At 33.8% G+C, this 72,089-nt stretch overlaps 4 protein-coding genes and 4 long non-coding RNA genes across 19 annotated transcripts; 2 read left to right on the forward strand and 6 right to left on the reverse strand.

Annotated features, from left to right (window-relative positions):
• Nucleotides 1–4,878: 4,878 nt before the first annotated feature.
• Nucleotides 4,879–7,532, reverse strand: LOC145043643 (uncharacterized). Of its 2 annotated transcripts, XR_013681088.1 has the most exons (6): nt 6,985–7,530; nt 6,336–6,390; nt 5,578–6,114; nt 5,340–5,494; nt 5,189–5,258; nt 4,879–5,113 (listed from the first exon to the last, which is right to left on the reverse strand). It is a non-coding gene; the product is annotated as an uncharacterized LOC145043643 (long non-coding RNA). The 2 variants fall into 2 exon arrangements; XR_013681087.1 differs by having other exon boundaries at nt 5,578–6,390; nt 6,985–7,532.
• Nucleotides 7,533–8,120: 588 nt separating this feature from the next.
• On the forward strand, nt 8,121–11,188 carry LOC145043645 (uncharacterized). Of its 2 annotated transcripts, none has more exons than XR_013681094.1 (4): nt 8,121–8,513; nt 8,603–8,792; nt 9,574–9,882; nt 10,732–11,188. It is a non-coding gene; the product is annotated as an uncharacterized LOC145043645 (long non-coding RNA). The 2 variants fall into 2 exon arrangements; XR_013681093.1 differs by having other exon boundaries at nt 8,122–8,312.
• On the reverse strand, nt 11,078–17,101 carry LOC145043644 (cyclin-C1-1-like). 7 transcript variants are annotated; one of them, XM_078992361.1, is made up of 11 exons: nt 16,311–17,096; nt 16,079–16,203; nt 15,106–15,150; nt 14,870–15,017; nt 14,176–14,259; nt 14,016–14,052; nt 13,752–13,823; nt 12,867–12,978; nt 12,576–12,782; nt 12,373–12,430; nt 11,923–12,301 (listed from the first exon to the last, which is right to left on the reverse strand). In XM_078992361.1, exons 3-6 carry the CDS (start codon nt 15,129–15,131, stop codon nt 14,029–14,031), a joined length of 282 nt encoding a protein of 93 aa, XP_078848487.1. In that variant the 5' UTR covers nt 15,132–15,150; nt 16,079–16,203; nt 16,311–17,096; the 3' UTR covers nt 11,923–12,301; nt 12,373–12,430; nt 12,576–12,782; nt 12,867–12,978; nt 13,752–13,823; nt 14,016–14,028. The 7 variants fall into 7 exon arrangements, 4 of the variants coding, with proteins under 4 accessions (XP_078848487.1, XP_078848486.1, XP_078848485.1 ...); XR_013681092.1 differs by adding an exon at nt 11,078–11,441 and having other exon boundaries at nt 12,157–12,301; nt 12,867–14,052; nt 16,311–17,100; XR_013681090.1 differs by adding an exon at nt 11,078–11,441 and having other exon boundaries at nt 11,969–12,301; nt 12,867–14,052; nt 16,311–17,100.
• A 1,653-nt stretch (nt 17,102–18,754) lies between these two features.
• LOC145040679 (uncharacterized) lies at nt 18,755–19,507 on the reverse strand. Its single transcript, XM_078988587.1, has one exon. The coding sequence runs from the start codon at nt 19,505–19,507 to the stop codon at nt 18,755–18,757; it is 753 nt and encodes a 250-aa protein (XP_078844713.1).
• Nucleotides 19,508–19,513: 6 nt separating this feature from the next.
• LOC145040680 (uncharacterized) lies at nt 19,514–20,233 on the reverse strand. The gene is made up of 2 exons (XM_078988588.1): nt 20,078–20,233; nt 19,514–20,002 (listed from the first exon to the last, which is right to left on the reverse strand). The coding sequence occupies exons 1-2, from the start codon at nt 20,231–20,233 to the stop codon at nt 19,514–19,516; spliced, it is 645 nt and encodes a 214-aa protein (XP_078844714.1).
• A 232-nt stretch (nt 20,234–20,465) lies between these two features.
• On the reverse strand, nt 20,466–22,197 carry LOC145040681 (uncharacterized). The gene is made up of 2 exons (XM_078988589.1): nt 21,801–22,197; nt 20,466–21,673 (listed from the first exon to the last, which is right to left on the reverse strand). Exons 1-2 carry the CDS (start codon nt 22,195–22,197, stop codon nt 20,466–20,468), a joined length of 1,605 nt encoding a protein of 534 aa, XP_078844715.1.
• Nucleotides 22,198–25,586: 3,389 nt separating this feature from the next.
• Nucleotides 25,587–31,509, forward strand: LOC145039150 (uncharacterized). The gene is made up of 5 exons (XR_013679756.1): nt 25,587–25,990; nt 26,168–27,485; nt 30,417–30,532; nt 30,879–31,032; nt 31,148–31,509. It is a non-coding gene; the product is annotated as an uncharacterized LOC145039150 (long non-coding RNA).
• Nucleotides 31,510–44,199: 12,690 nt separating this feature from the next.
• Nucleotides 44,200–46,662, reverse strand: LOC145043646 (uncharacterized). 4 transcript variants are annotated; one of them, XR_013681097.1, is made up of 6 exons: nt 45,962–46,662; nt 45,669–45,752; nt 44,984–45,564; nt 44,844–44,888; nt 44,602–44,712; nt 44,200–44,495 (listed from the first exon to the last, which is right to left on the reverse strand). It is a non-coding gene; the product is annotated as an uncharacterized LOC145043646 (long non-coding RNA). The 4 variants fall into 4 exon arrangements; XR_013681099.1 differs by lacking the exon at nt 45,962–46,662 and having other exon boundaries at nt 44,984–45,332; nt 45,423–45,564; nt 45,669–45,839; XR_013681098.1 differs by lacking the exon at nt 45,962–46,662 and having other exon boundaries at nt 44,984–45,143; nt 45,296–45,564; nt 45,669–45,837.
• Nucleotides 46,663–72,089: the final 25,427 nt, after the last annotated feature.

The raw sequence follows: 72,089 nt of genomic DNA on the forward strand, positions 1-72,089 counted from the left end.
TTAAGATCCACAATCGGGCCTTTCATCGCGTAAGAGCGGCATACACCAATGTACGCGCAACGTACACTGGTTAACTTCACTTCTTCTTTTGGAAAGCTTATTCCATTAAGCCTTTTCAATCAAAGGCAGATCTAGTCCCGAAATAACATCTTAAGTCATAAAGTTTCCGACTTTATGCTTTGCATGGCTAGGAAGGGCTCAATACCAAAAACCCTAACTTCTTAACTTATTAAGACACCCTAAAACATGCATGGAGGAAAACTAAGGACCAATATTACATTTGTATGGTTCCTAATAGCTTCATAATGGATAAAGTTTCCAACTTTATCCATTAGAATGGTCCAAACAATGAAGATCCGGTCTTTAAGTGTCATATGGACCAAAAGATCAAGGTGAACAAAGTCTGGATCTACAAGCCCTAATGCAACCAACACTTCTATAATGAGCTCCTTCTTCTCCACGATACACCAAGAACACTCCAAAGCACTTAAAAACACATTCTTTTTTATTTACAAAGCTCAAAATAGGGTTAGGGTTTCAAGGGAGGGTGTTGGAGAGATGGATGCTGAGAATGAAATGGGTTTGAGGAAGTTAAGGAGCTTAAATATGGCTCAAACCATGAAAATAGGGTTTGGGCGCTAATCGCGTACGCCCAGCGTACTCAGGGATGCCCAACGTACGCGGCTTAACCCACAACTGCTCTAATTCTAAACGGTCATAACTTCTTCGTTTCAACTCCGATTTTCACGATCCTTACATCTACGGAAAGGTAATGAGAAGCTCTACAACCTTACCAACTCTCCTTTGCCTTAAAACTTAGCAAAATTAAATACAAAATTCATAAAATTCCCGGACTATCACTTTACAATTATACCTATGGGCTCCAAAGCACCAACCGAAGTCTTGGATTACCTAATCTACATTACCCACATCAAAAGGGGTCTAAATCTCTCTTTCCCCCAAGGCTCTAAGCCTTGTGATAACTGATCTTCGGGTCACAGCCCCGAGTTATGAAATGATTTGAAATAGGGTGTTTCATTTTCATAACTTTCTTTGCCCATGAATATATTTCATTTATGATTAGCTATCCATCAAGGATATTCCTCTCATTTTTGTATGCAGTTTGTACTTCGCACACACACTTCCCACCACCGATTTGACTTTGGATGCTAGAATCTTGCAAATGATATTGTAAAGACAACCTATGAGCCTAATAGGTCGATAGTCACCAAGATCTAGTGGTTTTTTGATTTTCGGTATTCAAATGATAAACGAGAAATTGCAACCTCGAGCTATCTATCCATGGGCTTCAAAATCTCACAAAATAAAAAACATCATGTTTAATGGTATCCCAATTATGTTTGAGAGCTTTAAACGTGAAACCGTCGGGGTCTGGTGCTTTTTCACCGCCATAGTTCCAAATAGCAACCTTGGCCTCTTCTATTGTTATAGGAGAATCCAAACTTATGCTTTCATAACTCCCAGAGTTTTTGAAGAGATTGCTTATCAGTTTCGGTCTTTCGGGCCATTTCTAGTGGAATTTCGCGGTAAAAAACCATGCACCTCCCTCTTGATGGCAATCGGATTTAGTGACCATGTACCATTTATTATCACACCTTATAATCATATTCGACCAACTCCAATGTAATCACTCTAATTACACCATTTTTTTGTAAAACTAACACGAAAATTCATTTTAATTTCAACCACACTAAACTAAAAAAAATACATTAAAACATATTTTAATATTTTAAAATATAAAATAATAATTATAAAAACTAAAAAGCAATTAAAATAATACCATTTAAAAAAGGTGTTTTGGTGTTATAATAATGGTCTTATACATAAAGGCCATATAAAAAAGGTTTTTATAATACCATTATAAAAACTTAAAAGCAATTAAAATAATACCATTTAAAAAATAATGATATAGGTCATAGTTCTTCCCAAAAAGTAAATGTCATTTTTGTGGTTGATTGGGCATTTTTAAGCCTCTATAGCCTCTATAACCAAAAAATAGAAGTCGATTGGTGGTGGTTTAGAAGCCACAATATCCCTAAAAAAATCAACCAATATATATGTTGCTGTGTCTAATATAATAATCCATCATTAAACAGCATGAAAACAAACAGAAACCTAACACACTTAAACAATTATCTCAAACTATTTTCCACAAGGCCCACTATGCTTTCCCACCTTCTTCCTACCACCAAACCTCCTTTTTCACCATCACCAATACCATCGTTATCACCATCACCATCACCATCATTATCACTGCCACTGCCTGCACCACCACCACCGGCACAGCCACCGTTGCCCTCTCCTGCTTCAATCTCTTGACTATCACTTCACCACCATCACCACCACTATTACCAAAAATCCCACCAGGAATCTCTCGAGTCCGATCACCACCACCTGCTCCGGCAGTGGCACTACCTCTTTCTTCCTCCAATCTCGTCCCCATCATTAAACGACGACCCCTTCTACCGCCACTATCACCACCGTCACCCCTTTCCTGCTCCAATCTTTGGACTACCGCTTCACCTGCAACGTCAGTGGCACCACCTCTCTCCTGTTCCGGGGCTAACACTATGCCACCATCCCTTCTACCACCACCGCCACCATAACTAGCAGCCCCAGTGAGATGATCGTCTCCATAGACATCAAAAGCAGCGACACTAAAGTAATCCAGTCTATTTGTTTCACGCCCAAACTCTTTGTTTTTGGAATCCTCACCAACAAAGCTCCTGTTGAAGTCTTTATACTGCATACGTAATCGTCTTGTTGCAAATCCACTGAATCCAGAACTTTGAGGAACTCCATTGAATCCAGAATTTGATATTCTCGTTCTTATACGAATACCTTGATCAACAAAGCCGTAGCTTACGTTCATATCTTCATTTTTAACATCGTGGTCATCTTTATCCCCAGCACCATTAACAAAATATGGGTTTTCGAAGCTCGGATCTAAAAGTAGATCATCCCAGCTGGGAGGAAAAGTTAACACCTCTTTTTCCATTTCTATACCACCGTCATCATCATCAACCGCAATGCTTTCGAGGAAGTCAACGATCATTTGAGCATCCTCTTGGGTGGACGATCTGTTAACTGTTTCACCACTAGCATCTGCAGAAAAAATTTCGCCTTCGTGAACATCAAAAGCTTGAAGATTCAGGTCATGGCTGCTGTTGTCGATCTTTTGAAGACCTTCGTCGGCGTCAGTTGAAATTCGGATACTCTTATTTCTCACTCCTCGTCGACCTCTAAGCCTCGCCATGATTGCGAAGATTTTTAGTTTATTTGTTTCCCTTCTCCTCCGTTATTTATTCCTCTATAGTCGGAGCACTCCGCGTACGGGATGCCTCTTTGACCCACGGACTTCGATCTTACCAAGGAAAGTCACTCGCGCTTTCCTTTTACTTAACTGGATTTTTATACGTACTTTGTTAAAATAAATTAAAATCGTTCAACGTCTTTTGGTGAAGTCGTTAATAAATAGTTTATATACCAATAATGAGAGCTAGGTCATTTGATTTTAATGAGCTGGTATTATATATATATATATATATATATATATATATATATATATATATATATATATATATATAGGAAAAGTGAATATACCCTTAATGGTATATAAGCTTAGGTATACAAACTCACCATACCACGTCGTTTTGTATCATATATATAGATTGTAATTGTCTAATGTTCTTATAATTCAACTTCTAATTTGATTTCATTCAAATATTTTTATAAATTTCATATTTATTTTCCTCTTACATAATTTTCATTTTCAACTAGAATATATATAGCCTAATTGATGTTCGTAAAAAAGATTTGATGTAAGAGGAAGATAATAATGAAATTTTGAAAATCTTGAAAGTAAATCAAATTAAGGATTGAAGTTGAAGAACATTATAATAAATATATCAAACAAAACGACATATTGTGGTGAGTTTGGGTACCTAAGCTTATATTCCCTTAAGGGTATATTCATTTTTCCATATATATATATATATATATATATATATATATATATATATATATATATATATATATATATATATACCCACACAAAGCGGCGGCGGCAAATAATTTGTTTCAATCAATAATTGTATATTGTTATTTCGGTTCGGTTACGGTTAACTTTTTTTCACACAGTTAACAACCATCATTTTGCCTGACTTTATATTTGATTAATACTTATTGAAAAATGCTATTATAATATAAATATGTTCAATTTTTTAATTTTTATTATGTGAAATAAACTACTTAGACTTTACCTCATTTTACTATTTTTTATATGTTTCGAGAAATTCTGAATTATTGTTATTAATCAAAACATTCATGAAATAGATGAACTTAAAAGAAAAAACAAATTAAGTTGTGATACAGTGACATGTACAACAATGTTAGGTTTGTTTGTTGTCAAATAACATTAGACTTTTAGATATAAATAATAAGACAATACGAGCATTTTAGAAACATCATTTAAAGACCATACGAGCATTTGAGAAACACCATTTAATTATAACATATAACAAAAAATATACAAAGATAAGTCAAAATATGGAGCGACGGAGCACATAAGTCTTTGACCTTTGAACGAACAAATTGAATGTAAAACAAATATTGCAATAACAAATTTGTTTCACTCCACTGGATGTGTGTACATTAAACAGCAGGTGCCAAACTAAAGTATTAAAGAGTCAAGAAAAACATTACTTTTCAATTTCCACTATTCACACCTTTTATTTGAATTTAACAAAAACTTATGACCAAAAAATCCTCAATTAAACAAATATATGACCTAATTTTTTTTTTTTTTAATTTTGCAGAGCAGTGACCTAGATGATCATTGAAAAAGTAAAACTAATGTTATACGCACACTTACACAGATATAAAATTATTTTCCAATGTAATTATAGCAATTATCATGCATAAATCTTGATCGGGTGAAATCTTTTACATCAAGACAAATTGAAGATAGACCGTCAGTGGAACACCCGGTTTCAGTTATCCAAGCACTGTGAAGTTCAGTAAACCTTGGAAAGGGTTGAACAGTCTGACATCTTTGAGTTCAACTTCACTTCCCTTCATTTGATGCCACACTCTATTTCATGGAAATATCCACTTATCTCGTTATAATCTGGCTTTTGTCGTTAAGATAGAATGAAATATAACTTACTATGTATGCCCTTTATCCTGGAATGCTGGCATCTCCTTCATGTACTTTTCCCTTGAAATGATTATATTTCCTTTGAGAGTACAAAAAAGGATAAGAGAACCCTTTGAAAATAAAACTTAAGCATCAAAGATACACTAATAAGTAAAATTACCATTTAATATCAAATAAAATTAACCCCCTCTCTACCATGACCTCGGTTATTCTTCTATGTAGTTAATAATCAAAACACTCCCACTTGGTTTAAAAGGACCATGCTCAATAAAATCCCTTCTCCAACACAAGAAGACAAAGATGAAAAACCGGGTCCTGCAAAAAGTGAAACAAAATGCTTCATTTGTTATAAATAAAAGTGCATAGGAATTGAATAAAGAAAAGATAACCAAAATTACCTCCATTAAACCAAAGCACAAGCGGTTAGGAAGGATGAATTGATTCAGCTTCAAGACAAAAGTAAACAAAGATTTCGATTTGGCTTCATCAAGGGAGACATAAAGGCTATATTACTTGAAATGGACTGGGCAGTTGTGGCCTAGTAATTTCAGTCTCATAAAGATTGCATTTCAATGGTACAGAGACACGTATGTATTAGAATCATCACAAACAGTAACTTAAAACTTGAACAACCTACTTAAGAATCATATTTTTTGAAAGCAACCAACAATCATTTCTTTACTCACTATTTCCTGAGCTAAATCTTCACCTTCTTCATTTCCCTTCTTTTTTTTTCTTTTTTTTCTTTTTTCTTTTTTTGTGTTTTAGTTGTTCCTACCAAGTGCCAATTGTATATAAGATAAAAATTTATTAACTGTAATACCTTATTTATATTTAACAACATTTAGCCTGCATACCTTCAGCCGATGCCCATAACAACCAATTTCATAAAATGCCTTTGACGTTGAACACACAATCCAACATAACATATAAATCTTGCATAAATAGAAAATCTTGCATAAACATCCAACATGTAAGAAAAAAAACAAAAAGAATGCTCCAAAATTTAAAATGATACAACTTAATTATGGTAGAAAATGGCCATTTACACACGAGAAGAGAATAAAAATCTGAGCAAGTTCAGGCTCAGCCACTAAAAAGAACAGATGTCAACATGGTAAAACTAAATCTAATATGAGAAAAGTAGGAAACCTACCTGCAAATTGAAGAAAAGCACACATCCATTTAACTGTTAATCTGTTACAACCTACCTACAAATCAAAGAAAAGCACACACCAACTCAATTAAAAAGATACAAGTTTTGGATATGTATTCACAACAAAAATCATACGAATTAAATTTGGGGGAAAAAGAACACATGAATCAAAATGTTAAGGAGTAGTATCAGATAAATACATAACTAAAATAGAGACTCAAAGCATGATCTCATTCTTCAAAACTGATTGGGTTGCTTTATAATTAGGCATTAATAAATCACAAATCGAAAATGCTAATTCAAAATTCGAAATACAAGTCTATACGTAGAATTGTATCTTCCATGTTATGAACCGAAGAATTTGAAGAAGGGTTAGCGACACCGGTATTCCTCTAAACAATCTGATAGGATGAACTGTAGTGGTGAAGGTCAGTAAAGGTGGTGACTCTGAAACGATTGTGGTGAACAGATTAGGGTTTTTAAGAGAGGGGAAATAAAGAGAAACGGAAATCAAGATGGGAATTAACTTTGAGAGAGGGCAAGGGAAATCAAGATGGGAATCAAAAGGGATAAAAATAACCTTAAGACATCGATGGTTGTAGGTGTTGGTGTGGTGGTGTAGCCACGGAGGAAAAATCAAACAATTTACCTGTTAAAGGGCGACTTTGGCGAGGGACCATTTTGATGGTGAGTGAAAGCAGATGATGCGGCGTTGGTGGCGATCAATGGCCGTGGTAGTAAATGGAGAGAGTGATGGTGATGGTGTCAAAAATGAATAACAGTGGTGGCATTGTTGTATCGTGGGAAGGAGAAGGGGCGAAAACATCTAGTGTTACAGTGACTGATAGGAAGAGGAAGAGGGTAAGGGATGGTGGTTGTGGTGGTGGCGTTTAGGAGGTGTGTAGAAAGAGAGAAATGGTCGATGGTGCGACTACAATTTGTAAAAGAAAGAGATGATTAGATGAAGCAAAGAGATTGAAAGTGGTTAACGAATGTGAAAGTATTTGGGAGGATGTTGTACATTCTAACTGGTTATGGAGAGTGGTTGGCGTCTGTGAGAGGGGTGAGTAGCATATTCTAGGTTTCAAGTTTTTAAATAAGAAAGAATGTGGACGTGATGGGAATGGTAGAGTCATCATATAGTTTAGAAGAGATGTGAATTCAAAATTCAAAGTTTTGAATCCCAGATTTTATGGTATTAATTTTAGGATGAAGACCTAGTTTTATGATTTGTGAATTCTTATCCGGAAATGTATTCTTATGGAAAAGAGTATACAAGCTTTTGCTGTTTGTATCTTAGGCTAAAATGTTTGGACACTTTAAATTTAATATTATTTTATTGTTGGTTACTTGTACTATCAGTTTAACGATTTGTACGTCTTAAAAATATAATATTATTATATTCAATTTATTTTTAGAAATAGTCAGATTTCTTTTATAAGATAGTATATATATATATATATATATATATATATATATATATATATATATATATATATATATATATATAGAGACTTAGGTTCATATATAACATATAACTATTGTGTGAATGTATGACACATTCTTAGCCAATCATTTCATAATGGTATATTCGTTACTTAATATATAAATCAATTAATTAACTTAAATGATTATCCTATAATTATGGTAACTAAGATTAACAAGTTATTTGATTTCGAAACCACCAACCAGGGCCGTCCCAATACATGTGCGGCTTGGGCTTAGGCCCAGGCATCAAATTATTAAGGGCATCAAAATAATCCAGAGTATATATAATAATTACCCAAAACATTAGCCCACATATTTGTTATCGGCTTACAGCGTGATTGCGTGAAGCTGGGAAGGCGTTAGATGCATAATCGTCGTCCATCGATCATCAACTCATAGAGAAACCAAACGCATCTGCCTAGAAACTCGTTGGCGTTGCAGTCGATGGGAGAAATCAATGCTACCTTGAATACATCTCCCATAAAAAAAGTAAGAAGAAGTTTCTCTTTTTTCTCATTCCAATCGGCAGTTAACATCGATATTATATAGCAAAAAGCAATTTTGATTTGGGTATGATTCCAGTCCGATTTTCGCTAATGTGATACGCCAAAAATCGATTATGAATTTCTGATTTAGTTATTCATTGATTTGGGTTTGACTCGTTTTTAGTTGCTTTGAAATCCTATTTGGGTGAGTTCATTCGAAACTTGTGTTTATTTAGGCTTTTTTTTTTTTCTGAAATCTGCTTCATCTGATTTTTTTTCTCTACTTCATTACAGGGAAAAACTACTCAAAGTCTGAAAGAGTTGAATCATTCATTCGAAATTTGATGATTCAGAAATCATATTTTTGTTTCTGAAATCATTCGAAACTAGTTGGTTACTTGATTGTTCAGTTTCTCAGAAAACCAAATCCGACTTCTCTAATTGTGTTTGTGCTCGATATTGTTATTTCAGAAATCATATTTAGGTAGGTTTTAATCTCCAAATTTGTTTTAATGTAGTTTTGTTTCAGAAATCTTATTTATTTCTTATATATATGATTTCTTCTCTCAGATTTATAGTTATTGTTTTTTTTGTATCTCATTTCTCTAGCGTTTCTGAAATCAGATTTGGGTGATTTATCTACTGATTTCTCTTAGTTTAAGCTTTGCAATCAGATTTGTATTTGATTATTCTATTGTTTCAGCAATCAAATTTGTATATATACTATTAGTAACCAGATTTTAGATTTTGGTGAGTTTAATTTTGAAATATGTTTATGTTCAATATTTGTTGTCTAAATATTATTTCTAAACTTTTGTGTTATTGTTTATGTTATGTGAAAGAAGATCTATATTTATGATTTTGTTGCTAAAGATCATTTCTAATCAAAGATCTAATTTCTAGAGGCCTTATTTCATAAAATATAGTTATGTTGTATCTTTCATTATTTAGCTTTTATAACTAAATTTGTTAAGTTTTTAATATGCTTCCTCGAAAACAACCAACCATCATGTGCTAAAATTTGAAACTTTTGAAATCATATATTTGAAGTACGATGACTAAAATGATTGAATGTATTATCAATTTTAAGTATTGAAAGTGACTTTTTTAAAAATATTGACTATTCTAAAATAAAAGATTTTTTGATTCATAAAATGCACCAAAACATCATTTTACGTGATTTTTGTAGATTTTGTTTGTTTATAAAAGTTACTGCATTTTTATCTTTATAAATTTTTTATATATATGTTTTATTTATCGTACAGTACATATACAGGGGCATGAAATTTTTTTCTCGCCCCGGGTAGTAAAAAACAATGGACCGGCCCTGCCACCAACTATAAGACCGGTATAGCTTTAGGAGGTTCTTTTAGGGTAAAATTGATTCACACAGATGAGAAGAAATGGAGGAAGAATGACACACACAATACCATCATGGAATTATCAGATTCTGTATTCCACTACCAGAAATCAGAATTACTTACAGTCACATATCACCACCATATGCCACCTCCTAAATGTCATATTCACAACCACGAAGATTCGCCATCAACACCTTCTGCCAATACCCTCTGGTAAGGTTTTACATAACCTTTCGATCATCTTCTTTCTTTCTCTCTTCTTCATCTACGATGAATCCGTAATCTATTTGATCAAAACCTAAGTTTTTTTTATTGTTCCACATAAAAGCCCTAAAATCAACATTATTCTACCGTCCCCCACTTCACTTTTGAAAAAAAATGATTCCAAATAAGTTAATCTTGGAGCCTTGGCAGGTGTTTGAAGTAAAAAATTACAACGTTATTGGAGATGTGAAAATGTGGTGATTTGCAAGTCATTTTTTCCTTTTATTTTGTTGTTGATTTTTCTTCATGCCGACTAACAATTTCTGATGTTATTGTATTCGATAGATTTTGATTTTTGTGGTGTAGATTTTGCTCTAGAATTAATGTGATGGGTCTTATGTTCTTTTTAGAACATTTTAATTCTTAGAAAACGATGTGTTTTTTTTTTCATAACATTCTATCTGTTTGATTTTTTGCCCTAACATGCTCAATGTCTTTGTACTTCCAACATGACACAATGTATCTAGAGATTAAGATGGTGTAGAATGGTAATTTCTATGGCCTGCAATAAGATCTTTTTTTTAATTGAAGGAGTTTATTCAGATTTTGTGTTGGAAATTGTATGTAGTTTATGGGTACGAGTATTGTCTTTAACTATTGTTAATGGGGAGGCACAAGAGATAGTTGTAATATTGTCCTAAACATAGTCCACTTTCTTGTAATTTTTTTTCTACCTTGAGTCCACTTTCTATTAGTCGATGATGTATATTATGCAATCTACAAATTTGTTTGAGTTTTACCCTTTCAAAGAGACCAAGCTCATAGAATATGGGGTAATTAATGAAATTGCATTTTCAGGTTGTATTAAAGCAAACACTAAAAGGTGGGACTGCATTTGAAGGAGGAATTCCCTTTTGTAACCTTTGTAATCTGTTACCACTGATAAAAGCATAAAACCTAAATCCCCCTTGTTGGTGCCTTTAAGAAAAGGAAAGAAGGAAAATCACACATCTGTTGCTTTTGGTGCCTTTAAGGAATGGAAAGAGGGAAAATCACACATCTGCTACTTCTTCCTAGATTCTTTAATTTGTTATTAGTGTAAAAAAAAAACTTTGATATTGTGCCAATTGGAATCACCTGTTTATTCCTTTTTTTATTATTACTAGATTATAACCCGCGTTAAACGCGGGGAAACACAAAAAAATATGAAAGCGTCTATAGATGTTGCTTAATAATTAATAAAAAATTATGTGAAACAAATGAAAACAAACATAAACTTCAAAATCAAAGCAAATTACTTGTCAAACAATAAAAACTAATAAAAAAAGTCTTCAAACTAAAATGTCAAATAATTATGAATGGCTTAAACTTATTCGAGCTTTTTTATTTTTGGGATCTTCAAGGAAGGTGCAGCAACACCATTCAAATGATTCGGTGGTGGTAACAATCTCAATAAGCTGCTTGACTGAAGTAGTTGTTGACGGTAACAATCTCAAATGACTCGATGGTGGTAAGATAGTACATTTGATTTTATCATCAATAATCATCTTAGAGTCCAATGATGAGAACTGTAAAACATAAAAACAATAAACAAAAAGAGCATCATTAATGTAGAAATAAATTAATATGTTACTTGTTTGAGGTTAATTTTTTTTTTTTCAATTGAGCAATGATTGTATTATCAACAATGAACTTTGAGATTTTATAACCATCGACTTTGTTCTTCAAAATTTGAATTTTAAACGCCAACTTTTTATCCAAAAGTACATTCAAAACAGATGGATAAATATCCATATTACCCAACTAAAAATGAACGGTTATAAAAATAAATAGACACAAAATTTAAAAATAGTTTTATGTAAATGAAGTTAATATGGATAACCTCATTAAAATTTTGAAACAACTCTTGCGCAGTTTTTTCAAGAAGTATCTTTGCATCACTATCAAATAACGTAAGTGACACCAAACTGGTAAAGTCTTGTACTCTAATGGTGATTTCAAAACTAAAACCATTGATATAAACAAATTCAGTAATATAAAATAAGAATGTTTAACCGAACATTATAATAATATATATAAAAGAACTATTGAAAACCTTGGAACAACATATATCTCTTTGTTAATGCAAGTTGAAGTGTAACAATAAAAGACTTCTTTAACTTGTCATCCTTTGTTCTCAACACTCTTAGCAACACAATCTAAGAAGTTATTTCCATTCCAATGGAATAAATGATTCCATTCCGTTCCTTAATTCCATTAAACCAAAACGAAATTCTACTTTACTTGTGCTGAGTAAGGGGTAATGACTCCAATATCAGAAGCATGTACACCACTTTGAATCAACCTTCTTGCATGTGCTATAGCAATCTCAGCTTCACCTTCATTCAATATGCTTTCTTCTTCATCCTTCTTTTCTTCCATATCTCACCTAAAAATATAATTATTTTTTTTAGAATTCATAAAATTTATAAGGTTAGATCAAATATCAAATATGCATACCCTGCAATGTCTATGAGAAGAAGAGTAGGTTCAGTGGAAGAAGAAGACTTCTCAACACCTACAAGCTCATATAGGGTATGTCAAACAGGACTTGCATGAGCTTTAGTCTATCATTATTAATTACTTCATTACTCATTATTATTATAACAAATATAATTAATAGATAAATAAGGTTAATAAAAAAAATGTCAGAATTAAATTACCTTATTGTTGTAAAGCTCTTTAGAAGACCAAGTCATTATAAGTTCATGCATGCTATATTGCACAGTCAGCATAGACATGACATCATCTCCATATAATTCTGCAAGGCGTTTAAAAAGAGTGTTTCCTAATCCTTTTTTTTCAGCTTCAACACTTCGAATTGTCGGAGGAAGTTGTAAATGATCCCCTGAAAGTAAGCACCTTGAACCCTAAAAAAACAAAAAAACAAAATCCTTTTTACTTCAATCATCCAATATGTTGCCAATTTTAAAAAAAAAGTTTTGTTTTATTACCTTGAAAAGAGCAATCCAACAAGCAATCTCTAGGCCTAAGCAGCTTCATCAATAATGACTAAATCAAATGAAATTCCATCTAATTTTCTTGATGATGAACCTGTGAGAGTTGCTAGGATGACAAATGAATTTTTAATTACATTTGTCACAACAAGTTGTTGCCTTTTTCCTTCTTCTTTTGAAAGAATCCTATGTTTTTATGGATTTCCCTCTTTGTGTTTTTATCTTTAGCTTTCAACAATTTACTATTTAATACCTTCATTTATTTTCGGATGTCATTGGCAAGAGAACTGTTATCCCCAAAGTAACACCTAACTATAATTAAAATCGTTTAAAATACATTTTTTTATTAAATTAGTGATGATACTTGTAATTTATATTCCATACATGTGCATCAAGCGCACTATCTAATACTTGAGGCAGTGACCTTACAGGATGAACCACTCTCACTAACTTTACTCTAATCATGAAATTAAAAATTGGGACAGAATCAATTAGAATTTTTTTAAAAACAAATAAATTACAATTAGCTAGTGATAAAACAAATCGATTGTGGTTGATGAATAATAACATAGAGTAGCAATCCGATTTCCTTTTTAAAAAAAATCCATTGTTCTATTGAGATAAAACAATTATTAACAAATTCGACAATTACAGTGTGAGAGGCATTGTGACACACTAACAAAGGCAAATGATTTTTACACTCCAGTCACATAATAATGAGATAAAGAGATCTAGAGAGCAGATTAAGCACGTTATGAGATAGAAAATGTAGCTAAAATTGTAAGGTACTTACTATCGGAGAGGGGCAAGACCGCATGAGGCGTAGGAGTAGAGACTAAACCAAAAGACAAAATTGTCATAAAAAAGATGTAGTCAACATACCTTCATTGAACTCCTAGACCATGTGAGGAGATCTAAAAAGCAATGGCCTTTGGTACAAACCATAACTACAACCTGTCATGTTAACATTTGGAACCCAAGGGAGGAGATTAGTGTATGAGTTAGCAAACAAAAATTTAGTATTTTTATCTTGATATTTTTTTGTAGTATTAGTTGTTCTTGATTTTGGAACACAGCACACGCACACATAGAGAGCACACACAAGACAAACAACAGTCATACAGAGCAAGAAGTAGGGACAGATACCAGAGAAGCAGACTTATTTGAATCCTACACCCAAAATCTGTAAACACACACAAAAAAACAACAAATATAGTTAAACAGAAAAATTGATAAAGTATAAACCTATGACAAGAATAAAATAAGTTTTATGTAAAAAAATAAACAGAAAAAAAGATTAACCAACCCGAGGAGATATTTTTGCAACAGATTTTATATCAGCAACAATAGCTCCCTCCCAATCTTTTGTCAATAATTTAGCTTCACCCCTCTAATTAAAGATTTCAAATTAGTCAAATTACATAGCATTGTTAATGAGTGAGAGATTAGAGAGGATAAAGAAGTTAAGAACCTGAATCAAATTTCTAAGGTCTCAACATAATTGCAAAATTAGCTATACATGTTCATGAGAAAAGATAATTGAGAGAAGATAAATTTATTTGAATTTGTATGTTAAAAGCCACACATACAGAGCATATAAGTCTCATAAGAAAGTTGTATTGCCCCTTACTCATTAGAAACATAGCATGAGAGACATACATTTATCTGAATTTGTATGTCAGAATTCAGATAACTCCAATGCTTCATCTTTTTTTTTGTCCACAGTTGTAAGCTTCTTATAGGAGGATAAACATTGGTGGAGGGTCTTGGGTGTTGGGGCTTTAAATGGATATGTACGTTTAAAGAAGAGAATAAAAATAACTCTAATTTTTGCATGTGATTCGAATCCTAACACAAATTAAATGAATCGAGAGGTAGGTTTTTTAAAGCATGAAAGATTTGTTTCTACCATTGCTCATAATGATGACAAATAACTTCTTTCTTATGTTACTGAACTCAAAAAACCGATTCCGATTATGTTCACAATTCAAAACAATTACCATATTCATGTCAACTCTTAGATCTTCAAACCAAGCATCGTTCTCTATCTCCTTGAGCATACTGGCTACATAAATACAGGCTAATCCAATCAGATGTGGTGAATGCACCAGAATTAGATCCATCTTATACATGTCATTCACAAGTCCCCTGATCAACAATTTCATAAAAAAAAAGATCAAGATTGATGTAAAGATGGTCAAACTTCAAAGCAAAATGTTCAACAAAAAGTGAATACCAAGTCAACTGAGTTGCATCACTCATCCCAACATCTTGAACCAATCTGTTTAAGACAAAACTCAAAATATATTTTAAACATCATTTATACACTATATAAAAAAGACAAAAAAAATGAGGTCTTATTGAGTCACCAACACTTCAGGACTGTTAAATTTTGGCCAATTTTCCACAGGGACATCCTTTATAATTAGCAATAAATAGGAAAGGAGCAAAAAAATATAATTTTCATGCCTCCAAAGCTTCAAACTTTAAAAACACCAAAAATATAATTTTCTTGAGGAAAGTTTCTGAAAGAGATAAATTGTTAAAAGATCCAAAATTAATATTCAGAAAACAAGGCACATAAAATAGTTAATTCAAAAGTATAGATGAGGGTTCTACCAATTACAAGCATAATTGTCGAAATTGTACAGTTCACATTCAAATCAAATGTAAGATTTCTCATTTCTCTTCAAGAAAAAACTTAATACCAAATCATTGACTCCTTTCAAATAACTACACACGTAGCAGTTTTCTATAATAAAACCCTAAGATCATATATGAAAAAAGGGTGGTTGTTAGAATAGATATTATTCAAATAATGTGAAACTGTCTAATGTGATTCTTATTTATTATTATTATTATTATTTTAATGATTTTTGGCAGCAACAGATAAATATATAAAAACGAAAAACAAGAAAGCATTCATACTAAGTCGCACCGACTCCATTAATGTATATGAGCAGACTTAACAATGGTTGAAACTGAATGCAGGTAATTGTAAATTGGAGTTTAATTGGGTTTGAAATAAGTTTATTTTGCACAAATACATGGTAATGATAAAAGAAACAAATTCTAGGACCACCAATTCAGAAACTGAAACAACAAGAAACTATAGATAATCTACACTTCTACAGAAAGTTCTGAGTTTTGACAAAGATCAAGAAATATATGTCAGAAAGAAGAGACACCATTTACAGTGATTTTTTTACCTTGACGGTGACTTTGATTACGCAAAAAACTCAAACGCCTCTTCAATTTCCGAAAAATACCATCAATATATACATCTTTTGGTGATGTGAATACATGAAGTTTACAAAAACACAACAGGAACTGCCTGCGATATAAATGAAAGAGACGAACAAAACATAATCACATGGCAAACCCAGAAGTAGAGAAAATAATGTAAAAAAAACAGCCTAAACATGATATAATAAAACCCACCTTTATTGTAACTGACGGTTGTTAATTGTTGATGATGGAAGATTAGGGTTTCGACGATCGCAAATTGGTGATGCAAGAGAAGGGAGATGAATGAATTACAAACCGATGAAACTGTCGACGAATAATTGCGATTAGAAAATGAGAATCGGCAGATAATGCAGAGGGTAACTATGTTTGTGGGTGGATACAGGGAGTCCAAAATGAAGCGGTGTGGCATCCTGTAAAATGCAACGGTACCCATGGATCTTCCTCAATGAATTCACATCAACGCGTGACCGGTGACCCTTGTGCATCAAATTTGGGGATTTTTTTTTTACAGAATTTTTAACATTGAAGAAATTATTCGGTAAGACCAATGTCCATGGACTAATAGCAATTGTTCCAAAAACCGGAATTGAGCAATTGAGATGTCGCTCGACATAATCGCCTGCATTCCCTCAACTCCACTGATTCCGATTCCGATGTCGGCTTCTTGAATCATTCCGACATCGTTAGCTCCATCGCCGATTGCCAATGTCGTCTTTCTGGTTTCCTCTTTAACAAGTCGTGTAACCAATGCCTTTTGTTTTGGTGCTGAACGACAAATGGTCGACGCGGAGAGTTGATGGGGAATCGGGAACGATGGGGTTATGCATATCGGCAGCAGGAAGGAGAAGGAAGGGGTTAGGGTTCATATCTATTGAGTTTCAGGGGAGCTGAGATTGTGTTGATTGTTTAGAGAGAAAACAAAAGAACGAAGGAAAGAACCGTAAGAAGGAAGTTTTATTCGGGAGGCGCGTGTATTATGCTGGGTTAGGATGTCAGCAAAATGATCCTAAGTGAAAGGAGGGAAATACAATCAAGGGTTGATGTTTCTTTAATGAAGAATTTAAGGTTTTGTTTTAGTAATATTTAGAGATTAAGGTTTATACTTTTGAACTTGATTTAATTACTTATGCTTTCTATCCTGCAATAATGTTTTGTTATTCTCCAGAGAATGTAGCTTATCTCTTTGAAGTTTTTTTATTCTTTCAAGAATGTATGTTATTTCTTTAAGGAATTCCTGTTATTCTTCAAGAATGTATCTTATTTCTTCTATTCTCAAAGAATCACTATTATTTCTTTCAAAAAGGTTTACTGATTTTTAATGAATAAATAGGAATATGTAGAATTATTTTTAAATAAATTTAATTTATGAAGAATCAGATTATGTGATACTCATATTCTCGTAGAATGCTATGTGTTTTGTGAAATTGTATTGATACTTATAACGAAAATATTATACTTTTCACTTTGTAATTGGTTGAAAACTCAAAATAAGAATTAAAATTCATTAAAAAATCATAAACTCTCACTTATTCTCAGATAATACATATTTTTGCATAAGGATATATGTATTTTTATAGAATATGTATTCCTAGAGAATATATATTATTAGAGAATATGTTTCCCTCTTTTTTATAGAATGGATATTCTTTCAAGACTCATTTATCTGAATTTTTCAAGAATATCCATATCATATACATATAAATATCATATTCTTTAAGAATATTTATCATAACATGTTGTATAAACTTTTGAGGAACATATACATTTAATTGGTGGTTTTTTTATAACTGCTTTAATTTTTTAAATATTAATTTGGATATTTCATTATTTGATTTTTTTATTATTTACTTTAAATTAGTGGCCTATAATGTAGTATTTTCCATTTGTATCTCTCTTAATTAAATATCATTTAATAAAGGATAATTATATGGCACATGCAATCCCATGTTAATATCATGTAACCTAAGATTACAACCTTTCATTTTATTTAATCCAATGCATATGAATTAGTCATACATTCATACAATAATTGTAATTCACATTTGATCCTAGTCCTATATATATATATATATATATATATATATATATATATATATATATATATATATATATATATATATATATATACTAGTTTATAACCCGTGGGAACCACGGGTGCGAAATTAATTTTATTTTCATACTAAAATATCGTAATTATTAATCAAATCATATAATTAAATTATTAATAAATACTTATTTTATGTAGTTATGTAAAATTAAAATCATTGATTCAAATAAGTATGTGAAATTAATTTTCAATATATGTTATATAGTTTTTATTTGTGAAAAAAAAACGTTACGATATAATATAATGATATATTAAATTTATTGTAAAAATAAAACAACCCCAATAAGTGAAGTAAATTAAAATTGGTAAATAAATCAAAACTTTAAGTTGTTAAAATAAACGTATATTATAAAAAATAAGAAATTATAAAAGAAAAATTAACAAAATCTTTATTAATAATAAGAAGAAAACATGTTATGAGGAATAAAATTTTACAAACAACTTACAAATTTCTAAAAACTTCTTTATAAACAACATTAGAAGTTTTATTTGTAAGTTTACCATCCTTATCTAAAATTAACAATTTTAATCATTCTCTACTTTGAACTCTAGATAGGGCAACATATAATTGACCATGTGTAAAAACCGGATCTTTCAAAAACAAACCAACCTTAGATAAGGACTGTCCTTGGCTCTTGTTAATTGTCATTGCAAAACAAACAGCTAATGGAAATTGTCTTCTTTGGAATTTGAATGGGATTTTTGTTTCAGATGGTGTTAAGGTCATTCTTGGGATAAATGTCCGATTTCCAATATTACTTCCAGTTATGATAACTGCCTCAATAACACGTTTTCCCAAAGATATCACCTGTAGTCTAGTGCCATTACATAAGCCATTTTTTTTATCAATGTTTCTTAGTAACATAACTGGAGCCCCGACTTTCAAAACTAACTTATGATTAGGCAGACCTGAGACTTTAAGACCATTTAAAACATCAGGTGAGTATAAATTGGCATCAAAGTGATCATGGACAAACTCAAATTCACACAGTTTATCTGAACTTAGATATTCAACTTCATCTCCTGGAAATAATGCACGCAAACGATCATTTATTTTTTCGACAACTTCATTTTTTGGAGCAAGTATTGCTTTTTCTTGAAAGTATTCTGGATTGCTAGAAGCTTCAAGAATTGAAGGATATACAAACTCGATTAACGAACCTATAGGATCCTCAGGATCATTAATCAGAAGATCGTCCGGAATATCAATAATCGCTTCGCCATCATTAAAACCACCAAGTTTCCCTTCTCTTATATCCAAAAGCCATTTTGCAAAATCCATTGTCTGTTAAAAAGCATATGTATCACTTCCAACAGTTAGCCTCATATTCTTGGTAGGTTGATAGACTTTGCATTTTTGCCATAAATATGATGAACTTAATGAAGCATTAACAATGTCTTGTCTACTACCACCTGGAATAACAGGCAGAATTTGTCTAAAATCTCCTCCAAAAACAATTACTTTCCCTCCAAATGGCAAAGTTTCGTTTCTAGGATTATGACACTTGAATATATCTTTCAAAGTTCGATCTAAAGCTTCAAATGCATGCTTGTGAATCATGGGTGCTTCATCCCAAATGATTAATGAGGTTTTTCGTAATAGACTGGCAAGTTCACTATCTGGTGATATGGAACAAATAGAAACCTCAGTAAGAACCAAAGGAATTATAAACCTTGAATGTGTTGTCCTGCCACCGGTTAATAATAAAGAAGCAATCCCACTCGAAGCAACATTTAAAACAATTTTAGCATTACATCTAACTGCGGTCGATAATGTCTTCCAAATATAGGTTTTACCCGTTCCACCATAACCGTAGACAAAGAAAACACCTCCTTAATTATTGTTTATTACAGTCATTATATCATCAAAAATGTTTTGTTGCTCAGATGTTAATGCAATAGAAAGCTGATCAAACTCATTCTTTAAATTTGGTATGTCATAATCTAGCTCCTCGCTAATAAGACGATTGTTTGAAGAGGATACAGAATCAGCATCGGCCAAAGGCATCCTTGTAAAATTTTTGAGACTTGAATTGTTATGAAGTAAAATTTGTTCAATCTCAAACAAAGTCAGGTTCTTAATTTGATCTTCATTAAGTGATAAAATTGAAAGAAAATTGGTATAATATTAACCAATAAATATATAAACAAATGTGTTCTTTTCAATAAATTAATATTGTATATTGATTTAAAAATGTATTTTAATAAATAAGTAAAGAATATTATAGTACCTGGAGATTTTAATCTTTGTTGTTGATTGTAAAGAATTCCATCCGACAAGTATTCCCATGTATTTTCCACACAACATCCGGGCTAGACAAGCTGTGAGATAATAACATGGTGGCGAATAAGAAACGTAAGTAATAACCGGATCCAGACTGACTTGCCTCCTTAATAGCTTCGATGTATTCTTTATCATCATCTAAGAGGCCGAGAGCATAACATGCATCTCTAAATGAAGGACATATTTCACCATTAACCATGCGGATTTCTTCAAATGATTTTGGTCCTTTCACTTTGTTTAAAAGAATTCTTAAGAAATATGCTTCGCCAAGATTAGGTGACACTGAATGAATTCTGCCAATTGAATATCCGACCTCCCTAGGCTTCCAAGTCTTTAAATCAAGCTTCCAAACAAACTTAGTTGGAAATTCAACATAAGTTAGTTCTTTTGCTTGTTTGTAAACTTTGTTGCACTCCATCCAAGATGTGAACATCGACGAAGCAACTGAAGGCTGGTTAAGAACATCATCGATATCATCATCTGCACCATAGACAACTTGTTGTTGATTAGGTAGATGAAAAGGAAGTCTCATCACTGAAGGATGTCTGTAATGAACATCGTATCCATAAATTCGCCAAGATGCTTCATATGCAGAAAGATATCTACAGTCATAGTATTCTTTTATCTCATCGACTGTATCATCTTTATCAGAACCATTGTTATTTTGTACAAAATTAACAGTAGCTCTATCCGGGCCTTTATTAATATATTTGAATAAATACTTGATAGAAGATCCCTGATTGCACCATTCAACATTTATGTGTGCTTGGTATCTTTTCAACAGATATTTGTTGTATGGAACAACATTTCGGTTATCTAACTGGACACCAGATTTTTCTACAAACGATCCATCGTTTTTTCTCCTATATATAGGAAAACCATTCTCATCAATTGAAGTATGTTCAGAGAAATTCTTTGGGAAGTTTTTAGAGCATTTGTTATCCACCATGCAAGGGCAATTGACATTTTGAGCACCACATGGACCATGTATCATAAACTCCTTCACAAGTGAATACAAAGCAGGATCTTGGTGAATACTTGGAATCTTAGCTGAAATAAATTGATGAATGTGTTCCACGGTAGGAAGCTTGTAATCAGGTTGCATGAATAGACAAATATGACTGTGAGGTAACCCGCGCTTTTGAAACTCAATTGTATACACAACTGCATATATCGAAATAAACAAATTTGTAATAAAAAAATTAAATAATGTATGTAATATAACTATATTTTAAATAAAACACAACATTATAATATAATATGGTTACTATGAATAAATAAATTTAAATACCTGCTTTAACCATGCCAAATACTGAATTCTCGCGTAGGTCTTTAATCAACGCATCAAGTTTGATCTTAAATAACCTATATAGGATATCAGGTCTATCCTCTGGATTAAGCGTAGTGTCCTTAAGAAATCTTCGAACTTCGGGCCATTTTGGATTGCACGTAAAGGTTATGAAAAAATCAGGATATCCAAACCACTTACAAAGAGACATGGCGTCTAAGTAGTTTTGCATCATGTAACGTGCACCACCAGTAAAAGAAGAAGGTAATATAACACGTTGGCCAAATTCTGAAATGTTCTTATTCCCCTGATGTTGAAAGTTACGTAAATTCTCATAAGATTCACATCGAAGAACTTTTTGTTTCTTTCGTACGTAATATAACCTCTCGCTTTCAATCATTGTATAACCATCTACCAAAAACTCTTGAAAAAGCCTTCTTGAATTCAAAATCAATGAGAAATAATTATCCCTGTCTTGAATCCTTTAAGCAAAAAATTCCCTCATTGTAGTGTTTGGACGCTTGCTATTGCTCGAAGACGTAACACCTCTATGGGGGATGTCAACTCTATAACCATCATCACCATATGGAAATAGTAGAGGATACTGTAGAGCAAGGTAAGAAGGATGTAATTCACTGATACGGCATAAAGATCCAGACGAAGTTTGAACAACGATGTCTCTGTTATCAACAAAATCACCAATGTCTCCTACAATTAAAGTAGCGACCTCAGAAGCAGTTGGTAGGTTGTAGGTACTTCCATCATGCTGTCTTTTTCCAATAATTCATAACTTTAGATCAGCATGAGGATTTGAATTAAAAACGTCTCTAACCATCCTATAACACTTGACCAACTCGTTATTTGAATCCAACATAAGCTTCAAATCTTCTATAATTTGAAGATTAGTTGAATCATCAGTTGATGTAGAAGGATGATTGCTTCCCCTGTAAATAAAATTATTTTAATATATACAGCAGTTATATAAAATTAATATTGTTAAAGTGATAATAGAAAGTAAGAGTATAACTAAATATATACCATAAACATTTCTGTCAATTTGAGGTTTCATTTTCGGTATCATATATGTACAACTGAGAAAACCTTGGTTGACATCCATTTGAAGGGAGAAGACTTCCGATGCTATGATAATTTTGACCGCTAAGCCTGAATATGTATGGTGCGTTTCCTCTATTAATTGATGAATCAACTTTCCCACCCATCGACGTAAATGAAAACATTGAATTGTAACGACGGATGTTTTTCATGAAGTATTTGCTTTTAGAATCTACTGCATGATAAAATTGTTTGTAACTTTGCGGTGGTTCTTTTAAAGGAGGTAGTTCTACCTTCCAATAACCACAACAGAGAGAAAAGATCTTATTCCCCGTTTTATTGCCTCTTGAAGATTCGTTTTTCCATAATTTAGCATGGCATAGTTCACAAACAACATTCTGATCACCATGATCTAAATAACCTGTTAAATATAACATTATAAAAAAATATAAATATAAATAAAAATTATAATTAACAACTTAGAATATATAAAATGTTGTTTATGATTGTTACCTTTTGATATACCAACATGTGTTGGTTGGATAATATCTCTACCATTAATATCATCATCAGTCGTTAAGTGAAATATAGGTATAGGAGATATATGTGCAAACTTTCTTTTTGAGTTCTTGGAATTAGAAGATGTAGGATATCGTCGATTATTTAATAAGGGTTTTCGACCATTATGTTGACTGTTACAAATTGCTAAAGGAAAAATAAGTTGTTAATCATGTAGTTAATTTAATGTAAAATAATTGATAATGTATAATGTAGTTAATATGCATACCATTTGAGATATTGGAAAGTGGAGTCCTAGAATTCAGATTTGAAGGAGATTGGAAGTTTGTAGAATGACGTTGAGGAGTCTTGTCATAGCTAACATTTTCCTTTTGAGACGAAATATGTGTGAACTTTTTTGAAGAGTTTAAATGTTGACAACGATTGAAGACATCAACTACATATAATTACAAATTTGTTTAATAATAAAATTAATTAATAATAATGAAACTTAAACACAATTGGGTAATGTAAATAAACATATATCTGGATAATAAAAATAATGAAAGCCCACAAAATAATTACCTTTCTGGCTCGTGTTAACAGATGGCGTTGCAGGCGAAGATTGACCGTTTGATAAGGTAGATTTATTTTTGAATTTTCTATTATCCAAATATAACTTCCTTAGTTTTCGTTGCTCTTTAGCTAAAGTGGAATAATTTTTTCTCTTGGAATCTATAACAGAAACAAAGTTTAATTAAATTTTTATCTATAACCCTAAGTTAAAAAAATAATCCAACATGTTAAATATTGATTTATATGTTGATAAACATATATAAAATAGGATGCATAAAATAAAAACATATTAAACAATAAAGACATATAACTTAAGTATCTAACTTATCTTTGTATTTATGATGATTGGGTTTTGATATACCTCCATCTGTGGATTGAATAATATTGGGAGCATTAATAGCATCATCTATTGTTAGGTCAAATATACATACGTATAGGAGATACATTTGCAAAATTTCCTTTTAAGTTGTGCACTGCTGGAGAAAACTGCTTGGATGAATAACTGTGAGTGATTGTTGATGAATTGGTTGAGTTGATGGCATTTGAAAATGTATAATATGGTATGTGATTTGATGAGTGTTCGACTTTTATGATGATTGGTAGAAGAAGCTGGAAAAAAAAAAAGATAACTTGTTATTCATGTAATTATTGCAATGTAACAAAAGATTTCATGTATATTAATAACTACATATAATTTGAAATACATTTAATAACGAAAAAAAATATTAATATTAAAGCTAATTATATAGATATGAAATGTTTATATTATTTAACACATAACATATTAATTCTACAAAAAAGTAAAAAGATAACGTGAAAAATAATTACCGTTCTGGGTAATGTAAAAAGGTTGTGAGGTAGATGAAGTACGATCGGCTGATATGTTTAATATTCTAATCCTTCTATTATCCAAATATAATTTCTTTAACTTTTTTCGTTCTTTAACAGAAATAGAATCCATATTATAGTCTATCATCTGTAAAAAGAAAATAAATATAATTAGAATTTGTATTTAAAATACAAATTGTATGCGAAATATTTAGTTATGTATATTGTTACAATTAATTGAAATGTTATAAAACAAAACAAAAATATGATGAATAATTTAAAAGTAAATCCATTTATAAATACATAAAGCTTAATCACGTTAGTTATACTTATTTATTTTAGGTTAAAAAAAATAGTTATGAAGATATCCATGAATTGTATATTTTGTATTTTTATCTTAAAATTAGTTTTTTTTATATATAATAAACTAATATTTTTATAACCTTTTAGGTTATCTTACATATTCCACTTTTTATAAAATGAAAACATATTTAAAACATCTAAACTTTAACATGTATTAATTTGACATAAGTCAATCACAAGAATAATATATAACCAAATTTAATAAGTCATTATTTACAAAATTTATATTGTGTTTTATTATTCAATATATGAAAATTCAAGGGTTTTAAATGTAGTTTTAAATTATAGATGAAAAAAAAAATGGTCCTTCAACAGTAAGAATTTGAGTTTTATGGGTCATATAAAGGGATTTTTCCACGACATTAAAATATATTAATATCTTTTTTTTATTTACAAATATTGTCCCAATATTTTTTTATTGGGTATAATGTTCGCCGGCAATAGATCAAAATATCAGTCAAAATTGCAAACGAAAAGTCTTTAGATTATCCATCCCTAAATCAAAATATCTCGTCTAAACCCTAACTCTCGCATACCGTAACTCATCCACCTCCACCAAAATTCTTCAATCGATATATGCATCTGATCAACAGCTTTAATCATCGACATAATCCCCAATAAATCACGAAGAAAGCTACGAATAATCCATAAACTCCATTCAACAGACGTGCATGTTGATATCCATCATTGGATTCATCTTAATCGGGTGACGGTGATGATTTGGGGGAGAAATTTCGAAATGAATTACAATTTGCAGACAGAAGGAGGATATTACTTTAAGTTCCGATGGTCATCAAGACGGATGAAGAAGTTAGGGTTTATCTGTTGAAGACCCAGTTGCTGCTCTTACCATTATGAGAGTGTATCAGTTCGAGGTAGGACACCGTTCAAAGTTACATATTCAGTCATTCTATTGAATGTATAGTTTCAGATAGAAAGTTATATGTGTATTCATTTCTATAGTTATAAACAACAACAAAAAATGAGTAATTGTGCAGTTGTCATTAATATGACAGAAAAATTAAACAAAAACTTACATGATTAAATTGCAGGGTGTTATACTCTTCTAGATGATACCCAAATCAGGAACTTAGCAACGAAATAAAGACGCTCCTCACAGGATGGATTTTTCGTAAACTTGAAGGCAAATAGTGGATGGAAAGTCAGACGTGATTAACCTTAAAGTAAAAAAGCTAAGTAACTGATTTCTATATATGGTTAGCTAAATTGAAGCCTGAAAATGAGATTTGATTGAAACAAATTGATTTGAAACAGCTTCAAATAAAATAAAAAATCTAATAAGATAATTTATAAAAAAAAGGTATTAAAATCGATTTATGTGTTAATATGTAGGGTATTTAAAATTTTTAAAAAAGTGATGATTTCGTTTCTGTCAATTAAATCACGACTTTATCTTGTACTGTCAATTAAATCACGACTTTATCTTGTAACTGATTTCCTATAGCTTTTGTTAACGAAATCACTGATTTGTTTTTATACCATAATTGATCAATGTTTCCTCTTTTATCAGTGGGAAGAACAAACAGGCGAGAAAATGTATCTTGACAAATTCATGTTCACTTTAATTTTAATCTTAATGAGATATAATTTTAACATTAATCATATAATATTTGTTCTTATTATATTTGTATTCTCATTTAAAATAATAAAGGTATGAGTTTTATGTTTATGAAAAAATGTCAAAGTTATTAATTTTCAGTAAAAAATTATTAATGACAGGGATTATGTTGAGATAGAAATGATATACGATTGTATGGTGGGTAATGTTTATCAGTTTTGTCAGCAACATAACATGATTCTGCATGGTTTAAGTTTTTGTGTTTTCAGAAATATCTCATGTATGTTATAGGATAATTTGCTAATATGTTGTATTGTAGAATAAAAATAAATGCAGAAGAACACATGCTACTGGAATGATTGGCTACTTTACTTATTGAAAATTTATACAACACAAAATCATTTGTATTAATTACGGTGTAAGTTCATGTGTTAATATTTGTTTCTCCAAAATATAAAGATATATAGCCTTGTAATATATTTGATTTCGTATTTCATATTAACATGACTATTTTAATTTTAATTGATTTTATATTTAGAATGTAATTGTAATCTAAGAAGTTTTAATCTTGAATTGATATTTATTGTTACGGTCATTCTGCTTCTTGTTTGGAGAACTTCGGGAATGTTAAAGCAAACATTTTGGTGGACATTTATTTGCAAGGAGTAGTGGAGATGGTGTATACTCAACTACGTAATTAAATCCATCATTCATATGGAAAATCCTTTCAAAACCATTATAGCTGGAGTACAGAAAAAGTCGAGGGATTGATTATAGATAACCAAATACAGGTAAAAATACTTCAATTTCTATACTTTTTTGTTTGAAAGCATTCATTTGTATAAGTGATGAGTTAGTATGATATAATGGAATTACAAACACGAATGGAATGGTCTGGATTGAAATTAATTTGGTATATAAAGGAATGTAATGATCCATTACTTTGTCCATTCCATTCATTTATGATTCCATTCCATCATAAATGAAAATTCGTTTAAGAAACAAACAATTTAAAACAAAAACCATCAAATTCATCCACATAACATAAATCCAAAGTATGGTATTATAAGAAGAATGGAATGGACTGGTTTGAAATTAATTTGGTATGTAAAGGAATGTAATGATCCATTCCCTTGTCCATTCCATTCATTATGATTCCATTCCATCATAAATAAAAATTAGTTTAAGAAACAAACAATTTAAAAGAAAAACCATCAAATTCATCCACATAACATAAATCCATCCGAAAAGTAGTTTAGAAACAAAAAATTTAAACAAAAAACAACCAAATTCATGGAATTTTAAAGGAAAATAAGAAAATGTCTTAATACCCGCAACAACAAACTTAAGAAAACCAATTATTCTTCTCACAATCAAAATCAATCACTTTTCCAACTTCACCTTCAAAAATTTCACCTGTCCATCTTCCCCTCCAACTTTTGTAGCCTTTGATGACGACAACTTGTCGTTCACATCCAAAACAAATACGTCCTCAAGAGCTCGCTTCAAACCCTTTGATGTGTCAAATTTCTTTTTTGGACTTGTGGCTGTCGATTTGAAAACATTGGTCAGTGTAACATTATCATCAGTCTGAGATATGGCATCCTAATTTAAGAAATAAATATTATTATTAAAAGGGTAAGAAGGTGTAAGATAAAAAATTAGAAGTTTAGATAAATTGTACAACACCTTTATACTCTTGTTATCTTGAGATTCATAATCACTGGTACCAACATCAAACGATTGTGAATTACATCCCTGTATAAAACATATAAGAAGATCACCACAATTTTTATTAAGTATTGTATATAATGAGAATAAATTGAAGTATAATCACCTCTAAAACGACAAAGTTTTTTTCCAAATATTGTATCAAGTTGTCATCATCACTACTCCTCAAAATACTATATTGATTGTTGTTCCTTTCAAGATTGTATTTTGAGATAGAAACTATGAAAGCTAATTTCATATCTTTCAAGACATTAATTTCAGAGGGGTATAAGCCAGTACCAAAACCAAGCTGCAAATAAAACATAAACAGAGGAAATTATATATAAATACAATAAAAAATAGGAATATATGTAAAAAAAATTAACCCGAGCTGTCTTTGCAATTAAATCTTTCACAGAAATTTTAAGAAGCTTCTTCGCGTCTTGTTCAAACATTGTTAGAGTGATACTTCCAGTATGATCTTGAACACGAACCAGAATCATGAACCTATGGGAATTGTAAAATCATCAAAATTAGTCAACATAAGATGTAAAATTATATTTTTATTAAAATGAGTATACCAAAAAACAATAACCTTGGAATAACTGATGTTACAGTTTTGTGCATTTTGGATTTCGACATTCATATTTTGCGTGTTGAAATGATCCGATGACATTGGCTTCATTAGAAGGCGTGTCTGAAAATGCCCTGGTATTGCAGTTTGTACATGCTGGGTAATACCAATCTTTATTTTGAAGAATTCCTTTAATTGTCGCAACAATAACATATTTTTTTTCCTGGTTAAATAAAACGATAGAAATGGAATGTAAGTTGTATTGAAAAATAAATAACGAAATGCAATAATTCCATAAATATCTTTCAGATTTTGTGTTACCTCAAGTGGCTCGAAAATGTCAGCAATTGTTTTCAGATCATTATTAAGCAGGAAATCATCATTTTCAGAACTTCGATTAGATTTCATATAGGTGAACGTACTCTTTGAGTTTTCATGGGGACCATCTTGATCCAAACTGTTAATTAACATCATATTTAGAAATTATAAGATATAATGTCATTTATTATTAATAATAAACATAGTAAAATGTATTATACCTTTTTTTGAAAACATTTATGTCATCAATGTCACTATTGATGATGAACTTCGATACATCATAGTACGTATTGACGGATCGGCGATCTATAAAAAAGTATATAAACCGAATGAGTAATAAATAATTAAGATTAATTACAATATAAAATATAATAAAAAAAACTTTATACATTGCCAAACACTAATCTTTGCAAATTGAAGGATTATGACGATGCGGACATTGTTTGGATTCTTTTGGATATAATGTAAGAATGTGTAACCATAATCGCCCCATAGGTTAACATCCAATTGCAAACCACTAACAAAAAAGACGGAAATTACATTTAAAAAAATGTTATTCCAATTTAAGAGTTAATACACAACATAGTTGTAGGTTATAAAAAACATACCTGGCATTTTGGATTTGTATTCTGATCCTATGCCTTTTTCGATCTGCATTTCGAGCATCTATTTCCCCAACTACTACTACCAATCCGATAACATCTGTATATAAACATAAATATCAATAAACATATAAAATTAGTATTTATTTGAAGGTTAGAATATAATATTTTTGTTTAAAATATGTAAATAGAGAGGTAAATTAGAAAATACCATATTATTTATTGCAGTAAAAAGTAATGATATGGTTTTGGAGAAGCCATACCAGGGCATTTTCAAACATGTGAAAAAAAAGGTGACAGGTGACACATTCTTACTGGTGATTAATTGGTATGCAATATTGAAAAATATAGTTAAATATGTCAGTTTTTAATATTGAATTAGTCTTGGTCTGTCATTATAAAAACGATATGTAATTGTTAGTTGTTAATTGTTAATGTCTTATATGTGCATGTTTGAAAGATAATATAAAAATTATTAAATAGAAAATACTAACCCAATGACATATTATCTGGAACAGTGCCATCGATAATCGCCCGATATTCAACAAAATCAAAGCCATTTACTGATCCCGAAAAATTGTCACACGGAGTAACAATACTGTCCAGATTCAAAGCAAGCTTTTGTAGTTGATTGGTAAGTTGAAAGCTTCTTTCCTGCATCTTTGCTAAATTTGGAGATTTGATGATAAAAGCTTCACCTTCTTTTAGAAGTTTTTTGAACTTGTAAATGTAAGCTTTAGGGACGTAACCTTGGATTTTGTTACCCTGAATGAAGAAAAAGTGTGAAGAAAAAGTGTGGTGCAAATACGATTAATAAAAAAAATAAAGATTACTATAAAAAGTAAATATATAAATAATAAAAAAAATATATGAAATATACCTCTTCGCCCATTAGAATAAGTTCAATAGAGAAAAGTTCATTTTTGTTGTAGTAATTGTCAAGTGTCCATAATCTGATAACACGAAGCTTCATTGTGAAGATGTCCTTCAAGACATCGAGATCTCGTATGAGAGTAAAATCACCAGCAGCCATGTAGATGCAGAGATGTGGAAGAGAATTAGCCTCTGAAAACGTTTTGAATACAACAGTAAAGAAAACAATGACCATCAATCGATATTTGCTGGTATTTATAGGTATAAATATAAAGTAATCATGAATTATTTGCTGATTTTCAGGGATATGACTTATTTATATTTATATTCTTTATATATCTATCTATAAGTATAAACCAAATGTTTTTTAATGCAGGTGAGATTCTGGAGTATTAAAACTGATTTGCTGATTTCTTGGAATTGATATGATAATTTCAAGACTTACAGCAAGGAATGAGCGGGAAAATAAGGTAAATCGTATATATGGTAGTGGATATTAGAATTAAAGGGGTTTAAAAGAGGGAAATTGGAATATCAATAACTGATTTTTATGGATATGATATACATGTCTTTGTATTTGTATTATCTATAGTTGTATGCATGTAAATTTGTAAAATTAAAATTGATTTACTAAAATTTAGGACCTGATTTTATGGAATCAGTGATATTATACTCGGTTATAGGTTATAGGTTATATCCGATTTTGAATATTGAATGAATGTAAATGTATATTTTGAATTTTAATTTGAATTGAATGAATGTAAACGAATTGTTGAAGTTTATTATGGTGACATGTGACATGTATACACTTTGACAGATGGCAGTTTTATATGCAATCTATTTATTTATTAGAAAGGGAGATATATATATATATATATATACACACACACACACAAAGACTAGGTTAGTATCCGTGGTTTCCAGTGAAAAAGAAAAACACAATTTAATTTCAAATGGTAATAACTAATCAAAGAATTGTAAAATTTTACTAATTTAAAAAGATACAAGTTTTTTCTCTAAGTTACAATGATTTAGTCAATGAAATTATACATTTCTTTCTTCATAACACCAACTAAATGTACCATAAAATATAACAAAATAGAGTTTACAAATATAGCCCCATCTAGATATAACCACCTAATGTCTGCATTTATACATTTCCTTTTCTACTATTCTAAAACTTCTGCTAAATTTAGTGGAATGATGAACATTATGTTTGAAATTTCAAATTATTAGAAATAACACCAAACATATAATGAAAATCTTATTTCATAAACATAATCCTTTTATAAAAGGAACTTGATTGGCAATGGACATTTCTGCAACGTGAAAATGCTCTTCAACCGGTAGCAAATAAGATTTTTGTTGTTATAAAATAAAACTTTCTTGCTCCAGATAGCATGAAATTTTGTTGGTAATCATCGCTTCGATAAGATTCGGCTCCATGACCAACCTTCAAATTTTCTGCTGGTTTAAGCATTCTCCCCTTATGACGGAAACCAAAATAGCAGCAACAATTTTAGATGAACAATCATAACTTTTTATGTCTACTTATGTCATAAGAATAGATAAGTAACATTCTTTCAGCATCAGGCGTGTATTTGGGAAACTAAACCATTACTTCTCACCCATTAACAACCATTCCTGAAAGAATTTGAATACATATATGGAAGTAAACTGAAGTTACATAACAAAAATGCCAAAAACAAAACACATTTGACTTATTTCCCTGTTTATTAAACCAAACATTTCATCAAACATTTGGCATGCATCAAAACCTACAGAAAATACCAAATACTGAAATACACACTTACATGTTACGGAAAGCATTTTACCCTTAACATTATTGGAAAACATTACCAGAAGATCCAATGCTATCTGTGGGTGAATACAACTATGGTTGATCAGAACTACATCATCAAGAACTGCATCATCAGGTGCCTTCGAATTTGACTTTGAATCAATATATAAAAAGAAAAGTAACAAAGCTTATCACAAACATTGAACACAAAATAAGTATTACATTTAAATGATTTTAAATGAATGAAATTGGTATAAGCTTTTACCTTGAATAAGATATGGTTGACATTGTAATGCATTTTGAAGAGAAAGATGATGAATGGTTATCAAATTGAATGGTTATGGGACAAAAGGACATCACTTGCCAACATCTATAACAAAATTGTTGTTTGATCAGATCTTTTCTTCATTCCTCTCCTCTGATGCCCTTAAATTTTTGCCAATAGCTTAGAAATATAATCAACTACAAAGAATAAATAAGAGGACGTCGATAACTGAATAAAGTAGATGATTTGCTTCCTAGTTTCAAGCAATCCTCATGGAGGTGTTTGTAATTTAAATAGCAAAAAGAGAGAAGACGAATGGAAAGAACGAATATGAAGGGATGCAAATCAATCCATTTATCTAGTAGATTTACAAATATAGAGATACTCGATGTGCAAATTACGACAATGAATTTTAGGAGAGTTTGAATTTGAATTTTGAGTTTTAAGCGGTAGAAGGGCAAAATAGGTACTTTACTTTGTAAATTAAGGATCTTAAGACTGCCACATAAGAAAATGGATTCTTTTATTAGGTATGATATATATATATATATATATATATATATATATATATATATATATATATATATATATATCATTGAGATCGGTTAAGAACTTATAGTTTCCTGAGAACCCAAGAACTAAAAGTAGACTGTTGGATTGGATTTAAGATCATAAGGGTAAGATTGTCTTTTACACCTTTTTATTAATTTAATTACATGGCTATAACATCATTTCATTAAAAAAAATCTCTATGATTTTCTTTCCAAGATATCATCTTCTGACTTCAAAATTATCAAATCGACGACGATAATCATATGAATTCCATATCGATCGAATTGTTGTCGCTGTTAACGCAAAATCGTCATTGATTTCAAAACAAAATCGATCTTACAAAGTGATCATCTTATTTTAATTTCATATAATTCATTCTCAAATCCATTTGATGTATCTATGATTGTATTGATATATGTTTAGTTACCTTAAATGAGTAGAACGTATTCAGTATTCATTACCAAAAGTTAAATGATGTCTTGCCAAGTAAAGATATGTTTTAAATTTATAAAAGATATTGATCGCTTTTTCATTAATACATTTGTTGAAAAACACAACCATGAGCTCTACACAAACAGTACAGTGCACATGTCAAAGTCGAAAAGAAAGTTGGATCATTATGACAATACAATTATAGCTCATTTAAGCACATCAAATATATGAGTAATAAAAGCACATAGCATGGTCACTAGTTTAAAGGGTGGTTACAGTAAACAAGGTGCAAAGAAAATCGACTACAAATTTTTTTTCAAGAGACTTAAATTGTTATGTAGGAGATACTTATGCAAATATGTTGATAAATCTTTTGACACTTCGACGTAAAAAAGTGCCTTCTTTCACTTTTCATTACCTGTTGGAGGAGGATGAGCTAAGGGCACTGTTTTGGGCAGATGCAATAGCAAAAAGGAACTACAAAGAATTATATGATGTCGTATCATTTGATGCTACATACAAAACAAACAAGTAAGTAATACTTAATTTCTTTAATATTTACATATTAAAATATTTCTCTAGTATTTACGTTGAATATTTTAATTATTTTCAGATATAATATGATATTTGTTCCATTTACTGCAATTGATAACCACAAAAGATGTGTCACAATTGGTGTTGGTTTCCTAGCTAAATAAACAACAGAATTCTATACATGGCTGCTGAAATTCTTTCTCAATTGCTTTGGTAGACAACCTAATGTTGTGGTCACTGATCAAGATTCAGCTACGGCTAAAGTTGTGGAAACCGTTTTTAAAGAATCAACTCATCGTCTTTGCATGCGACACATTAGACAGAAATTAACAGATAAGGTAAAATTGTATTATATGATTTAAATAAATTTTCATTTATAATATGATTAAAAAGTTTTTTTACTGTCCCATTTATTTAGAAACTTAAATATGAACAAAAAAATTGCATTCAATAATCAATCAATTTAAACTAAATGCACGAGATGTATGCAAAGCAATATATGTATTTTATTTAATGTTAAAATCAGTCACAAGAAAGCATTGTACTTTTGGGATCTGTTTACATAATTGTATACAAACATGTATACAGACCTATATGAAGGGGCGGATTTCAATAACACTTTGGTTACTAAAATTAGTATTTTTTTTCAATAAAAACAAGGGCAATTTGGGCAGTAGTTGTTTAAATAAGCCATTTTTTCAATAAAAATAATAAAAAAGAAAGCAACCAATGTATTATGACCAATTTCTTCCAAATTTAAAAAAAAAATTAATTGATGAAAAAACACTCACAAAAATACATATGTGATTGAAATGTGATTAACATATGAATCACGTGTGATTCACATATGAATCACATGCGATTCAAATGTAATTTATATGTGATTTACATGTGAATCACATGCAAGTCATATGTGATTCACTTGTGATTTACATGTGAATTACATGTGAATCACATGTGATTCACTTATGATGTACATGTGAATTAAATGCCATTCATATATGATTTACATGTGAATCACATGTAATTCATATGTGCTTGACTTGTGATTTACATGTGAATAAATTTGATTCATATTTGAATTACATTTAATTTATATGTGAATCACGTGTAATTCATTTGTGATTTACATGTGAATCACATGTATTTTATATATGATTCACTTGTGATTTATATATGAATTACATGTGATTCACTTGTGAATCACATTTAATTTACATGTGTATCACATGTAATTCATATGTGATTCACTTGTGATTTACATGTGAATCACAACATACTTGATAATGTAGTAAGGAAGAAAATCAAGTTGTATAAAAGGGACAAAATATGAAAATAAAACATACTTTAGAGCTTACTCTATATTGTCACCAAAAGTGGATTTGATCCTATGTGTTATTATATCGTATACAAGATTCACATGTGAATAACACATAAAAGTATGTGAATATGTTATGTTATCTTCATATATGAATATATCATGTAATAATCACATGTGAACATTAAATATCATGTATTCCGTTTGTATATTAAATGTAACTTTTTCTTTTGTAGGTCTAAGCAAAAATAATAAATGAGACTAACTTTCGAAAAAGATTACAAGGTGTAATTTAAAATTCTTGTATAGATCTAGATATATTTGAAGAAAAGTGGAAATATCTAATAAAAAGATATTAACTAGAAGATAACAAATTGCTGAAAAAGATGTATAATATTCGAACAACTTGGATTCCAGGTTTTTCTTAGAGACACTGAATTATCAGGGCTGATGAGGACAACATCAACATCATAGAGTGTAAATAGTTTCTTCAAAAGATACATGTCAAAAAATCCAATTTGCTTATGTTCATTTGCAAGTTTAAATCTGCAATGGACGTGCAAAGAAATGTTTAATCAACAATTGACGTTAATTGCAAAATTAAAAACCCACCAATTCAAAAAAATCTTCAATTTGAAGTACAAGGATCAAAGTTTTACACACATAATATACTCAAATTATTTCAAAAATAAATAGAGGATTCTGTCTGGACATGCTCAGCCGCACCATATGAGAGGGTTTAAGATCATAAAACATACTTTAGTATTGAGAAAATAATGGATGAAGATAGACAAAACATAAGTGTATTCTTCAACAAAAATTCATATTATTTCTAAAGTCACAAAAGAAAGCAATTTCAATACTAGATATGAATGTTATTAAATAACTTTGCGTATGAATGAAATGTAATTCACATTTGATTTGTATCTTATTCATATTTTATATAAATTACATTTGAATCAAATCTGATTCATGTGTGATTACAATGTGAATTTAATCTGATGAACAATTAATTCACTTGTTATTAAAATGAAAATGTTATTTGATTAAGTTATGAAAAACAATGTAATTAACATGTAATTAATTTTTGATTTAAATGATTAATATAATATAAATTTAAATGAAAAAAAAATGTGATTAACATCTATCTTGTAAAATATTTTCCAGGTTAACGTATTTCCAAATAAAGAAACATATAAATGTAGTTTTTTGGTATTCGAACAATATGGAATTTTATGCAAGCATATACTATGTGTTATGAAATCAAATTTTGTAAGAAATATACCATCAAAGTATATGTTGAGAAGATGACAGAAAAATATAATAAGACATGAGGAGTTGCTAAAAAGTCATTGCAATTGTATTGCAGACAATATTAGTGGATGTGAAAGAGTGATACAAGATGCATATTCTATAATCACAGATTGTATTAATGTTATTGGACATGATGCTGAAGCAATGGCTCAATTCCTTCAATGGCAAAAGGAAATTCGAACAAAAGTTGAACAAAAGATAATCGTACAATAAAACAAAATTTGGATTCAAAGATTGGAGTATCAAAGCCAGATATACCTAAAATAAAGAATCCAAAAGATATTACAAACAAAGGATGGGCAACAGGAAAGAGAATTAAACTCAGAGAGAAATAGCAATGGAAAATGTTAGGAAGAATTCATGATTTTGTACTTATTGTGAAAAGAAAATTGCTCCAAATGAAAAACATGACAAAAGAAATTGTCCAAAAAAAAAATTAAAGATGAATTAAGAAAGAAGCAAGAAGCATAAAAAGAAGCAACATGAGATACATAGTAATACTTTTTTTTCTAGTTAATACTTTTATAATTATATGTGATTGAATTTTTTGTTTTTGTTTTTATATATTATAAACTCGATATTTTCTTTGTTAATCATATGTGATTGACATGTGTTTGAGTTCAGAATTAAATATGATACTCACAAAATTTTTATAATAAACTCGATTTTTTTTGTTAATCATATGTGATTCACATATATTTGAGTATATCATATGTGTTATTTTTTTGTTAATCAAATATGATTCATATGTGAATCACATCTTCTTCACATGTAGGTGTAATTCATTTTGATTTATATATAATTAATCATAGGTTTTTAAGCTGGAAAGTCCTATTATTTTTGGAAAAATTATAAATTCATTAAAGTTTTCCCAAATTAACAAAAAACCAAATGTAGTTGAAATATTATTAACATGTGAATCACATGTGATTTGAATAAACTACAAATATAGATATTCATAACTAAAAATATATAGGGTTGGGTTCAACAAGGAACCATTTTAAATCTTAGAACCAAGGAACCAATCTTTTCTCAACTTTTAGAGCCAAATTTTCATCAAAAAAAAAAAAAACCTAAAAATGTAGATATTCATAACTTTTTATCCTCCATCCATTGATATCAAATTTGATAAAAAAAATATTTGATATGTTCAGACTCACACTATGAATCTGTACACATTCACACTGTGAATCTGTACACATTCACACTGTGAATCTGTACACATTAACACTCTGAATCTGTACACATTCACACTCTGAATTTGTACATATTTACACTGTGAATCTGTACAGATTTATACGGTGAATTTATAGAAAATTAATAATTTATAGTGGAGATTCATAATGTGAATCTGAACAGATAAAAAAAGTAAAAAAATATCAAATTTGATATCAATTAAAAGAAGATAAAAAGTTATAAATTTCTATATTTTTAGAATTTTTTTCGATAAATAATAAGATCTAAAACTTGAAAAAATAATAGTTCCTTGATTTTATGGTTTAAAATGTTTTCCTGTTGAACTTTTGCATATATATATATATATATATATATATATATATATATATATATATATATATATATATATATATATATATATATATATATATATATAGGTTCAAATGTTTCTAACAATTATTGTGTGCATGAATGAACCAATTACAAATTAGCAAAAAATTAAATAATTTATTAAACGAATAAGGGTATTTTTGGGTTTTTGACACATTTAATTAATGTGATCATTTAATAAATCCCTTCAATTAAGGAAACAAAATAATTAGGTTTGACCTAATCTCTCTATTTTATCTCACGTCTTCTTCGCCTACAAAAGAAAAAGAAATCAAATGAGTCGTCTTCACAGTTTCACCATCATCTCCATTGCCAATCACCACACACACATACACACCACCACCAAATTCTTCGTTCTTCAAGGAATCAAAGGGCTTCAAGAAACTATGCAGGTACCAAATACTTATAGGTTCGGATACTACACCGGTTGCCCTCGCTTTCTTAATCGACAACTCTACTACCGACGAGTCCAGAATATGTTGTTCTTAAGTCGCAATCACAACTAGGTATATTTACTTTTTCTTTTTTGTAGTTTCTCTATATGAGGCCTAAACCTTCTAATAAGTATTCTTCATGTTGTCTTGATTTAAGTGATAGTGCTTTAATCGTTAGTTGTTCTTCAACAATTTACTTATACAAGTTTGTTTGTGTTGATACATCTTTAATTAGGTGGTCTGCCTTGTTTGGTTGTCAAAAGTGTTAAATTGCGTAATATCACTAAATCGTTAATATGCTAGTCCCGTTGCTAGATGTTGAACACCCATGCCCCCGAGGTGTTATTGAACATCATCCATGGAAGCTTTATAGTCTTCGTTCATAAACCCGATACAGCTAAATACTCATCCTTCAAATTATGAATTTTATTTTTATTATCAAAATGATTTTACATTAAGAATTCATTTTTTACCTAATGATTCACAATAAAATTCTGGTCACTTTTTTTAATTTTAATATAGTAGTTTTCTATTGCACTCACATCTCGATGATTGAATCTATTTTTTTTGGTTTGTTTAACATTCTAAATTTTCATTTGGCATTGATATATAATATTAGTGAGGGGTCATTCTGCCAGAATTGAATCTAGTTCTGTCAGAATCGAATAAAGAATTTCAATTCTGTTGGAATGGAATCATGATATTTCATCACTAATTTGTGCATTTTCTACAATTCTTGGTTATAGATTTTGATGCAATTCACATGTCTTCAGATTTGTACAAAAGACTTTAGTTTTTTTATTTTCCATTTGGTAATGTATTATTGGGTTCTAAAACTACAATTGGATTTCGTTTCACAGATGCTTGAAGAACGGACTGCAGGATTGAAAGTGATTCTCAACAACAATATTCTTTTAGAATGTATTAGTGTCTTTTGTTAGATTTTGATTTTTTTTTTCAATTTTCAACCGTTCTTAGTTTTATTTTTTAACAATAAATGTAATTCCTAGGAATTGTTACCCATATTCTTTAAGAATTAGTGTAATTTTTGTTTTTATTCTTCAATTGATGGTTCAAGAATTTGTTATTTTTCAAGAAGTTCATTCCGTCAAAATATGTATTCTGTCATAATATTTATTCTTTTATGGTTCAAGAATGTTTCAAGATACTCATAAATATATTCTGTTAGAATGACCTGAAATAAAAGAATGTTTCAAGATATGAGCTGCTATTCATTCTATAGGAATATGTATTCTAGCATTTAGTACGAATTTTGGCATTCTCATAGAATATATCATTCTAACTAAAGGTCATTCTGACAGAAGAAATTCGGTTATTATAAAAAACACATTAGAATTAAATCAATTAATATTGAAGTACTTTAAAAAATTCAAATTTTAAAATAAAATAAATGTAGTTTGTACCAACAAGAAGGCTTAAATGTCAAGATTATGTTATTCAAAGCCTCCAATAGTTTTTCTTTCTTTCTGATATTAATTTTTATCTTATTTTTGTATTAATTTCTATATACTCATCTAAAATCCTTGATGTTGTATGTTTGATGTCCGACCGGTTCGAGTTTTTAGCAGTGGTTGATTTAGTATGTTTGATGTCCGACCGGTTCGATTTTTAAACCAGTCGTCAATAGTTCAAGATAGTTAACTATGGATGTGTTTTTAAGAGGTAGACTAATGAAATTGTTCGAATTTTTTTGTTTGATGTAGTTTTTCTCTCCGGTGGTTTCTTGTAGCCCGAAACAACAACGAATTTATATTTCTAAAACAAAACAACAAATTATTTTTAATGAAAAACCATTTTTAACCTAAAACAATAATGTACTTATATTTTTAAACATAAAAAGCAACATACTTTAACTTTTAAGTCAAACTAGGGAAAAGACACATGCTCTGCATGGGTCAGGTTGGCTTGATTGGTACTTTGCCAATAAATAGTATTTTATCTATGTTTCTTTAAATGTAGAAGAAAAATACTGTGACAACCCGAAAATTTCTATCCGGTAAAGCCAATCAATCCAATCAAATGTCAGACTTATTTCTGCTATCTTTTAGCATTGTTAAGGGTCTGTTTGAGTGTTCCAAGCCTAGTACACTTAAGGATTGTGTGTATGGGTGTGTCAGCTTAAGTTCATTGGGTTGCAAAAGAGTCGGAAACTCCATCACAAGGAGTTTACGGCCGCAAACTAGAGTTTACGGCCGTAAACTCTTGGTGGCCGTGAACTCCCATGATCAGTATAAATTTCCTTCATTTATCCTTCATTTCTCACCTCTTTCAACCAAGAACACTCAAACTCTCTCAAGTATCATCAAGGGAACCATCATTTCTATTCAAAAACGTAAGTAATTCCTCCATTTTGCTAGTTAATCTTCTTGATCATATGAATCCTATGAATCACATCCTTGAATTCATCACTTTCCTTCAAGATCTTCAAATCTTCATCTTTTCACCCAGAACACCCACTTGTTCTTGGGCCGTAAACACCCTAAACTCATCCAAAGTGTGAGTATCTCTTCTATCAACTTGTTATCCGTTAGAAACTCTTGTATCCTCATGAGACAAACACCCTATAAGCATGAATCAATATCTAAAATGCATAATCTTCAAGTGTTTATGGCAGTAAACACTTCTTGAGGTCGTAAACTCAAGTGTGTGTCCGTAAACACACTTAATGTGGCCGTAAACTCCCTTTCATACAATCACATGTGATTGTAACACTTCATTGCAAATGTTTCCTAGTCCCTAATGTTGTTTCCTTGCATGTTAGTTGTTTTAAACACTAATTACATGCCTATATATATGCCATTATATGTCATTTAGGACTCGTTTGTGTCTCGGGAATTCATTCGTGGAACTTCTCATCCTTACACGAACCTTCAATTGAATCACCCACATAAGGTGAGTTCATACCCCTATAATCAATCTTTTAAATGTTTTAAATGCTTTTTTTTTGGGGGGGGGGGGGGGGGGGCGGGGGAATACAAGTTGAACACAATGATATTGTGTAAGTGTTTATCTGTGATAATCATCATTTAAAGGATTTCTTATGCTTTATAAGTGATCAAATCATTTCAAAAACTCTTTGAAAGTTATGTTACTTTGTTGTTTATAAAGCTCTGTTTTTAAAGTACAATCATAACTCAGTAGATAATCGAGTCTTTTCTACAAATCAGAGACAGTTCAAAACAAAGATACTAATAAACTATAACAAGTATAGTTTAGGAGTTCAGAACATATGATAACAAGAACAGAAAGGAACATACGATAACAAGAACAAGATAACATTTATGTCAGACTACTTCACGACTTAGCAATATACTTGTTAGGTCGCGTTTTGTAACCAGAGTCTCCTGGAAGGAGAACGGACATTGTGTGTATAGATCTATACGGGACTAACAAGCCCGCATCCCGACTGTTCGCAACAGTTTGGCCGACAGGCCAAGGGGTGACAAATGTCACATCAGTTTCGACGCCAGCAGGTCGTCGTGTTAAACACTTGTTGATCAGTATGGTTATAACCTCATTACATCTTAACCTTAATTAAAAAACTGGTTTTAAGGTAGTTAGTGTTTCAGTAATTACTTTATACAATATTACTAAATACTTTCATTTTCCCATTACATTCATATAGTGATGTTCTCACATAAAAGGTAATGCAAACTATTTTCTAGTAAAGATAGTCTTAAATTTGGGAAAACTTACATCATTACAAAAGACAAGCAGAACAGTCGAGTCTTAATACATTTAGTTAGAAGGGGGCCTATAATGCTAACTTTATGATTCATCGGTAGATACATCAAGGATATATATTAATCGGGTTCGGTAGACAGTAGAATGTGTGTTTTCTGCTTCATTTCTTATTCCTTGTTTGGTTGTGTGCTTAGAGCAGATTCACCCAGTCTACTATCTATTCGATCTTAGCTATATATATATATATATATATATATATATATATATATATATATATATATATATATAATATATTCCGTATACACCAAGTAATCATAAGGAGTACCAGGTACGGGTCAGGTCATAGAATACAAATTCAATATACCATTTTCTCGTATAAAAACATACTTTTCAGATAGAACATTTAGTAAACTAAACTAGAAACTTATCAGTAGAAGGGTTTAATTCATTTTATTAAACCAGTATAACTTAAAGTACCTTAGTGATTAATTCTATAATACCTTAGTTTATACAACAGGGTTATATATAATCAATATCCAATAGGCAGTTGGATGTGTGCTTTCCGCCTTACTTCCTGTTCCTTGTTTGGTTGTGGGCTTAAGGTAGATTCACCCATTTAACTTCCGTTCGATGTTATATATATATATATATATATATATATATATATATATATATATATATATATATATATATATATATATATATATATATATAGTATAAACTAAGTGATTATAGAAGGAACTATTGTGGTTACCATTTTTACTAAAGGAAATATATGAATATGATTTTCTTAATGAATGGTTTCATCAAATATAAAGAACTATGACAGTTTACTCTGTAAGTACCAAATGAATACGTCAGGGTTATATACAGTGAAGATCTAACAAACAGTGGAATGTGTGCTTTCCGCTTCATTTCCTGTTCCTTGTTTGGTTGTAGGCTTAGGGAAGATTCACACAATCGATTGTCTGGTTACTCTAAATTGTATATAACTTATATCCATTTAGTACTTATAGAAGAAATTGTAGAGTTATTTTTACTTTCATTCATCATATCAGAAAATATAGGATTTTCTGTAGGAACAGACGGACTTTTCTAAAAAGAACTTACAACTTACTTTTCATCACTTAAATACTTATGAACTCACCAGCTTAAATGCTGATCTACTCTTTCGAAATAACTTGTATTCTCAGGAAACTAGTAGGCAGGTATGCGTATTGGCGTTCAGAAGATGGAGTATAGTAGCTTTATGTCTTGTTTTGTTATTTACTTTTGGAGTCTAACTTTTGTGAATCACATACATTGTAAACACTATCATATGAATGCAATGGTCGTTTGTTACTTTGATTACTATGATGCATGTGTTGTGATACTAAACATGATGTCCTCTACCCCCGAACGTTTCTGCCGTTCCGGTTTGGAGGTGTGACAAATACAAACAAATTCATACCTATAAAGTAGGTTCTTATTATGGTTAAAAGCTATAAGTACTATGCTATTATAGGAATACAACAAACTCACGGATCTTTTGCTACTATCCTGAATTATATTGTTTTATCTTGTTTGATTAATACGTAATGCATAAAGCTCATCTTTTTCTATTGATGGCTATTCCAATTATACGAACCTTATTCTTTCTTGAAAATACAAACAAAATTTTCCAAATAAAAGTAATAATGTTTTTAGGACTTGTCCTTCCAGCGTTCCATATTCATACCAAAGTTGGAAAAGTATGATAAATCAATATCTTGAAGTCTCCATGGCTTTTCCTCAAACCCATCAATATGCACTTCAAATATAGTCCTAAAGACATCAAAGAAAGGTAGAACTTATTATAGAAACATAAACTTATAAATCTAGTTATATATGAAATATGATATTTATTCTAAAAGGTTAATATGGTCATTACTTATTTGAACGAAGTCTGAAATTGAGTCTACTTTAAATATACTCGATATTCTTCTTTTCATCGCGTGTCTTTGCATTTTCCAAATCCACCAGATCCATATTTCCAACTCCTCTATAAATCAAAACCAAAACAACACCAAAACCATATCAATTAAAATCCAAAATACCTCAAACCATCGTAAAAATGTAATTAAACATAATCTCAAAAGAGAGAGAAACAAAACTCAATGACCATATACATACATAAAGTTTGATTTTTATATCTTCAATCAGCACCAGTTCCATTTTCTGCCATTGCAGGAACAAAATTGTAGTAGAAGAAAGAAAAAAATCATAAATGTGTGAGTTATAGTTTTAATTTAATGCTAAAATGTGGAGTTTACCTATGTTATAACTGTGTAGTACTCATGACCAAATAAACCGATCCCAAACACCACGTCAAGTGAGCATTTCATTTGACAGAATAGAAACCACTTTTGTTCCCATTTCTCCACTAAATTTCAATGATCTTTTAACAGGGAAAAATAGAGTTTTTTTCATTACCTGTAGAAGAAGCTTGTTAACAATTGCATGATGAGCCCAAAATGGAAAGGCTTGGAAAGGCAAAGCAGTAGAAAAAAAATACAAAAGCACTTTCGTTCCCGTTTCTCCACTAAACCAACTTTTAACAGTAAAAAAAGATATTTTTTCATTACCAGCAAAAGAAGCTTGTCAGAAATGGGACGATAAGCCCTAAATAAGAAGGCAAATCAGCAGAAAAAAATTACAACATTCATAAATAAACATAACAGAAGGGTTAAAAAACAAAAGACGCAATCACACATGTTGACATTTCTGTAATCAGGGTTCGATTCCAGGGCAGAGAGATGAGGTTATTGGAGCGGAGAGGAGAGGGAAACCCCACTTTAGTTGGTAAACATTCCCGATACGCCAGCCCAAACAGATCATCTTCAACAAACACCATCTGAAAATCCAAGGTTTTTAAGAAGGAAAAAATTTGGAGGCGATAGTAGGAAGAAATCAAATAGAAATAAAAAATCAGTAAAGGAAAAGTAGAAAAAACCATACCTTGAGAAATTGGAAAGGAAGGAAAGAGAAAACAGAGAAGTCGTATTATTTTTCCCTTCTGTTGAATTTGATGAAATGAGAAACCTGGAAGAAGAAACCAAAAATTTTAAAAACAACAAAGTGAATCATAATATTAAAGGAATTGAAAAACAGAGAGTTATCCTCTCCTGGAATATCTGATTTATTCGTTAGATTATTTGGTTATTATCCATTAGCTTGTCGTTATCTTTGTTTTCTTGTTAATCAAGAACTCCTTGTATTTAAACCATTTTGATAGTTGAATAGACGAAAACCTTTTAATCCACTGAAATTTCCATGGTATCAAAGCAGGATTCACAGGCTTGCGACGAACCCAACCGGAGATGACCGGTGAGAAACCAGAATCCTTGAAGGAACCTGATGGGACTCCCCTCAATTCTAATTCTCCCTACTACATCCATGCGTCAGAGTACCCCAGGCAGATGCACGTTAACGACATCCTAACCGATAGCAACTATAATGACTGGGCCAGGAGATGAAGAACTTTCTTTTCGCCAAGAACAAGGTTGGGTTCATAACTGGGTCAATTAAGAAACCAGGAGAAGATTCAGCCGTATACATGCCTTGGATGCGTGCAGATTCGATGATCAAGGGATGGATAAATACGGCCATGGAAAAGGATATCAGAACAAGCGTCAAATATGCATACACATCGAAGGAGATCTGGGATGATCTAGAGGAGAGGTTTGGAAAAGAAAGTGCTCCAAGAGCATATGAGTTGAAACAGTCACTCACCATCACGAGACAAGAAGGAACATCGGTTTCAGCTTATTACACCAAGCTACGGGGACTGTGGGACAAGATCCAGACCATATCACCTCTTCCACGCTGTTCATGCTCCACTCGTACCTGTGATATTGGCAAAAGGCTTAATGAGTTCAAAGAAAAAGAAAAGCTCTACGAATTCCTCATGGGCCTTGACAGTGAGTACTCTACAATCAAGACACAAATTCTTGCCATGACGAACAGCAAAGGGCAGTTTCGGTATCTAAGAAGACAAGAACAGAGGCTGCAGCACTTCAGACCTACACTCCAGGAAAGAAAGAAATTACTGCAAATTTCAGCCAACAAAGGAAGAAGTCTGCATCAAAAGACATTAAGAAGGTCACAGGAGAAGAGGTAGAGCACTGCAACCACTGTGGTAAGAATGGTCACAACAGAGACGGATGTTTCAAAAGAATTGGGTATCCCGATTGGTGGCCGAATAAGGCGAAACAGGAAAAGAATAAAACAAAGGCAGCATTCGTTGATTCAGGAACTAGTCCTATTCCAGGTCTATCGAATGAGCAATACCAAAACCTGATCAAACATTTCTCTAAAGATGGGTGAAACAACAACACCATACCCATAGTAAACATGGCTGGTATGGTCAAGATTGATGATTCATGGGTCGTTGACTCTGGTGCTACTGAACATATAACATATAAACAATATTTGCTAGAAAACAACACGAGAAACCCATTGGAACCATCAGTTACAATACCCAATGGAGATCTTGTTTTCGTTGATGGAAAAGGAAATTGCACTTTACAGAATCGAATCAAAATTGAAGGAGTCTTGCATATTCCACAATTCAATTGCAATTTATTATCAGTCAGTCGACTGACTAGAGATTTACAATGTGCCATAACTTTTCTTCCTGATTTGTGCTACATGCAGGACTTGCACTCGAAGAAATTGACTGGCGCGGGTGAGTGCAAAGGTGGTCTCTACCGAATGGGCTTGGCAGCAGAAAAGAAGAGTGTTATGATGACAACTGTTGATGTTGAGCTGTGGCATAAGAGGTTGGGTCATGCCTCCGAATCAAAGTTGAGCCAAGTCGATTTTTTGGAGAATCATTCTAGGAAATTAAAAGAAAGAGTTTGTGATTCATGTGTAAAGCTAAACATACTAGGCTTCCATTTACTCTTAGTTCAATAAAAACAAATAGTTGTTTTGATTTGTTACATGTTGATGTTTGGGGCAAGTATCATACTCCTTCGATTTCCAGTGCTTCTTATTTCCTTACCATTGTAGATGATTTCAGTAGGGCTATTTGGGTTTATCTTCTTAAATACAAGAATGAAGCAAGCAGCTATTTAATTGACTTTCACAACATGCTGAAAATGCAATTTGAAAAACAAACCAAGTGAATAAGAGCAGATAATGATGTGAATTCATATCAGGCTCCATGAGAGATTTTTATGCTAAGGAAGGAATCATATTGGAAACCACATGCCCATATACCCCATAGCAAAACGGGGTTGTGGAGCGAATACATAGACACATTCTTGAGATCGCAAGAGCATTGAAGTTTGAGGCCAATGTGCCAATCAAGTTTTGGGGAGAGTGTGTTCTCACAACCATGTACATTATCAATAGATTACCCTCAAAGGTCATTAAACATAAGACCCCATATGAAGTCCTGTTTTGGACAAAAACCTAACTATGACCACATGAAAGTCTTCTGATGCTTAGTTTATGCAAGAAACATGGAAACCAAGGGAGATAAGTTTGAAGTGAGGGGGAGACCATGTTCATTGGATATCCACAAGGAAAGAAAGGATATCGAATATTTGACCTTACCGATAAGAAGATCATTGTCTCTAGAGACATCAAGTTTGTGGAAAATGTTTTCCTTTCACTGATAATATAGAAAGGAATAATAGCGAAGCAAGGCTCGATGATTTTCTAGGCAACACTGTCGAAGAAAGTGATGAACTGACACGAAGGGAGGCTGATCAAGGTTTACTGAGCGAACCCGAATTAGACCTGGGTACATGTGATGAGACGAGACCACCATTGATCTAAACTTGTCTGAAGATCCAGCAGATCATGTTACAGAAGACACAATTGATCAAATGCAACCCACTGAAGAACAGAGAGATAAAAGAAGCAGGTCTAGACCCAAATATCTCGATGACTTCATTGTGGACTTGCCATCTTTGGTAGACCATGCATCACCCACCGCCAATCAACAACCTTCAACGGTACATCCTATGGTTAATTTTTTGTCTTATGATCGGTTTAGCCATTCGCACAAAGCTTTTTTTAACTTCAGTTAGCTCAAACCATGAGCCGAAACATTTTAATCAAGCTGTGCAGGATGTTAAGTGGAGAGAAGCGATGCAAAAAGAAATAAATGCTCTTGAAGAAAATGGAACTTGGTCACTTGAGGAGTTGCCAAAAGGAAAGTGTGCTATAGACTCCAAATGGATCTATAAGATTAAATACCAACCAAATGGCGAAATCGAGAGGTACAAGGAACAGCTTGTTGCAAAAGGCTTCACTCAGTTGGAGGGGGTAGACTTTCATGACACTTTTGCTCTGGTGGCGAAACTTGTTACTGTCTAAACCTTACTTGTTGTGGCTGTAAAGAGAGACTAGATCATGCATCAACTTCATGTCAACAATGCGTTTCTGCATGGAGATTTGGATGAGGAGGTGTACATGAAGATACCTCAAGGTTTTAGCAAAGAAGGTGATACTAGAGTATGCCGGTTGCAAAAATCTCCTTATGGTCTCCGACAGGGATCACGTAATTGGTATCACAAATTTACAACAACTTTGCTCGCAATCAATTTCAAACAATCGCATGCGGATCATTCACTTTTCATATACAAGAAACAGGGAAGTTTTGTTGCAACCCTTATATATGTGGACGACGTCATTATTGTCGGGAATGGTGTTTCTAAGATACATGACACAAAAATGTATCTAGAAAAAATGTTTAGCATAAAAGATCTAGGCCCATTGAAGTATTTTCTTGGACTAGAGGTGGCTCGAACCTCGGATGGTTTGGTTTTGGGTCAACGTAAGTATACTTTTGGATATTCTTGAAGACAGTGGGATGCAAGGTTGTCGATCTTGTAGCTTTCCGATGGAGCAAAATCTGAAACTAGATCAAAGCAAGGATAGTCCTGCTGTTGATGCTAGTCAATACCGGCGTTTAATTGGAAGACTTCTTTATTTACAAGCCACTCGGCCGGACATAGCATTTTCTGTAAACATTTTGAGTCAATTTGTTTCTGATCCAAGGCAAACACACTTGAATGCAGTGCACCGAATTTTACGGTATTTAAAGGCAACACCAGGTCAGCGAATATTTTTTCCAAAAGGTGGAGGAATGAATCTTGCGACATATTGTGATGCAGATTGGCTTGGCTGTCCTGCCACCAGGCATTCTTGTACCGGGTATTGGATTCTACTTGGAGGTACGTGCACCCATCTCTAGGAAAACCAAGAAGCAGTCCATTGTCTCCCGTTCTTCAGCAGAGGCAGAGTATCGAGCCATGGCAACGTCTGTTAGTGAAACTTTGTGGTTACGTTGGTAATTGAAACACTTGGAAGCTCCTCCCATTGGTCCTACACCTTTGTTTTGTGATAATCAAGCAGCAAGGCACATAGCTAATAATCATGTGTTTCATGAATGAACTAAGCATCTTGAAATGGATTGTTATTTCGTCCGTTAACGAGTTGAGTCCAATGAGGTTCGTCCAATGCATGTTCACACTACACATCAAGTTGCTGACTTATTTACAAAGGCTTTGGGTTCACAACGTCTTCATTTTTTGCTTAGCAAGTTGGGCATTCGGAACTTACATGCACCAACTTGAGGGGGAGTAAAGGAATTGAAAAACGGGGAGTCATCCTCTCCTGGAATATCTGATTTATTCGTTAGATTATTTGGTTATTATCCATTAGCTTGTCGTTATCTTTGTTTTCTTGTTAATCAAGAACTCCTTGTATTTAAACCATTTTGATAGTTGAATAGGAGAAAACCTTTTAATCCACTGAAATTTTGGTAACTGAAAGCGTCAACTATCTTCTCCCATTTACCTTCACAAATGGGAAACAATTTAAAGCCCTAAACCGAAAGCAAGAGAGTCGACAAAAGGATAGGTAGATTGCAGTCATCTTTGATCTCTATTTGTTTCTTTCCCAGGCAAAATAACAACCACCGCTCACTTTCCAGTGGTAGGCACCGTCACCATCGACGACTACCCTCCTTTTTTTTGTTGTCGTGACCACAATCGGTGGAAGGTAGAGCAAATAGGATGAGGCGGTGGAGGAAACTTCGAGAAGGAGTGGAGCGATTAAACTTAGTCGATGAGTAGATACACCACCAAGGATCCAACCCTAGGTGACAAAATAACAACCACTGCAGCACTTTCCGGTGGTAGGCACCGTCACCATCGGCAACTACCCTCCTTTTTTTCGTTCCCGTGACCACAATCGGTGGAAGGTAGAGCAAAAAGAGCGAGGCGGTGGAGGAAACATCGAGAAGGACCGGAGGGATTAAACTAAGCCGATGAGTAGATATACCACCAAGGATCCGACTCCGAACAGTACCGACCCAGGTACTGTTCATAAAAGCACAAAATTTATATATATAAAGAATAATATATCTTTACTTGTGAAGTTACACCTTTTTAAACATTGGGTGCTAAATAGAGTGAAATTTTTTCCTCTTAGATTTATTATTTTTCAACGGAATTTGCAATGAACATATTGTTGCTAGCTATATACTTAGGAAGGATAATAGTACTCGGTGTTTCTATGAAATTCTTTGCCAATTATAATAGTAATATTTGGTAGTAACCTATGATGTATATATATATAATCAATTCACTATCCTATCGTCGTAGTGGAAAAAAATCAAGAAACTCTAAAATTATATAATGTATTGTCTATATATATTTTTAAATTAAATATATATTTTATAAATATACAAACGAGTCCCCTGTGGGAGTACGGGACGGAAATATCCACTCTTGTCCCCGATTCCGAAAATAAAATGGGGTTTAATCCCACTCCCGCCCCCGCCCCCAAGTTTTTTGAAAAATTAATCTGGTATAGAATTAGGGTCCCACTAAAGTTTTTGACATCCCTAATTTAATCCCAACAAAAAATAGTGAAAAGAAGCTGCAAATCCCAAAAAAAAATCAAACAAATTACAAAGAATTTTGTTTTCAAACTTAAAATTAAAAGGGATTTTGCCGGCCATACGTTGTTTGTTGTTTGCCGCGTCATTTGGTTTTATAAATTGAATTTTAATAATTATATTAATAAAACGATTTTAACGATACGTACATAAAAATAAGCACGTAAAAATAGTTTTTTCTTAACGATAAAAAAACTATTATAAAAAATTAGAATATGTATATTACCGAGATAAACAAGAAAATTTACAAAATAACGGAGTGAAAATGTTATATTTAAGCTCAAAGTCAAAGAATAAAAATGACATTTTAGAAAAATAGAGGGTGAACACTATAATTCTTTAAAAGTAGAGAACCAAATTGAAATTTCAAAAAGTATAGAGTGGAAAATATAACTATTCAAAATAGATATACAGAAAAATGAAGAGAATTATTTTTAAAAATATATAAGGGTTGCAACATACGGGTTGTAAATGTTTTTGGAAACATTATTGTAAATTAATATACTTATAACTAGCTTTGGAAATTAAAAAATTAGAAATATTAGAAATAACTCAATGATAGTTTTTCAACACACGTATTACATTACAGTATAATTAATGAAAATAAAAATACATCACATATCTACATCTCTAAACTAATTACTCCACCATGTTAACAACTCCCGCCACTTTTCCCACCATCCTCCTACCGCTTAACTTCCATCTTCACCATAACCAACACCAACACCACCATAAACATCACCATCACTATCACCATCATCAACAACATCACCACTCTAACTGCCACTTGCATAGTCACCGTTGCTCCATCCTGCTTGAATCCAAGCAATCTTTCGACTACAGCTTCACCATAATCACCACCATTATTACCAAAAACCCCAAACGGAACTTCTCGAGTCCTGTCACCACCACCTGCTCCAGCAGTCTCACTACCACCTCTTTCCTTCTCCATCCTCAGGCCCACAACCCCACCACTCTTACCACCATCACCACCACAACCGCCATCACCGTCATTACCTTTTCCTTTGTTTAGTCTTTGCAGTACTGCTCCAATATCATTATTAGCAGAAATCCCTATTAACCGACATATACACCCTCTGTATATTTCTGATTTTATATTAATTGTGTAATTAATGTAAATTATTCCTTACTTATTTCGCCTAGATCTTCCCTAATTTCCTCCTGTAATTTCTCTGTACAGTGGCTATTTAATCCCATTATTGATCAATGAAAGGCACGATTCCTTTGTGAATTATATGGTATCAGAGCCAAGTGCTCCTCACCTCAAAATTTCTCCCTGTCATCTCAGCTACGACTGGACATCTTCACCTCTTTTGCAATATTTCTCTTTTCTCTGATCATCTTCTCCATTAACGATGTCAGACAAACAAGACCCAACACCTGTCAAAGCTCTCCATCCCGTCTACACAGTCACGAACATACAGAACAAGATTCGTACCCTTGACGGTACAAAGGTATCTTACTCTTCATGGGTTCGATTGTTCAAACTTCATGCTAAAGGCTATAGAGTTCTTGCCCACATTGATGGTTCCGACCCTCCATCCAAGACTGACCCGACCTACGAAATCTGGTCCGAAATTGACGCCATTGTCCTCCAATGGATATATGGAACGATATCAGATGATCTCCTTGCCCGTGTGCTTGAACCGGACTCTACCGCATATGAAGCCTGGTTCAAAATTTAGAACATCTTCCTTAACAACAAAGGATCTCGTGCTGCTGCTCTTGAACACGAATTCACAAACCTTACCCTTCGAGCAATGTCATCCCTTGAAGCTTATTGCCAACGTCTCAAAGACCTGGCAAGCCAACTGAATGACGTCGATTGCCCTGTAAACGAGAAACATCTGGTCCTTCAACTTGTCCGTGGGCTGCCATCAGAATTTGATACAACCGGTGCCTACATCAATCAAATCCTTCAACATGCTCCATGCTTCAACTTGAAATTCAGCGACAGCGTGCTCGAGATTCACACTCATCCACAGAAATTGTTGCTACTGTTGAACACGACCCACCAGCAAACTCAAATTTCCGACGAGGCGAATCTGGAAACAAAGGCCGCCCTCACCAGCAGCGCAACACCAATCGTCGCGCACCAGCATCTGCATCTCCTTCTCGACCTAATTATCCATCTTCTGGGCGGAAACCATAAACCCAATTGAATAAGAGACGATGTTTTGTGTCCAATCAAACACGCCCTACATGGGTTGGCTACCCACCATCATACTGGACCCAACCCTACTGGGCTTCTCCACCGCCGTGTCCATATCCCACTCAAGCTGGATGGGCCTCTCCCTGGCCTACCTCTTTTGCCCAGCAACAACCAAGACAAACACAAGCTCAAGCCAATCTCACAGAGGTAAACCCACTTGAACCTTCTGAACTTGGGGCTACCTTTTCAGCTATGAGTCTGGACCAAGAAAATGATGATTGGTATATGGACACTGGCTCTACATCTCACCTCACAGCCAATGCAGGTAAATCTCGATCCCTAGTTTGTCATCTATTAAATCTGTGTTTGTTGCAAATGGCAATCAAGTACTAGTTCTTGGATCAGGTGGATCAGGTCATACCACCTTACCCCATCCATCCAAACCTATTCATCTAAAAGATATACTCCACACACCTCACACCGTTAAAGATCTTGTATCTTTTCGTAAATTTTGTTGTGATAATTTCTTTTCCGTTGAATTTGACCCACTTGGTTTTTCTATAAAGGACTACAAGACCAAGAGGCACCTCTCTAGACACGATAGCTCTGGCGATCTCTACCCCTTCACCAAGCAAGCCAACGCTCCAGCTTCATCCTTTTATGTTTCTTCTAGTTCGCCTCTTTGGCATTTTAGACTTGGTCATCCGGGTCATCATGTAATAAATTTTTTTAGTCAAAATAAAAATATTTCTTGCAATAAAAATGATTGTTTGTCTGTTTGTCATTCTTGCCAACTTGCTAAACACAAACGCCTACCATTCAAAAATTCCACATCACTCACTCTCAAACCATTCGATCTTGTTCATGCCGACCTTTGGACCTCACCCATCCTTAGCAAAACTAATTATAAATACTACCTCATCATCATTGACGATTTCAGCCATTTTACATGGGTGTTTCCCTTAAAATACAAATCAGAAAATTTTGATAAAATCAAGACGTTCCACAAATATATCCACACCCAATTCAATACTTCCCTCAAAAATTTCCAATGTGACAAGGGCGGTGAATTCGATTACCAAAAATTCCATAATTTTGCTTCTACCACCAGTCTTCACATTCGCTTCTTATGCCCACATACCACCCAACAAAATGGCACTGCAGAACGAATGATTCGTCGCATAAACGAAATCATGATGACCCTACTAACCCATGCTTCTTTACCACCTTCCTTTTGGGTTGAGGCCCTTCATACCGCTACCTACTTACACAACATCCTTCCCACTTCATTACTTGAAAACCGAACCCCTACATCCGCCCTCTACCTAAAACATCCAACTTACGACCACATACGCACCTTTGGTTGTGCTTGTTTTCCCAACTTAACTGCCACCCAACAACACAAACTCGCACCTAGGTCTACACCTTGTCTTTTCCTCGGTTACCCAGCCCAATACCGAGGCTATAGATGCCTTGACATGTCCACTGGTAAAGTCATTCTCTCCCGACATGTAACCTTTGATGAAACTTCTTTTCCTTATGCATCTTGCACACCAAACCCACCACACAATTACTCCTTGCTCGAAACAGAACCCTCTCCTCTTCTCTTTCACCCTCCAACCACATCAATCTCTGCTACCACTCAACCACCGTCTAACCACAACTCCACTCTTTCTGCTCCCATTGAAACCCCCCACTCACCCACCTCCTCCCTTCCAACCGACCCCAACACTTCTTCCTCACCCTCTTCCAACCAAACCTCCGATATTTCGTCCTACCCTACCCCTCCACCACCCTCGTACTACCCCCTCACTTACTCTCGGAGAAGCTAACCACCCCCTCTACCCCCACCTACGTCCCATCATCCCATGACCACCTGCTCCAAAGTCGGAATCACCAAACCCAACCCACCACTCAACCTTCACACCAACACAAACACCTCCACTATCTCCCCTCTTCCAAAATCCCACAAACACGCCCTCTCTGATCCAAACTGGCACTCTGCCATGACCGATGAACATCGAGCTTTAATAGATAACAACACATGGGAACTTGTACCTCGTCCCACCAATGCTCATGTCATACGTTGTATGTGGATATACCGGCACAAATTTCATGCCAACGGGACTCTTGCACGATATAAAGAACGCCTCGTGATTAATGGAAAATGCCAACAAGTCGGAGTAGACTGCGATGAAACATTCAGTCCTGTAGTGAAACCTACCACCATACGCACCGTTCTTAGTCTTGCCGTTTCCCGATCATGGCCTATTCACCAACTAGACGTAAAGAACGCATTCTTACACGGGAGTCTCAACGAGACCGTGTATATGTTCCAACCCCCCGGTTTCACGGACCCACAACACCCAACACACGTTTGTCGTTTACGGAAATCTTTGTATGGGCTAAAACAAACCCCGCGGGCTTGGTATCGTCGCTTTGCAACCTTCATTCACACATGCGGTTTTAAAAGCACCAAAAGCGACAACTCTCTCTTTGTCTTCCAACAAGGCACCAAAATGGCATATCTTCTTCTTTACGTGGATGACATTGCTTTGACCGCTTCCGACGAAACAACTCTTCGACACTTTATCACTCTATTATCCAAAGAGTTTGCTATGTCGGATCTTGGGCCTCTTCATCACTTCCTCGGCATCCAAATTAAACATCAAAATGGGGGATTATTTCTTACCCAAGAACAATATGTGGATGATATTCTTCACCGGCCGAACATGCAACAATGCAAACCATGTGCTACTCCTGTCAACACCAACTCTAAACTCAGCGCAACCGCCGGCGACCTCATGCAAGACACTACTCTATATCGTAGCCTCGTTGGAGCATTACAGTACTTAACCTTCACTCGCCCTGACATTGCGTATGCTGTTCAACAAGTATGCCTTTTTATGCACACCCCTCGCGATCCACACTTCAACTTTCTGAAACGTATACTATGGTACCTCCAAGGCACTCGTCATCATGGACTTCATATTTCTCCCTCCAAATCTACAAAACTCACAACCTACTCCGACGCAGATTGGGGGGGGGGGGGTGTCCCGACTCTCGTCGATCCACGTCCGGCTACTGTGTATTTCTCGAGAATAACCTCGTTTCATGGTCCTCCAAACGACAACCGACTATCTCCCGATCCAGTGCTGAAGCTGAATACAAAGGAGTTGTCAATACCGCAGCTGAAACTACATGGCTCCGCAACCTACTCCTCGAGCAACATCTTCCGCTGCACCAAGCCACAATCATATATTGTGACAACATTTCCGCCGTATATCTTACTCAAAACCCGGTTCAGCATCAACGCACGAAGCATATCGAGATCGACATCCACTTCGTTCGAGAAAAAGTTCGCATAGGTTCCCTTCGTGTTCTTCATGTTCCTGCCGATTACCAATACGCCGATATATTTACCAAAGGATTACCTCATCAACTATTCACCCGTTTCCGTTCCAGTCTCTCTATTCGGCCAGCCCACCATTCGACTGCGGGGGAGTATTAACCGACATATACACCCTCTGTATATTTCTGATTTTATATTAATTGTGTAATTAATGTAAATTATTCCTTACTTATTTAGCCTAGATCTTCCCTAATTTCCTCCTGTAATTTCGGCTATTTAATCCCATTATTGATCAATGAACTCGTAGCCTTATACCATCACCTGCAACGGTAGAGTCACTACCTCTAGTATGGCCTGCCACTATGCCACCATCGTTTCTACCACCACCACCACTGCCATAACTACCAACTCCAGTGAGATGATCGTCTTCAAAGACATCAAAAGGCGTGGAACAAAAGTAATCCAGTCGATTTGGGTCCCGCCCTAACTCTTGGTTTTCATAATGCTTACCAACTTTAAATGGAATTGGACGTACATGAGAAATATCCTCAATTCTAGAGTAAAATCGTGCTACCTTCCTGGGAGCATCATGAGCATATCTAGTTGCGCCAAAACGGCTGTTGCGTCCATTGCCAATAAAAGGCCATACATTTTTTGCTGTTTCTTTACCGATCATTTGAACGTCCTCTTCGGTGGCTAATCTCTGAACTTGTTCACCATCCACAGCATTACCATTACCATTACTAGCATCTCCGGGGATTTTCTTACTTCTCACTGCTCCTCATCCACCTCTTTTCATTGCCTTGATTTGGAAGATTTTAGTTTATTTTTTTCACGTGGCTCTTTACCTCTATTATTTATTCGTCGTGACTCAACTGATGTTCACGTAGCGGACAAATTTTCCACCCACGGCCTTCTTACCAAGAAAGTCGCCTGCGCTTTCCTTATATAATATAGATTAATATTTGTGAATTTATTAAGATATATGGAAATCAACGAAACATCTTTTGTTGAATTATCCAAATAGTTTATTATTTAATAATTGAAAATAACAGTATTTTGTCGTATGTATGCTGTGAAGGAGAAAATTTTACCAAAATGGAACAGAAAAGTATAAGAATAGAATTTTGATTTTGATCCAATTATGTATTGGAAAAGATAGATAAAATTAAGGTTTTGAAAATGTATTCTGGTTTTATGTTATAATAATAAAAAAGAAGGCCATATTGATAGACATTTTTTCAGTTCAACTAAAACTTTCTAACTGAATATACTGGAAATATTGTTTTATTTGCACACAAAAAAAAAAATCTTCTCGAGTAAGATTTATCATTCTAGCTGAATTAGCCGGAAACACAATAGTACCCCAAATCTTGCATCTTTTCTTTTTTTAAATAATTTTTTTTAATTTCGATTTTATAGATTAATTATTTTTCATTGGATTATTGTATACTAATAAATATTATTTTTAATATATAATATTTATTTATTAATAAATATTATTCTATTAGGTTGTTAATTTCTTTTACTTAATTTTGTTTAATTCATTTTTATTGAATTAATTCATTTTTTTGGATAACATCACCATCGACTTAATTTATTTAAAAAAAATCTGATTCATTCCACCACTATCGCACATAAACCGGGTAAAAATCACACGTTGGGTTATAAAAAAAAACTAGAATTAATAGAAAGAATATCAACTTAAAAACAATAAACTAAAAAGAACGTAATCGACATTTTATTTTGATTTTCATTAATTTATGTTTAATTACTTTTTATGACAATTTGGATTAGGATTTTTAAATGATTATGTGTAATTTTTATTTTGTATGACAATTTATATGTATTTATAATTATTCAGCAACTTCATCTCTCACAGTATAAAACACTATAATATGATCATTTTTCATCATTCAACGGAGTCAGTCAAATGTACAATCAAACAATATGATTTTTTTCCCAGTCAAAAACTTTTTAAAACAACATTTTTCCAAATAGCAACCGTCAAATGGGAACTAACATTTATAAAATCAAAAACTATAAAAACAAATTATATACGGCACAAAAAACATAATTTTAAAATTGTTATATTAAATGCTTTAAAAGTTGTTATATTATTTGAATTGACCATTTTTTGTTTTAGAAAAAGAAAAAGAAATGAGCATGCCTGTAGATTTTTTTTTTTTATTTTAACAATTTTTGATTTTTACCATTTTTTATACTTTTAAACATTTCCAGACAATTTGCAACATATACTAATACTAACCAAAGATTCAACTTTCTAAAAAGATATAAATCCTCCTTAATAAATGAATGTTTTTTTGCCACATGTCAATTTCTCATGAGTTTTGACACTTGTCATTTTGTGGTATTTTTGAAATAAGTATTATCCACTTGTCAATTTTTGGTTTGTTTCAATTTTTAAAATTAAAGTCATATACTTATATATGTAAAGTATTAAACATCTGAGGGAGGTATTGAAGACATTGAGAGCGGAAAGGCTGTGTGCCAAGTTCTTAAAATGTGATTTCTAGTTGCATGAGGTGTAGTTCTTGGGGCACATCATCAATCAAGAGGACATTTCGGTTGATCCGGCTAAGGTTGAGGCGGTGATGTGGTGGGAAGTACCGAAGAGCGCATCTGAGATTCGTAGCTTCTTGGGTCTAGCGGGGTACTATTGGAGATTAATCCAGGAATTCTCAAAGATCGTCGTGCCTTTGAACTGCTTGACCAAGAAGAATATGACATTTCGATGGGGGCACAGATCAGCAGTTGGCTTTTGAGACCCTGAGGCAGAGGTTATGTGATGCTCCGATTCTAGTACTACCTGAAAGGCTGGATGATTTGGTGGTGTATTGTGATGCGTCGATCTCGGGGTTAGGTATTGTACTGATGCAGAGGGGGCATGTGATCGCCTACACCTTGAGGCAGTTGAAGCCTCATGAGGTGAATTACCCCACTCACGACCTGGAATTGGGGGAAGTGGTGTTTGCCCTCAAGATTAGGAGGCGTTACTTGTATGTAGTACGGTGTACTATTTATACCTATCATAAGAGTATGAAGTATTTGATGGACCAACAGAACCTCAACATGCGGTAGAGAAGGTGGTTAGACGTACTGAAAGATTATGATTGTGAGATCAGGGAAGGCCAACATGGTAGCCAATGCATTGAGCCGCAAGACGGTAGGTTCCCCGATTGGGAACGTGTGTCTGAGGATAACGATAATCTCTCCATTATTAGAGATGATCAAGGGGGCTCAGGCGGAAGGTTTAAATAACGAAAATTGGAAGTTAGAGCAAATACAGGGGAAAATTCCTTTGTTTGTCCGGAATGGCTAGGGTCTCTTGACTCAGTGTGGCTGGGTATGGCTTCCGACATCGAGAGGGGTGAGGCAGAAAATATTGGAGGAGGCACACAAGTCGAAGTTCTTTATACATCCAGGGACTACAAAAATGTATAAAGACTTGAGGCTGAGTTACTAGTGGCCCTGCATGAAGCGCGAGATCGCCTGGTTCGTGGAGTGGTGCTTGACCTGCCGGAAGTTCAAGGCCGAGCATCAGCGGCCTCATGGCAAGGTTCAGCCACTACCCATTCCCATGTGGAAGTGAGACGAGATCACTATGGACTTCATCATGAAGTTACCGTGGACAGCGACGGGCGTGGCTGCCATATGAGTGATTGTGGATCGGTTGACGAAGAGTGCCCACTTTATTCCAATCTCTGAGAGCATCTCCGCTAAGAAATTTGTGGATATTTATGTGCGAGAGGTGGCGGCAAGATACTGGGTGACAGTGTCGATAGTCTCTGATAGAGATTTTCGATTTACATCTAGATTCTGGAAGAAGTTCCACAAGGAACTGGGCACTTAATTCCATTTTAGCACGACATACCACCCCCAGAAAGATGGCCAGAGCGAGAGGATGATCCAGACACTCGAGGATAAACTTCAGGCATTCGTGTTGGATTTTGAAGGTAGTGGGATGCATACCTCCCATTGCCAGAATTTTCATACAACAATATTTACCATGCTAGTATCGACCGACCTCCGTTTGAGATGTTGTATGGTCGGAGATGTAGGACCCCGGTTTGTTGGGGCGAGGTGGGACACCGAGTCATGGGGAGCACCGAAGTGGTGCTCAAGACTACCAGAATAATTCAACAAGTACGCGACCGACTACGAGTCATACAGAGCCAATAGAAAAGTTATGCTGATCGGCGACGATAAGACCTAGATTTCCAGGTGGGGGACTTTGTGTTACTGACGGTGTCCCCATGGAAGGGAGTCATCAGGTTCCGGAAGAGGGGCAAGCTAGGGCCCAGATACATTGGACCGTTCAAGATTTCGGCCCAAGTGGGTAAGGTGGCTTACCGCTTGGATCTGCCGAACGAACTTAGCCATACAACACCTTCCATGTATCTCAGCTTCGTAAGTGTGCCACCGACGAAGTCGTGGTTATTTCTCTGGACGACATTTAGGTGGACGATAGTCTAAACTACATTGAGAGGCCCGTCGCGATGTTAAATAGGAAGACCAAGGTTCTCCGGAACAAGGAAGTGAAGCTAGTGAAGGTGCAATAACAGCACCAAAGAGGCTCCGAATGGACATGGGAACTGGAGGATGAGATGCGGGATCACTATCCGGACTTATTCGTGTCAACAAACTTCGAGGACGAAGTCTAGTTCAAGTGGGGGAGATTTGTAACACCTATTCCAAGTATTATTTAATTTATCAAAGTTTTAGGGTTTTGTGCTTGGACTCGGTGAGTTGGGGAGCTCTAACTCGTCGAGTAGAGTCATTTATGAGGATGCGGGATTCAAATCCTACTCAACGAGTCGGAGGATCCAGACTAGATGAGTAGGCACTGTAACGAGAAATACTAATTTTCAAGGGTTTGTACCCTATTTAAAGAACTTATGGCTCATTTAAACCATCTTCCATCGTTCCTACAGCCAGAGAAACCCTATTTAGAGTCTTAAACCTTCATGAGAAAAAAGAGAGATTTTGAGAGTGATTTTTGGTGTGATAGTGAAAATTTTGGAGCTTGAATAAGAAGGAGCAAAGAGGTAATCAGTAGATCCAACATCTACCCTGTATTGGTGACCATATTGAGGTATAAAGTCACTATCTTGACCTTTAGTTGCTTAGATCTCTTTTCATGGATGTAAATGGCCACTTTTGGTGCCAAAAAGGGTGTCATCTTCGGATCTGGACTTGTCACAAGGATATGGTTCCAAATCAGTACCCCTCTAGGTCTTCAATGACATAAAGTTGCTCACTTTATTCAGCTTAGGCCCTTTCCATGCATTAAGACCTTGTAGGAACCTTAGTTTTGGTGTTTTAGCATTGTGAGGCCTTGCATGCACGTAAAGTTTGCAACTTTACATGGTAGCTACACTAGCAGAAGTTGGATCTGAATTTTAGGACCTTGGATCTCACTGGAAAGGACTTAACACAAAAAGGACTGAAGGAAATCATCGAGTCCCTTAGACAACTCGACGAGTCAAGTGGGGTTTACCCCATTGTCGAGATTCCTAGTGATTTCTGTGAAGGATTGGGGTTTTTGGTCTGCATGGGTTTTCGGTCTTCTCGACATTGAGGAACTTGACGAGTTACATAGCTAACTCGGCGAGTTAAAGAGTTACTCGGGAACTCGACAAGTTGCTGGATGCACTCGACGAGTTGAGGTCATCATTGACTGCTGACCTTGACTGTTGACCCTGACTTTGACCAAGTTTGACTTGGGTTGACTTTGAGGATAACTATGGTAATTCGGGAGTATGACAAGTCAATTGCATAATGATTATAGGTTGTCGAATTGGAGCAGCATGTGGGATTTATCTGATCTTAGCTTGTTAGTTCATCATTCACGAGAGGTGAGTCTCCTCACCGTACCACTGGTTCGAACGCACCAAGGCCAGTCCATTTTGTGATATGTGGTACACTCCTTTTCGTAGAGATATGTGGTATGATTGTTATTATGCTTAGTGTTATGCTAGCTATATATGTGATACTTGTAGGAAAGACCATGGAAGGATCCCATGGCACTTGGATGTAAGACCATGTGGGGGAGCCCATGGCTTTTCAACTAAAGACCATGGGAGGAGCCCATGGCAACATCATGTGGGGGAGTCTATGGCTTTCCAGCTAAAGACTAAGGGGGGAGCCCATGGCACATAGGTGTAAGACCTGATGGGTTTTGAGACCATGTGGGGGAGCCCATGGCATCCATGAGTAAGACCTTGGGAGTTGCCCACGAAATCCTTATATGTTTATATGCATGGCTTATGTGATATATGTAGCTTTTATAGCTAATATGATATGTGTTTATGTGGATTGTGTGTGGGGTATGCTCTGGGGAACTCATTAAGCATTATCTTACAGTTTGTTGATTTGTTTCAGGTACATCTGAGCCTAAGGGCAAGGGCAAGGCTTGATGGCGCAGCGTGCACTCTCCATCATTTGTTTTGATGGGACACTCTGATGTTGTGAATAAAATGTTAATGTTATGAATTTTGAAAACAGTTGTTAATGTTACTTCACATTTTATGGGAATGTTTGGCTAATTAATAATGAAAATTTTATTTGAAAATTTTGGGTCGTTATAGGAAAGAGGTAATAATTTCATCCCTAATCCTCTAGAAAGAATGTCATGGACGAAATTATAAGGATAAGGGTCTTTATATAGCTTAGCTAGCTTGGTGCCAAAGCTAGGGTTTACGATGGAAACCATAATTCCTTTGCTTGGTGACAAAGCAGATCATTCCCTCTTTCAATGGGCTTGGACGAAATTCCTTAGGCTTACCTATGTAACCAAACAGTCCCTGCACTTTTAATTAATCTATTAATCACAAAATTAATTCTAATTAATTTCCGATTAATGATTAATTATATAATAATATTTCAATTAATATATTATTCTCAAAATATATTAACAAACTATTTATTTTGATTTCCAAATAATTTATTAACCATATAATAAATTAATAAATGAGTCTCTCTCTCTCTCTCTCTCTCTCTCTCTCTCTCTCTAAAAGCTATCATATTCAACTGCTAGGTTGAAGGGAAATCCAAAAGGACCGTGCTACTATCAATTCGAGTATATACCGATTATATTTATGGGCTTAAACACCTAATCCAACAGTATCCCACCTGGATAAGTTTGTAACTATAAATGCCAGTATAACTTTCAAACTGATCAACAAATTGTAGCTTCCAAAACCAATGTTAAACTCTGACCCAGTCTGTTATGTGTCCTAAGATAAGCGACCAAATATTCCTCCACTCTACAAGATACCGTAAGGACATGACACATGGATTCTAATCAATCTCATTGTCCAAGTTTTTGTTTGCCAATTTCTGATGTGTGACGACTAAAATTAAACTACTAATTGAACACAACAATTTAGTCCGGGCTCGGCCAAGCACTTATAAGCCAATACCAAATCACCGAGAGGCTGAAAGATATCACTTTTTCCAGTTAGGGCAACAGGAACGAATAAACTTTGACTTATATTCTTGTACTATTTACTCTTGTAGCACCCATAAAATTTGAAGCAAATTAAAACATTTTATTTCATTAAAAAACCATTAATTTCATACATCTTGTTTTCAAAATAGTTTAAATACCCATAACCATATCACATAAATCATAAAACATGAGGAGCGGTACGATGACGCCTTCTCGTTCCGAAGTGAATTCAGGTCCCCGCTTGGCATTCCAGCTAACCTTCACTATTGGTATATGGCTTTCTTTTGTACTTTTGATTTCCCTATCCATAATATCCATTGGTTCTTCTATGAAGCATAGACTCTTGTTTAGTTCGATTTCAGCAAGTAGAATTACAAGAGTCTCATCAGATAGACACTTCTTGAGATTTGAGACATGAAAAGTGGGATGAATGTTACCGAGTTCATGCGGTAGTTTAAGTTTATAAGCAACTGGACCAATTCTAGCAAGATCTCGAATGGTCTGATGTACCTTGGACTTAGTTTTCCACTTTTGCCAAGGCATATCATTGCTTTCCAGGGCGAGACCTTTAACAAGACATGATCACCAACCTGGAATTCCATGGTTTTTCGTCGTTTGTCCGCATAACTCTTCTGTCTATCTCTAGAAGCTTTCAACCGTTCCCAGATTTGTACAATCTTTTCTATGGTTTCTCGGATGATTTCAGGACCGATTAGAGTATTGTCGGGCATCTGGTTCTTGGCTAGTTCTGTATCGCCCACTTCAGCCCATCACAGAGGATATCTGCACTTACGGCCATAGAGAGCTTCAAAGGGTGGAACTTTGATTTTAGTGTGATAGCTATTGTTGTAGGAGAACTCAACTAGTGGTAAATGGGTATCCCAAGCTTTACCAAAATCTATCACACAAGCCCTTAACATGTCTTCCAGTGTTTGTATGGTTCTCTCAGTTTGTCCATCAGTTTCAGGATGGTAAGCTGTACTCATGTCAAGACTTGTTCCCAAGGAATTTTGCAATGATTTCCAAAACCACGAGGTAAATCTACTATCTTGGTCAGAGATAATGGATATTAGCACATCATGAAATCAGACTATCTCTTTAATATATGTCCTTGATAACTTCTCCATTTTGTTAGTTTCTTTTATTGGCAGGAAGTGTGCGGATTTGGTTAATCTGTCAATGATTACCCAAATGGTGTCATCACCACATTCGGGAATTTCTGGCTGTTGGAGTATACCTGAAGGCTTTTGGTATTCTACCTTGACTTTGGCACAAGTAAGACACTTACCCATAAAGGTAGCAATCTCAGCTTTCTTGTTAGGCCACCAATAAAGTTTTGTTAAGGTCTAGATACATCTTGTCTGCACCCGTGTGAACGAAGTATCTTGCCTTGTTTGCTTCATTCATGAGAACCTCTATGTAACCACCAAACTTTGGTGTCCAGATCTGGTACATGAGATTTTGGGCTCCATCACCTTTGATTTCTAAGTTCTTGTCCATTCCTCTTAAAGATTTACCTGTCACATTTTCGGGTTTCAAGGCCTCAAGTTGAGCCTCTTTGATCTGTGTGGACAAGTATGAATGGATAGTCATGGTCAACGACTTTACTCGACGTCTCGAGTATTCTTTTCTGCTAAGTTCATCAGCTATTATATTTGCTTTTACAGGATGATAACAAATTCATATTCGTAATCATTTAGTAGTTCCACCCAACGTCGTTGTCTCATTTTTACTTCTTTCTGATCAAAGATATGCTGAAGGCTTCTGTGATCATTAAAGACTGTTCATTTTGTACCATACAGGTAATGCCTCCAGATCTTCAAAGCGAAAACCATGGCTCCTAGTTCGAGATCATGCGTGGTATAGGTGACCTCATGGTTCTTAAGCGGTCTCGAGGCATAAGATATGACCTTTCCTTATTGCATAAGGATGCAGCCTAACCCTTTTCTTGGACGCATCACAGTAAACTACAAAATTTTTTGTCCAATCTAGAACGGATAAGACCGATGCACTGCATAAGGATTGATTTAGTGTCTGGAAAGCAGTTTCTTCTTTCTCCTCCCAGTTAAAGGTTATACCATTCTGAGTCAGAATGGTGAGTGGCTTTGTGATATTTGAAAAGTTTTGGATGAACCTTCTGTAATAGCCACCAAGACCTAGAAACTAGCGAATCTCTATTGGTGTTCGTGGGGTCGCCTAGGTTTCAATAGTTTTGATCTTGGAGGGATCGACATGTATCCTTTCCTTGCTGACCACATGACCTAGGAATTCCACTATTTGAATCTAGAATTCACATTTTGAGAAGTTCACATACAATTTTTCTGCCCTTAAAGTTTCCAAAACTTGTCGCAAGTGTTGGTTTTGTTCTTCCTTACTTTAGGAATAGACTAGTATATCGTCAATAAAAACTATAACGAACTTTAAGGTCAACACACTCGATTCATCAAGTCCATGAATACTACATGTGCATTCGTTATACCAAAGGGAATCACTACGAATTCGTAGTGACCGTAGCTAGTTCTAAAAGCAGTCTTTGTAATATCAGCCTCCTGGACTCGTAGCTGATGGTATCCTGATCTCAGGTCAATCTTGGAGAAGCAACTTGCTCCTTGAAGCTGATCAAAGAGGTCATCTATCTGTGGTAAAGGGTATCAATTTTTGATAGTGAGTTTATTAAATTACATGTAGTCTATACACAAGCGAAACGATCCATCCTTCTTTTTCACAAACAAGACCGGTGCTCCCCAAGGTGAGAAGACTGGTCTAATGAAACCTTTACTAAGGAGTTCGTTCAATTGGCTAGATAGTTCCTGCATTTCCGAAGGCACAAGACGATAAGGTGATTTGGCTACTAGGGTAGCTGCAGGGATTAAGTCGATTCTGAATTCGACTTGTCCTTCAGGTGGAACTCCTGGAAGATCATCTGGGAAAATATCAGGGAAATTACAGACTTTTGGAATGCTCTCGAATTCCTTCACTTCTTGTTTCTTGTCTACCACATGAGCTAAGAAGGCATAGTAATTCTTGCGAAGATACTTTTGTGCCTTGATACAGGAAATGATTTGTAGGTTTACGTCGGATTTGTCGCCGTAAACGATAGGGGTTTCGTTACTTGGCAGGTTAAGGCGAATAACTTTCTCATAACATAGGATGTCAGAACGATATAGACTTAACCAGTCCATCCCAATAATGACGTCTGAACATTTTATGGATACTGGCATCAAGTCGATTGAGAAGGAAAAGTTATTTAGAGTAAGGGTATATCCTATGTATATATTGTTAGTGCACTCGGTTTTCCCGTTGGTCATTTCTATAATGAAGGTATCTTTTAGTGGTTGAGAATTTTGTTTAAGTAGGTGTTCGAATTTATGGCTCACCAAACGTTTCTTTGTACCACTATCAAATATAATGCAGGCGTATGCATTGTTGAGGAGAAACGTACCCATTACCACCATAGGGTCCACAACGGCTTCCTCGTGACCAATAGCCAATATTTTTCCCACACTACCGACATTCCTTGCCTTTGGACAATCCTTTTTGAAATGTCCAGTTTCACCGTACTCATAACATACCCAGCTTATTCCAACATCGGGAACTTGAGTGATCGGTTGCACAGGTAACATACAGAAACGGGCAGTGTGCCCCTTTCTGTTGCAATTATTACAGTGCATTTCACGTCAATTTCCTGTGTGATCGAAATTACACTTGTTGCACTTCAGTAAATTTACAGCATACTGCTTTGCTGGGGTAAGGGTAACAGGAACTGCAGTAGGAACAGTAGCAGCATGAACGACCATTATCTGCTAATTCTTGGAAGGCTCTTGTGAAGATTGACCCTTCCTTTTGTTCCAGGACTTTTTCTTACTATTGTTGTTATTGTTGTTGTTGTTGTTGCCTTTGGGTTGTTCTGGAACGACAGTCATGAAGCCCTGACGAACTCCATGATCTACTAGAGACTGTGCCAGTTGTTTGGCACCATCAAAGGTAACAGGATTTGAAGCTAACGCACTCCCTTGGATCTAAGGCGATAGTCCCCAGATATACCTTTCTATTCTCTTGCTCTCCAGAGAAACCATTCCAGGACATAGGTTTGCTAGTCGCTAGATCACTGAACCTATTGGTGTAAGTTGCTATGTTTGTACCTTTCATGGTAAGGACCCAAAGCTCATACTCAAGATTTTATACTTCACCCCTCGGGAAATACTCATGCATCATCATCTATTTTAGATTCTCCCAGCCCATTGAGTTAGCCACTGTAAGAGTTAGTGACTTTACATGGCTATTCCACCATGTAACAGCTCAATTAGAAAAGGTACATGCAGCAAATTTCTCCTTGCTCCCTTCAGGGCACGAGCAGATTTCAAAAACTTCTTCGGTTTTCTCTATCCATTGAGTTAGAGCCATGACTCCCCCAGTCCAATTAAAGTTTCAAGGTTTCCCATTTGAGAAGTCCTTATAAGTACACTCTTGTGCGTGTCCATGACTTTCACCATGATTGGAGGGATGAGCACCACTCCCAGATCCACTGGCACCGGTTGTATTTATGTGTGACATGGCGGCTGCCACAGCTGTAGTGACTGCTGCCTGAAACATAGCAGTGTCAAATTGTGGAGGTGTCGGCGGAGGTCGAGGTAGTGTCGAAGCTGCATTGACACGCCTTGGATTTCTTCTTTGAGGCATCTTTATCTATAATTATTTAAGAAAAATAGTGATAAGTATTGTTTAGTGATCATGAGTCATGGGATATTGAATAAGACATATCTTAATTCTAATGATATTATTTCCTGACTGACATAGTGTTCTATTAAGTGATTTACAATTAATTTCTACTAATATAAGTAAACAATCACAAATTTTTGTTTATAGCAACACTTGTATTGTATAATGTATTACGTACCAGGTTCTTCTACGCTCATTTAGTGTATACAAGTTGTATGTAATTAAAATTGAACATAATATGTCTGCCTTCAGTCCACAACCAAACAAGGAACATGGCCTAATTGGACCTACCATTTCTAGGTCAATAAAATTTTAATTACATAATACTTATACATATTAAATAATTATAGATTTACCATGAGTAGTCAATATGTTATGAAAATTGTGATAACTCCCATTGAAAATAAGATGCTTGTCATTTGATATATATTTTTGTACATACAGTTGAAAATATTTAACCTTGATATAGATTTATATAATACCTACATAGGGAAATTTTGATAGTATTACAACCTACGTGTAGTGTATTTACTTAATCATAGGGTATAGTTTTACGTAAAAATAAAAGTAATATACATATCTGAGATTCCATTTTATAGTAAAAATAGAAGTAGTGTAAACACTACTTGCGGCAAGTACGGTTCTTGGCAATGGAATCTGTATCCTGGTGCTCTTTTCCTCTCAAACGCCTCTCTAGTGTGGCTTGATGCTCCCAGAGTGCTCTAATTTCAGCTTGAGTAGCAATCATTTCTTTGTGAAGCATCTCAGTATGATGTCTAGTGTGATCGTGATCTCCGTCCAGACAACGAAGATTAATGGCGTTAACTTGGGAGGAAGCGTTCACTTCCAAAATTCGGTTGATCGATATTCTCGATTGATCAACTTGGCAGGAAATGTGGTGTACTATAACAGAGAGGGCCCTGTCAACTGAACCTCCATTGCTGATGTTATAGAATCCTATGTTCATACCAAAAGAAGGGCGTTATCCTTGTTGTTGGCTCCACCTATATAGTTCTTTGCCCCATGCTGGTATCGGACCTTGGAAATCCTGTCTGGCTGAGGGATTTTGATCAACTGGCGGTGGATTGTATACTTATGGATCTAAGTTTGTACCTTCTTAATCCTTCTCGGGATCCTCTTTAGGATCATTTTCAATCCAACCATTATTCCCTTGATCAGGGAAGTAGGGATCTCCATGTGGGGGATATCCTGCCATAAAGTCTATATGAGAAATTAATGGTAAAGATGCATAGAAAGAATGTAGTTTTATAGTATTACAAAATACTCCTATAGTATTCTAAATATGTATGTTAAAGGTTCTCTATATGGTTTATCGGTAAGTTTTAGACTTGTCGTGACACTACCATCACTCCCAAACACATGTTGGTCGTATCACAAATAAATATAGTTGATCAGGCTATATTTTTCCCATAAATGATTACATAACTGTTCAGGTTTAACTGCAGTGTCCAACATCCAAACACTTTTATGTTGTTGCTTACTGTGATGTTGTTCCTGTATGTATGAATGTTAGTATACTTCTTATAAAATACTTGTATTTGAAAAGTATACTTGTAGGCAGAGTTCTTTAGCCCCAAGGTATTTATAGTTGTATTTCACTTATGAATTGATATACTGAGTTCACTATAAATAATGCTCTGATGTCAATCTATAACACCCAAACCGAAGCGGCAGAAACATCTGGGGGTAGATGACTTCATGTTAAGTATCACAATACATGCATCATAGTAATCAAAGTACAACAACCATTGCATTAATAAAGTATAAATTTTAAATATGTGTTCAATCATTATATATTGACACCAAAATAGATATAGAAAAAGATAAAATACATGATTATATATTGCTCCGTCTTCTGAAAATCCTAGGAGGATACCTATCTACTGGTTCCCTGAGAATACAAGTATTTTGAAAAAGAGAATATCAAAATTTAAGTTGGTGAGTGCATAAGTATTTATGTTTAAAAACTTGTTTTCTGTTCTTTGAAATAGTGGGTATGTTTATTGTTCCAGAAAATCCAATATTTTCTATTTTAACCGAAAATTAGTTTTAATACCATAAAAATATTCTGTGTAAATGTTGTTCTATTATAAAATAGCGTTACATAGTTTTAATTCAAAATAAAATTATAAAAAGAATGTGTTCTGTGTTGTTTATCTTTTCCAAATTCTGAAATTTTACTTGAAACCTTGTAAAAGTGAGTATGTCTAGTTCCACCAGCTGTAATTGTAAGTCGTAGTATTATACTGTAATTCGTATTATTGTAAAACCAGTACGTTGTATTTGTACTGTTTGGTTTTATTATTCATTCACTAATCGTATTATTCATATCTTTTTGTGAGTTATTATAACCATACTAAGACTAGTAAGCCTGACACAACACTTTACAGGCGTTAGAAGTGTAACGACATTTGTCAATCATAGGCATACCAGCCTAACTATAGTGAACAGTCTGAGTGCGGGATTGTCAATCCCGTATAGATTTATACACATTTGTCTCTCTCTCTGTTCGGAGATTCTGGTTATAATTATCAGGACTTTAATAGTATTTCTTAAATGGAAAAGCGATTGAACTTTATCTCAGAATAACCATATTGACGATTACGTATATAATAATGATAAAAACTCTTTTTGAAATCAATGAACTGACAGTATGTCTCTTTTCTAATACACTTGACTGTAAAGTATTTGTACGAGATTATACCATTAAACTTTGTATA

This window comes from Lactuca saligna, chromosome 4 (genome assembly GCF_052625555.1).
Source record: "Lactuca saligna cultivar CGN05327 chromosome 4, ASM5262555v1, whole genome shotgun sequence".
NCBI classification, from domain to species: domain Eukaryota; kingdom Viridiplantae; phylum Streptophyta; class Magnoliopsida; order Asterales; family Asteraceae; genus Lactuca; species Lactuca saligna.

Excerpts from the sequence above, each read along its gene's own strand:
- LOC145043644 (XM_078992360.1), bottom strand. The coding sequence starts at position 15,131 with ATGAGTGATGCAACTCAGTTGACTTG. Across the intron at positions 14,260-14,869 it reads TAAGAGTTGACATGAATATG|AGGGGTGAAGCTAAATTATT; the intron begins GTAATTGTTTTG and ends ATCTTTAATTAG. Across the intron at positions 14,053-14,175 it reads TTGCAAAAATATCTCCTCGG|ATTTTGGGTGTAGGATTCAA; the intron begins GTTGGTTAATCT and ends GTGTGTTTACAG.
- LOC145040679 (XM_078988587.1), bottom strand. The coding sequence starts at position 19,507 with ATGGATTTTGCAAAATGGCTTTTGGATATAAGAGAAGGGAAACTTGGT.
- LOC145040680 (XM_078988588.1), bottom strand. The coding sequence starts at position 20,233 with ATGCCTTTGGCCGATGCTGATTCTGTATCCTCTTCAAACAATCGTCTT. Across the intron at positions 20,003-20,077 it reads TTTTTGATGATATAATGACT|ACATTATCGACCGCAGTTAG; the intron begins GTAATAAACAAT and ends TATATTTGGAAG.
- LOC145040681 (XM_078988589.1), bottom strand. The coding sequence starts at position 22,197 with ATGATTGAAAGCGAGAGGTTATATTACGTACGAAAGAAACAAAAAGTT. Across the intron at positions 21,674-21,800 it reads ATTTGGCATGGTTAAAGCAG|TTGTGTATACAATTGAGTTT; the intron begins GTATTTAAATTT and ends CGATATATGCAG.